This window comes from Tiliqua scincoides, chromosome 4 (assembly GCF_035046505.1).
Source record: "Tiliqua scincoides isolate rTilSci1 chromosome 4, rTilSci1.hap2, whole genome shotgun sequence".
Taxonomy (NCBI): domain Eukaryota; kingdom Metazoa; phylum Chordata; class Lepidosauria; order Squamata; family Scincidae; genus Tiliqua; species Tiliqua scincoides.
Window position 1 is genome coordinate 167,753,511 of NC_089824.1, and position 72,089 is coordinate 167,825,599.

General features: G+C 46.1%; 1 protein-coding gene across 6 annotated transcripts; it reads right to left on the minus strand.

Moving 5' to 3' along the window:
• Positions 1–20,698: 20,698 nt before the first annotated feature.
• Positions 20,699–38,250, minus strand: GPR61 (G protein-coupled receptor 61). Of its 6 annotated transcripts, none has more exons than XM_066626024.1 (4): positions 38,011–38,250; positions 32,618–32,790; positions 31,110–31,193; positions 20,699–26,016 (listed from the first exon to the last, which is right to left on the minus strand). In XM_066626024.1, exon 4 carries the CDS (start codon positions 25,597–25,599, stop codon positions 24,238–24,240), a length of 1,362 nt encoding a protein of 453 aa, XP_066482121.1. In that variant the 5' UTR covers positions 25,600–26,016; positions 31,110–31,193; positions 32,618–32,790; positions 38,011–38,250; the 3' UTR covers positions 20,699–24,237. The 6 variants fall into 6 exon arrangements, with proteins under 6 accessions (XP_066482121.1, XP_066482120.1, XP_066482119.1 ...); XM_066626023.1 differs by having other exon boundaries at positions 31,110–32,513; XM_066626028.1 differs by lacking the exon at positions 20,699–26,016 and adding an exon at positions 29,016–29,243.
• Positions 38,251–72,089: the final 33,839 nt, after the last annotated feature.

Here is a 72,089-nt window from a genome sequence, read left to right on the forward strand (position 1 = left end):
AATAACAAATGAAGACACATGAGTGTGTAGCTCTTGAGGGAGAAGAGAGGGGTGGGGGGTGGGAGGAACACAACACTGCCCAGAAGGATCCCACAGCACTGCTTCTGGGGGGGATCAGAGGAGCGCCCTGGTGCCCGAGGCGGTTGGTCGCCTGCCTGTCACTGCTGCCCTCGCGAGGAGGCGGAGGGTGTCTGGCGGGGGAACATGCTGTCCTGTGAGCAGAAATTCCTGCGGAGAAGAGCTGAAGGGGCGGGGGGTCTACCTGATGATGTCGTCCTAGTGCCCCAGGTAGAATTTCTGGCGGTGCTCGCGGGGGCTGTAGACCACGCTGACGCCCGCCACGAAGTAGACAATCTCTTTGGTGGCGGTGTAGTAGAAGTTGTTGCGGCACTGGTGGCTGCAGTAGCCGTAGACCCACTCCAGCCGCAGGTGGCAGTTCGGGGGCTGTGGTCGGCCATGGCCCCCTCCCCGCCTGCAGTCGGGTCCTCCCGCCGAAGGAGCTTCGGTGGAGGGGGGCTGTCGCCCCCCACCTGGGATAGTCGCCTCCCCGCTTAATCCCTGGCTGGCGACATCTAGCCTCCTCAGACAGCCGCCGCCACCGCCTGTCCTCCTCACAGAAGGCGTCCCCTCTTGCCAACCTGGCTGCTGCCACCGCTAGACATGGCTGCGTGGCGGCAGCTCCGCAATGAGCATCCATCTGAAGGGCAGGCGGCGGGGGGTGAGTCCAGACCAAGGCAGGTGAAGAGAGAGCACCCATCCCCTTCCAGCCGCTCCGAGTCTCCCTTGACTCCTGCCGCCTCGCATGACGTCAACCCTGCCCCCTTCCCCACGCGCCAGCTCCGTCTGTGCATGCGCGATCCGTCTGCCTTAGTCCCCTCGTGGCACCTTTTGAGCGGGCGGACGGTTTCTCTATCTAAAAGGTGCCGGAATGCTGTTCCAGTGCGTTCTATTAGAAAAAAACCCTGCCTACCATCCTTGGAGGAGCAGATGTGCCATTACCCTGAATAGGATGGAATGATTAGGAGTCACAGGGCCCAATCCTATCCAACTTTCCAGCACTGGCGTAGTGGCAATGCAACCCTGGGGTAAGGGAACAAATGTTCCCAGACCTTGAGGAGGTATGCCTCGATGTTGCAAGGTGTTGCAAGGTTCAAAAGCAAGACTCAGTAGGCAAGAATGGTGATCGTCTGCAAGCTTTATTTTGTTGCCAGCAACGGGCATCTCAAGGGACTCCAGTCCAAAGCAGTGAGAGCAATTTTCAATCTGAGCCTGACCCTTTCATTACATTTTGGGTCCTTTGTTTGAGGTGTTTTACACTTTTCATTGGCTGGAGTTTGACAACATAGATGGGGCTTACTCTGGATTGGCCAGAGATAGCCTTACAGACATTTGATTGGTGAGCTTCAAGTTACAGGTTTCAAATAAGGCAATACCATACATTTAAACATATAGAAAACTTTGTTTTCAAGTACCAGTAGAGTGCACTTTAACCTCATTTTTATTCAGAACTGGCCTTTTGGCATGTCCTTTGTACTTATTTCTTGGCATCCTTAATTTAGATGGCCTTGGCTGGAGCCACCTGTTTATCTCTTTACATTCCTTCTTTGTTTCTACCAGACACCGTGGGGCTTTCTGCCAAACATTGTTTAAGCTAAGTCCTGTGGACTTGCTTCTATTCCATGTTCTGATTCTTATATGTGACCTGTTACCTTTGGGATGTATAGTGGTGTACTTTCATATATTTAATACAAAACTAACCTCTTATTGTGGAAAAGGATTTCTTTTAAGAAGTCTTTTCTCATTTAATTTTAACCAAATTGCAGCTCCCTCTGTCTGTTGCAGCCCAGATAGAGGTTCTCTCTTGGAAGTTTCTGTTATCTTCTGTCTAGCTGTTTTAGCAGGTGTTTGTATCTTTGAAAATTCTATTTTAACCTGCCAACAGATAAAAATTGTAAATCTGTGTACTGCAGCTTCATAACATTCCAGTTTTTCCCGCTTTCTGGTGCCAAAAAGAGCCTTATCTATCTTTGAGAAGTTACTTTCCCACATTCCAAAGTCTGTGAGCTGTCTCCCTTTGAGACAGACTTTGATTAGAGCTGGAATGGCTTTTTCACCTTTCTATGTATTTTATGATTTTATTGAACATTCTAACAGGTACAACTCACTTCTAATGCTATCCTTTATATATATGTTGATTACACTTTAAGACAATAACTATTAGAGCATTGAAGAATAATTGGCAAGCATGCAATCGTAATCTCTTTGACACTTCTATAATGCTTTGGTCTAATACCTACTAAATAGCTCTCTTAGTGTTTAATATATGTATTTAACACTGTTCTTTGGTTTAAAAGAAGCCTGAAAGAATTATGATTTTAAAACTGCAAACTGCTCTCTGTTTAGTTTGCCAAGCAGGGAGCTCAAGATGTTGGGAGTTTCCCAACATCTTCCTCCCTATTTACAAAGCAGACCTTGTATTCAATGAGTATATTGTTCTGAACTGTTATCTCCTGCCAGATGCCTTGGTATGCTGCCAAGAGCTTCTTTGAGACTTTGCTATTTTTAGCAAAGCTGCCAGCCTGCAATTTCAGACAGAGACAGTAATGTGGATTTTAAGTTTTTCAAGCTGCCAAGCACTTGCTCTATTAAGCTTGTAAACATTTGCTCTAATTGCATGGCATAAATGGCTTTCATTAACCTGTATCATCCCCACTACAGGATGGAGCACATGCCTCATTGGCACAGCTGCACCGGCACTGGAAAATTGGATAGGATTTGGCTCACATACATCAGAGTTGCCAGTCCTCCAAGAATCAGCATCCATTTCCAGGTGACTACTAGCAATAATCCTGGAGATATTGACAGAGCCTCCAGGAATTTCCAACATTACATCACTCTGTGAGAGAGAAAAGCCTCCTGGAATTGTTTCAGTTAGAGTTGGCAGCCCCATATAGAGCTGGTGTAGCACATTGGCTAAGAATCAGCTGGTACAATTTTGCTTCTGCCATGAACAGACTAGGGCAGCATATCTCAGACCATGAGTCGGGACCCATTAGTTGGGTGCACGAGCCAATTTCAGGTGGGTCCCCATTCATTTCAGTAAGTTCTTTATTTTTAATATATTCGACTTGATGCTACCTTGGTAAGTGACTGCATAGAGGAAATATTACAGTTCTCTGTAAGAGGGAAGGGGGCATTCATCACTGATGGGTAGTCCTTCCAACTGCAAGAGGCAGGGCCAAAATGGATTTGGTCTCCTCCTAATTGGAGGGCTTCCCAGTCCCCAGTGTTCGGCTCTGCCTTGCACAGGGCAGGTCCTGTGGAAGCTGAGCTCTGTCTAACTCAGCAGTCTCCTCCGGAGTTCTTCAGCATTTTCGCCTTCCCTCTTGCCTTGACCACTCCTCTCCCTCCTTAGCCAGGAACAGGCTTGGCATGGAGGGCTTGGGGCCTACAGGCCTCGGTTTAGGCCTAAAGGCCTCAATAAATCCTACAGGCCTCAATAGCTTCTCATCTGAAGCAGGAGGCCTCTGGGGCACTGCAGACACTCCAGCACAGTTCCATGAACCAGCAGCAGCAGTTCTTGGCAGAGTGAGGCCTTACTGGGAGAGAGCGGACAAGCACCCAAGGGCATGCCGCCACTGCTCAGAGCCTCCCGAGGGTCCGGAATGATGGTCAGCCCCGTAGGTCATTCTGTGATTTTGGTGATCTTCAGGGTTGTATGCAGTGCTTTTTTTTGTAAAAAAATAAATAAATAAAAGGTGCAGGAACTCACAACTTGTTAAGCTTTTATTTATTTATTTATTTATAAACCATTTTTTATCAGAGAAATAAGTAATAAGATACAACTACTGTGTAGTCAATAACTACACACACACACACACACACACACATGTCCATCCCGTGTGAGCTCCCTGATAGCAAAAGCACTCCTGTCACAGCTGGAGTAAAACACCCCATTTTTTTTAGGTGGGGAGGTGCTCCATTGGGCTATAGGAAACTCTCTCCATTGGGCTATAGGAAAGCCTATAGTTAAAGTGTTCAGAACTAATATATAAGGTCTTGAGCCCAGCTGGTGGCCATCAGCGCCTCAAGTATTAGTTCCAAACACTTTGAGCTTAAGAACTTTTATGGCTCAATTGCTAAAGTGCTGGTCTGTGGAGGCAGAGGCTAGGGGTTCAAATCCCTATGAGAAATAAAAAAAAAATTTTTTGGGTGGGGAGGTGCTCCATGGCTGCAAAATATAAAGGTTGGTTGCCAGTTGCCAAAAGGGGGGCCAGTTGAGGCTGCAAAACTCCTCAAAGTTCAGTCCCAAAGCCTGCCTGGGACTTTGTAAAAATTGAATTCCTTGTTGACGACTCAATAGAGTTAATGTTTGTATTTTTTCTTCTGTGAGGTTTCCCTATTCTTCCTCTGACATTTTCCCCTTTGAAATTATCTTTTAATCCACTAGGTGCCATAAGCAGCTCATTTTACTGTGGAATGTGAAATATGAGATCTTCAGACTGAAAAGTCTACTCTTTCCTTCCTTGATTATCCTTCCGCATATTCAAATAGTCCAAAATAAAATCTAGTAAAATTTGTATCCAATACCAGTTTGCAAAATTTGTAGAGTTATATCAATCAAATCATTGTCTATATAGTATCAAAATCGCACCATCTCATCTCAGGTTTAAAAAAACACCAATAAATCAAGGGAATTTCCCTCCTTTCTCCTTTTCCTCCAAAGCGTTAACCCAAATCAGTTGTTTGAAGCCGAGATTTGCATAATACAATCAGCACTTATTTTGATCTCCCAATTTCCTTCTTTCACAGATGATATTACCACAGGGGTTTTCACAGCTTAGTGACAAATTCTGCCATTTCTCCTTATCTGCCTCAACGACTGCATCCCGGGATGAAAGCCCCCCCAGCCAGGCTCTAACCCTCTCGGGACACTTAGCACCATCAGGATGACAAAACCTCTCCTGGCTTTGTCATCGGATTTCCTTGAATCCACAATTTTAAGGAGAAAAATAGACAAAATTCCAGGAGCTCTGGAATTCTGCTGTTCATGCACTGGGTTTTCAAAACTATAATAGAGACGTAAAATCACTTTAAGATGCTAACTAGTGTAAACAAAAGTGGGGACTGGGTACCCCTGGGTTCTCAGAGAGCCACCACACAAGGCAGGAGAATTCAGAGGACTTCAAAGCTTTATTGGTGTGCACATGGGCTTGTCCGTAGACCGATCAAGCAAAGTCTACATAGACTTACAGCATTCTTATAGACCACTTTTAGGAAGGGAGGAGAGAGGGCATTTTCAGCATTATCTATGAGAAACAAACATGTTACAAAGACATGTGTTAGCCTGTATCATACGGTGAGCAATTTTTTGCTTTCTCAGGGTGTTTTCGAACATCCTGTGCTACAAGGCATGTTGGCACGAAAAGCTAGCTCTACATTGTTATAGATAACGGTTAATACAAAGCTCGCTCTATATTACAAATAACGGTTATTTTTCTTGCTCTTACCCTGTTGAAATCCTTGGGGCCCATACTGGGTTAATCTGCAGAAATCAGGCTGTTTGTGCTTTTTCAGGGACAAGGCCTGGCACATGGACTCTGGCCTTTCAGGCATCCCAGAATTCTCTCTGCTGTTGCTCATGGTTCTAGGCCTTGTGCTTTTAGGGGAATCATGGACATATCTCCCCCCTCATGGGCCCCAAAGATTTCAACAAGAGGGTACTCTTGCAAAAGCCTTGCTTGCTACTGGAATTATGTGGGTACAACAACAAGCAAATACTATTAAACCTACCACACCTCCTACAAGCACCCGTAGTGAATTTAGCCACCCAAAATCTAAAAGCCAATTAATCCAGGAGTTGGATGTCCCACAAGTAATGTGTGCTAGGACATCATCTATATCCTCCAAGTCATTAGTAAGGTCTGTTTGGTTCAAGGAAATAACGCAGGACGTGGGGTGTATAATCTGGCAAACTCCTCCTTGTGCAGAGAAATAGAAATTCACAGCAATTCGGGTTTGCTCACTATAAATTTGTAAAGTGTTCATAGTAGCACTAAATTTCATTAAAGCTTCACAAGTATCACTATGAATTCTAACAATCACACAGCTGGCCTCTTCCATGAGAAAGGCGGACAGAAGTGGAGATCCCAAAGGAGAAGATGCCTACTCCTATGGTTTCTCCTTTTGAGGGTACATACAACTCCTTGTCAGCACAAAAGGCCTTAATCAAGTATTTGGCCAGCAGCATGGGGGAGTCTGTTGGCATCGGATGAATGCAGAGAGCTTACTCCCACTACCCAAGGTCACTCAGCCTGGCACAGTTCCCAGGGAGTATGTGTGTAGCAGCTGTGGCTGAAAACTTGTGTCGGCGATGAGGAAACACACAGGACACACAGCAGGTTCCTTCACCAAACTTGTATTTACAGGTATATTGCATTCCAGTACAGGCGGTAAGCGTGGGTTCCAACGCAGGGAACCAGAGCCATCTACTCTCACAATATGTGGAGCACAGCAACAGAGTGCTCCACGTCCAGCCATTCAACAACCTAGTTTGACCTGTGGTGGCTACTTGTTTTTATAACACTGCTGGCCAATGTGTGTGTGTGTGAGGGCAAGCTTGGGCTAATTGGCCCCACCCGTTTCCATCTGCGTGTACAGTCTCTCAGCTTGCAATCACTTTGAACCTGCTGAGTGACTCAGCACCTTCTCTGTTCTTTTGTAACAGGCTTTAACTGCCTCTGCTGGGGCACCTTGAAAAAACTTCCTGTGTTAAAAACCAGGGTACTGCTCCAGTAACTCCCTTCAATGAGATTGGGCACATCCCTTGAAAGAGTCTCTGGTGAACTGGACTTACTGACTGACAAGGAACACCATGCAGCTTCACTATACCAATTGCTACTGACTCACACCTCTTATGACTGGCTGTTCTTCTTAAGGAAAAATAGGTCATTCTTTGTAATACAACCATCTTCACATAGTTGGAGGAAATTAAAAAATAGTTACCTCTTTGGGGGGGAAGCAGAGTAGCTTAAGCAGCGGACCCCCCTCCCCTTTGGGTATCACCCCAGGGAACCTCTCTTACCCGGTTAACTGCTAATCAATGAAAAAAGATAAAGAGGCAATGGCTTGTTAAAGTTGCAAAAAGAAGTTATTTACTTATAGTTCCATTGAGTGTATATTTACAGCATCTGATTAGGATTAGAGGTTCAGCTAACATTTAGAGATAGCAAGGCCCTGGAGCTGCCTCGCCCTGCATGCCTTGTGCTCAAGATGGCCTGGGCATCAGAGCCCTGGAGTGCGCATCTGAACAGGTCAGTGGTCAGAGGACAAGAGGAAGTGCTCAGAGAAGGGAAGGATAAAGGGTTAGGGCCACACCCCACAAGGATCACAGAGAGAACAGGTAGAAAGGTCAGAGTCACTGGGCCATAGCTTGACCCCTTCTGGACAGCATCCTGCCCCCTCTGGACAGCAGACGGAGTTGCATCAACTCCAACACCCCTTCTCAACTCCGCACAAGTCTAGCAGATTCATACTTTCTCATAGACTCTGGAATTTATCTTTTGCTAGTGGCTTAAGCTAGGTTAGCAGAGGAGTAATGGCATCTCCCTCTGATTTATTGGACACTCCAACCGGGTTCATGGTGAACATGGATGGTGTGGAGGCTGGGAGTTGCCCGAGTCTGACTTCCTGGGGGCCGAGCCCGGAGGCTTTAGCTCCACTGTTGGGAAGAGTGCCAGTTACACACACTTCAATACCTTTATTGGCATATTTAGAATTTACAGAGAATAAATAACATAATAAAATAGAACAGCTTTAAACATATTAACTTCAAACTGTAGCCTTAGAGACTACTGCTAGAAATTCCGCCACCAGGTTGGTAATAGGAGGGGAATAGTCACTAAGAAGAATTGGGAAAGGATCAGTTACAGAATTGGGAAAGGATCAGTGTCAGTTACTTCAGCAGAGCTGGGAAGAGCAACGCTGTCGCAGAGCTTGTTTTATACCAGCACTGACCCGATTTATGTCACCTTGGATGATTTGCATCATGGATGAACTTCTTTGGGATGCCAGCTGTTTGAGCGCCTACAGCCCGTCCTAGAGCCTGAAGGACCGAGGTTGTGGGAGGCTGAGATTGCTGAGCTTCAGCAGAGATGCCAGGAGACGTTGGACTTTTATCAGGAAGCTGGGGCACCTGCCAGGGAAGTGGAGCCTTGCACACTCAGGCCAACCCAGCTGTTGGAAATGAGAGACACTGAGACTGTGCATCCAATGGGGCCAAGAAGCAGCTTGGGGTTGCAGCAGACCTTAGACCTGAAAGGCAGCCGTCTCTAGTACCTACTACCTGGTTAGCTGGGAGCACTGCGAACCAAAAGACTCAAGAGGGTGAATGCAGAGACCCGCTTGCCAGAGTTTGCCCCTGTGCCTGGCCCTAGAGTGGTGACTACCTGAGTAGAGACTGTGGCTGCAATGTCTGTTCCAGTACCTGGCCAGAGGGGACTGGCTAGTGCTATGACTGTAAGAGGAGCAGGACTACTGCCTGCACCCGAGGGACCTGGGGGAGCCAGGACTATGCCAGCGGCAGTGGCTGCTCCACTGCGCCTTCGCTTGATGAACTCTGCCGGATGATTTACGCCCAGCAGCAAACACTACAGATGCAACTTCAGAGAGACCAAGCTCAAGAGGCACAGAGACATGGAAGGCTGTATGATAAGAACTTGTTTCCCAAGTGCACAAAAGACACAGACCCTCTCATCTTACTGCAGTTTTTTGAAAAGGCTTGTTGGGATCAGGGAGTGCCTCCAACAGCCTACTGCAGTATCCTACGCACCATCTCTATGGACACAGTGCTGGCCCCAATCCTGGCGGATATGCCAGAGGCCTCTGCTGATTCTTATGAACTGTTTAAGCAAATGACCAGGGAGAGGCTGGCTATGACGCAGGAAGTGGACAGGCAAAGATATCATGGAGCCAGGCTCAAGAACAATGAATCCTATACCCAGTTCTAGGCAAGAGCTGAAAGACTTTTTGCTATTTGGATGGAAACAGCAAAAGCCAAGAGAGTGGACCAAGTAATTCAAGTGGTGTTGAGGGAGCAGTTTCTGACCCAACTCCCTCCGGAAGTGTACAAATGGGTGGTGGCCCAGAAAAAGACTAATGCCCTGGACTGTGCTTGCGTGGCTGATGTAATCCAGGCTGAGCTAAGCCAAGGCACAGAGGTCAGCCCATCAGGAGAGCACAAGAAAAGCTCAGGAGACAAAGGGCACGCTGGAGGAGGAGACCAATGTAGCCATTCTGGTGGGAAAAAGCAGCAGTGGACTCAGTCACGTCCCAGCGGTTCCACAGCTGTAACAATCAGTCTCAGGCAAGGGGACCACAGGCCACCTCTACCCCCAACAACCCCAGCATAACTCCTCTATAATCTGTTTTGGGTGTGGCAGGAAGGGCCACCCCCCTAAGATTGTGTCCTAATCCTGTAAAGAAAGAGGGGGGCAACCAGGGCCCAGCTCCTGGATCCGGAAAACCTTCCCCCTTTGCCAAGCCCCAAGGGGCCTCCCCAGAGCCAGCTGAAGAGCGTTGGGACCATGACTTTGAGCCAGTGACTTTGAAGAGCGTTGGGACCATAACTTTGAGCCAGTGACCCTGTCCAGAACGGCAAACCAACAACAGGGTAGTGGGAATGATGGCCAAGAGGGAATGCCGGATGTGCTGCAGGCTGAGTCTCCCCAGTCCGGGTGGATGGCCAAGCTTATGCCAGAGGGAGGCAGGGAAGGCGGGGATAGCTCTCAAGAGTTGTGGACTGACAGTGAGATAGAGGAGGAGATTGAAGACAGGCAGGCTGTAGAAGGCCGACCCGAATTACCATTTTCATTAATCACTCCTGCTGACCAGCAAGCGTGGGTTGCAAAGCTAAGAGAAGTGTCTGTGACTCTGTTCCCAGAGTAAACCAGAGTGATTGAGTTGGAAACTGGAGACCCCAGTAACAGGAACCTGCTCCTAGGTTCAAACCGAGTCAGAGGGGCTCAGACTGGAGCACAGCTTCAAGAGGTTTACCAAATTGGCCTGACTACCAGGACTGCAAGTTCTTATGGTTAAAGAGCATTTGGCAACTGAAACTGGAGAAGCCTGAGAGGTGTTAAGTGGCTAAGTGGGTTATGGCCATTTAGTTACTTCTAGGGGCAATAAACGGACTGCATGGGATGCCCTCAGAGGAAGAGCAGGGGCGCCCAGGAGCGCTTCTGCGAGGCAAACGGATGTTGCCTCCCAGGCAGTGTCTCGGTGTCGACTGGACCGCCCCCCCTCTCCCCTTCTCCTTTATTGGAGGAGATGAGATGGGCACCCTAGAGCATAAGTGCCTCTCTAGGGCGACTGTCTCCTGTCCTCTTATAAAGGAGGAGGGGAGGGGAGGGGAGGGGCAGCTCAGTCGGCGCCCAAGCGCTGACGGAGAGGCAGCAAACTGCCTCTCCGCAGCATTCCTGGGCACTCCTCCTGGCAGGGGCGGGGTGAGGCTCCAAGGCACCCCTGGAGGGTCGGCACCCGGGACTTTTGCCCCCCCTAGGTATGTCAGTGTGAGCAGGCCGTTAGTTCGTTCTACAATAGCAGATGCTTGGTGGCGATAAGGGGAATGAACCCGCCAATCAATCCCTAGAACTTGTGCAAGACCCTGTGTTATTTTAGCTGTGAAATAACCTGTGTTATTTTAGCTGGTCAGAATCCAAGCCTAGGGGCAGAGACCACCATGGGATCAGTTCTTTAACTTCTTAACTACTTCTTGTGCACTAGAGGACCTGGTTGGGAAAACCTCGGGCCGCCCTGTGAGAACACAGACAAAGACCAGTATGTATTTAAAACTCTTGGCAGGTGGCAATTCAGCATAGTCCACTTACCACCATTGACTAGGGGCCAAGGGGCAGGGAACAGGTGTGGGGTGTCTCTTTTGAGGTTCCTGCTTGGGTTGTTTTGTTGACACGCTAGACAGCTTTTGATAATGAGGGAGGCTGTGGTGCGCAGTCTTCTTCCAATGAAGTATTTGGTGAACAGTGTCACCAGCTTCTCTTCTCCGGCTTGGGTTTGCTGATGTAGTCTGGTGAGAACTTCCTTTGCCAATGCTGGGGGGACAAGGATCTTTCCTCTAATCTAATCAGGCTCTCTCCACCATCCACCAGTTTCCTGCAGATGCAGTTCCTTCGCTATCTTGATGTCTTCATCTGGGTAGGTTGGGGTCACTTCAGGGAGCAAATTGGTCAGGAACTGGCAGGGCACACCATGACTTTGCTTCACCGCTCTCCGGGCTGCCTGATCAGCCAGCTTGTTCCCTTCAATCTCTGGGGACGATCCACGTTGACGGCCCTTGATGTGGAGGACAGCCACTTCTGTGGGACCCTGCAGGGCTTCTAGGAGCTCTTTGATCAGTTCCGCATGTTTGATGGGGGTGCCATAGGTGGTCAGCATCCCTCTGAGGGCCCAGAGTTGGGAGTGCGCATGAATTGTGGAATATGCGTAGCGAGAGTCAGTCCAGAGATTGCATGAGAGTCCATCTGCTGCTTTCAGGCCTTCAGTAACCGCCCTGAATTCGGCAGCCTGCACTGAGTACTGGAGTGGCAGACAACCATCCCTTAAAGTCTCTCCTTTACAGTTCACTACTGCCCACCCAGTGTATCTTTTCCCATTGTCCATAAAGCTGGATCCATCACAAAATAACTCAAGGTCTGGACTTGCCAGAGGCCCTCTCGGGGTTTGGATAGCAGCTCTGTGACAGTGATGCAGTCATGCTCAGGTGTCTCACCATCGTCAGGCTTACTAGGTAAAAATGTAACAGGTCTTGTAACTCCACCGCTAGGCTTTCTAACATTACTGCTTGATATTGAGCCAGCCGCGCTGGAGACAGCCATTGGTGAGCATGGCTTTCCAGAAGCCCCTTCAAATTGTATGTGGAGCATACACTGATGCTGGCCCCCAGGATGAATCTGGTGGCATCTTTGAGAAGGATGGCCACTGCTGCTATGCCACGTACACACCCAGGAAAACCTTGAGCGACGTGGTCTAATTTTTCTGAAAAGTAGGCAACTGGTCTTTGTGTCCCTGCAAAGTCCTGTGTTAATACCCAGTGGCTGTATTGTCCTTCTCTGCCACATACAGGGAGAATGGCCTCCTAAGGTCTGGCAACCCAAGGGCCGGGGCTGACATCAGGGCTTGCTTTAGGTCTTGCATGGCATCTACCTCCCCCTTTTTCAATTCCCATGATTTACTTACTAGGCCACGCTTGAGGGCTTCCTTCAACTGCTGGGTGCGGGGCCGCATAGTCAGGAACCTACTGGTGGCAATAGTTTATGAGGCTGAGAAAGGCACAGAGAGATGCTTCAGAGTCTGGGAGGGGAAGGGCACAGATCTCTACACAATCTCAGGACAGCTGTTTGGTGCCTTGTGTGACTGTGTGGCTCATGAAGGTAACAGTCTGGGTCACTAGCTGTGCTTTTTTTTTTTGGACACTTTATAGCCACAGCTTGCGAGGTGATTGAGAAGGCTAGTGACATTCCGGGTAGCCTCGTCACATGTTGGGCTGGTTAAAAGGATATCATCCACTAATTGGAGGACTTGTGTGGGCTCAGGGGCCCACCAGGTGCCAAGGCCATGTGCTAATTGTTGTCCAAATAGTACACGTAAATTTTTGAAACCCTGGGGCAGGCGATTCCAACAGAATTGGGTGGGGTTGGAGGTAGGATGCTGTCTCATAGCAATGGTAGCAGGCTGTGTTCTAGGTCCCTACGCGGGGTGATAGTGTGGGACCGTGTGGACTGGGAAGGCCGCAGCAGCAGTAGGCTGGGGGTTTGGAAATGCCTCTGGGGCTGATGGGGAAATAGAGGACAAGGGGTACACTGGGGGAGGGTCCTTACCAAGCGGGGATTTGATTTGGCCCTTAGCCAGCAGAGACTGCCCAGAGCTCATATTACGGGATGGTGGACATGTAATGTTACATTCCTTTTGGATATCTGGTCTCTTTCTTAACGTGAAAAACAGCTGGATATGTTCAAGGTCTAAGTCCTTTCCTACTTCTTGAAACCAGTGAGCCAATATTAGCAGCATTTCATAGTCTAGAGAGCCCTCTGCTGGCCATTGAAAGTTAGGTATTGGACTATAACGTTTCATTCAAATCCACAACGGCAGATGAGCCCCTTCTTTGTAGGGGGGTCCCCACCACCCAAAGTGGTGAAATTGGCCAAGATACGCTTCAGAGGGTTCCTACTTTCGGGTTTGGACTCGGTCTGTCCCATCTTTGACGCCGCACTCGTTCACTGCCTGGGAGTTTGATCACAAGAGACCCACTTCCCAAGACGACGCCCCACACAGGGCCAGACTTTCCAAGTCACTGCGCCCCCTCGCGTGGCACTCAGGCCGACTGCTTGATTCGCACGCTTCTCCGACCGCTCCCCTCGCGGGAGAGACGGAACTGCGGATTGGGACTCCACACTCGCGAAGGACCTCGCTCTGGAGCCGGTGAGATGGGACTAGGCTCCGGGCCCCGCAAGGCCAGCCGGCGAAGCGCTTCCTCGCCCTCAGGGCTTCCCTCTCACTCTCACTCTCACTACTATTTGCACATTCATCCCCCTCACCTGAGATCCTTCCACAGGACCTCTCTTTTCCCGGAACCTGGCCAGGGGTCTCAAACACCCCCCCACCCCACGGTTCCCCCTGAGAATTCTCACCTAGGCGTGCTGATCCTGTCCTCCTGGCCCTGTTCACGTCGGAAGGAGACGGTCGGGTCTTGGAAGCAAAGCAGCGTCAAGGCACCTCCAAGGGGTGGGAGCCAGCTCTCTTTCTTCCCCGGCGGTGGGCTGCCCCCTCACCTGTCTTTCTGCACAATTCTCAAGTTGTGAAAGCGGGGGGGGGGGGGGCGAGCAGGAAAACCATGAACAATGTCTGTTCGCTAATGTACTGGCCCAAAATGAACGATTACATTTGGGACCCCCCCCTCCTGCCACCTCCCTCCTGCTCTGCTCTTCCCCCTCCGCCACACCTTCCTCTGCCCTCCATCCACCCTAGAACACCTTCACACAGGCTACAGTGTCTTTAGTCTGCCTGTGTGAATACATCCAGTTCCTTCCCACATTACACTGCAGGCAGATATGCTGCATGTTTCATAAGGACAGGCAGGAGGAAGTTGCTGTGGGTCATTTTAGCTTGATGCAAAAAATGTGCCACCCTACATGGCTGCAGATGGAAGAAGAGTGTGTAAAGAGCTTGGACAAAACTGTTAGGGGCACCAATGGTATGGGCACCTGTTTCCACTCACACGCTCTGGTCAGCTGCTTTACAGACCAATCCTTTGCTGTCTGGCATGCGGGGCTGCCGTGGCATCCTAAGCATGCCCGGTAGCCACTGGCAGCTCCTCGGGGAAAGGGAAGTAGCCCCGCATTGGGGCTATGTGATTCTGATGTGCCTCTTTAGCCAGCGCAGGATCAAGGAATCCCGTGTTGGGGGGCGGGGGGGACTCTAGATCCAGTGGTGCTGAGCTCTGCCAGTTCCACCCCCTCCTGCCCCGCTCTTCCCCCCGCCACACCTTCCTCTGCCCTCCATCCACCCCAGAACACCTCCCCCTATCCAGTCTTACCTCTCCACTGCCCGGCGTTCACACGGTGCACCGGGCAGCAGACTGCGGGCCTAGCACCAGACCTGGCCCAGTGTGGGCTTGCACTGGGCTAGCTCTGGTGCTGGGCCTGCAGTAAGGCTCACAAACGTTTGTAACAGGTAAGAACATGGGTCTGGGTTGGGCCTTTAGAAAGGTGGAAAGAAGCCATCTTAAGGGGGTAGTGTCGGCTGACATTCTCCATGTCATGGAACAGAAGGTGTCCCCTAAACTTAGACAGCATCTCCAGCATCACTAGGATTCACATCACTCGATGCGGGAGGCCTGTGCGTCACCCCATACAGTGGGCAGGGCAAGGTGGTGGGTGTGGTGATGTACCATCGCCCCGCCCCCACTGGTTTTTTGGCTGTACCTTATGTTAGAACACAGATATTTCAAAAGGCTGTACCTTATGTTAGAACACAGGTATTTGTTTCATTGCATTCTGCATGAAATTACGCATTGATTGATATATAACATGATGGAACATAAATTATTCCTCCAAACTCTGATTTTAGTGATTTTGAAAACTTCTAGAGTCACACACACACACAACTGTGTCAACTTACTAACACCTTATTGCAGCAGTTCTCAACCTTTTAGCACTGGGACCCACTTTTTAGAATGACAATCTGCCCAGGACCCATTGGAAGTGATGTCATGGCCAGAAGTGACATCTTCAAGCAAATTAAAATAAATAATTATAAATAATTAAATTAAAATAAAAGAAATAATTAAATAACAGGGAGCCAGCCCTGTTCCACCACCTGTTCCAATCTACTCTGAAGTAAGTCCTATTGTGGTCAATGGGGCTTACTCTCAGGAAAGTGTGGGTAGAATTGCAGCCTGTAAACCCAATCCAATGCTTGTCTACTCTGAAGTAAGTCCCATAGTGGTCAATGGGGCTTACTCTCAGGAAAGTGTGGGTAGAAATGCAGCCTGTGAGCCCAATCCTATGCATGTCTACTCAGAAGTAAGTCCCATAGTGGTCAATGGAGCTTACTCTATAGTCTGCCTGCAATAACAACCGCCCCCCCCAAAAGAATCAGTGAGAATCAGTCCTCCCCATCGCCCAGCTTAAAGTTCTTCTATTTCAGGCACATCAAGATAAAAAAAACCCTGGCTTTACAAGTGCAAAATAGAAAACTTTCCTCTTACAAGTTCAAGCCTCTTTTTTGTCGTTGTTAGGGGGGGGGGTGGCTGCCTTCTGGAGCAATTGTTGCACTCCAGCTCCAGTTCCACCGGATTGGGACCATTCTGGTGTCCTCACATTCCCCTTTCCCTGGCTTGACCAGCAGCCAAGGCACGACTGCCTACTCGCAAGTAAACGCGACTGTGAGGCTGCTTCACTTTCCATAGGACTCAATGGACTGCAACTGGGAGGGAGGCAGGGACCTCCTTCTCCCTTTTGTGTTTTTGGGGGCTGCATTCATTGGATTGGGACCATTCTGATGTCCTTGGAGTTCCCTCAGCCTGCCCTTTATGACAGACTATGGCAAGTACGCCTACTCGCTAGTAAACACGGTCACGTGGTTTCGTTTACGGTTCAATAGACGCAGCTGGGAGGGAGGCAGGCACCTTCTTCTCCCTTTTGTGTTTTTGGGGGCTGCATTCATTGGATTGGGACCATTCTGGTGTCGTTGGATTCCTCTCAGCCTGCCCTTTCCGATGGACTATGGCAAGTATGCCTAATCGTGAGTAAATGCACGATACGGCTCACTTTCACTTTCCATGCATTTTTTCTTTCCGGTTTTTTGGCCATAACTTTTGAACAAAAGGAGCTATTTCAATTCTGATTCTTGCATTGCACTCTGCTGGACATTCCGCATCCAACGATGTATTGCATGACAGGCGAGCTCCTAATGCCGCGATTTTAGTACGTCCTCCCCCCAGGGCGCATCATCCCCCCCCCGGTGCATCACCCGGTGTGGCCTGCACCCCCCTCATCCCCCTAGCGATGCCAGTGAGCATCTCTCTTCCATAAAGATTTGCCCTGGTTCTACCTTGGGCCGGTTACATGTTCTGAGTATGCCAGGGCCTGACCATTTATGACAGAACTATCTCAAGTCCTTGACTAAGCCATCTGTGCTTAGTCAGCCCAAAAGAGCCATTCCTCCTCTGTTGGGAACCAGGGAATGATTCCACTTCCTTGGAGCAAAGGTGCCAGCCAGTTCTCAGAGTTGATGAGGAGAGATAGTCGAAGGCCTTTTTTCAAGCTTGGTTCCTTTCTCCAATTTGATACTACTTCATAGTTTTGCCATCTGATGCTGTGGTGTCCCTTGTGGTTTCTTAGCCACGTGGCCTTCTGTGGTTTCTTATTCAGATTGCTTCCTGAGCTTTGCGCCAGGCCAGAAAGGACAAGAAGTGATAGAGGAAAGGGAAATTAATTGGAGCTTCTCACAGGGGATCAAGGGGCTGGACAAGCTGAATATGTTGCAGACTTCACCTTTCAGAGTCTCCTTCCAACAGTTTCGGAGACTCTCCAACAGTGTCTTTTTCCCTTCCATATTTCATCTGAGATCTGAATAGGATGAAAATGTATGATGGGTCCAGTGAGATACAAGAAAAAATATATAACAGTAATTGGAAAAATGGCTTATGTACAATACTAAATTTCACTTGAAGCGTTTTTAAACTTTTTATAGTAAAATTTTATAGTTTATAGTAAACTAGGACTTTGTGACTGTTTAATGGTTCTGATTTTCATGTGAATGAGCCTCAAATTATTGCCTCAGGGGAATGTTTTTCACCTTTAATACTGCACAGGGAGGGAGTAAGTTAGCCAGGTTACCTGACCAGGGTAAGTTAGTAAGCAAGATATCTAAGCATTGTAATGCTAATCAGAAAGCTGTTGTTGCTGTAGCACAGGGGTGTCTGTAATGGAAGATCAGAAGATCATCAGGTGGATGCTGTGGTGTTGACAGCTATTCCCTGTTTTGACAGCTGTTTGACAGCTCTGGGAAGGGCAGGGCTGGCTCCACAGCTGTAATCAATCAAGGCCAATGGAGACCTTGATGGGACTTTGAATGGACATGGACTGAAGGGATGGCTCACCTGAGCCTAATTTGGAGCTAATGAGGTAGCTCACAGCTGAGCTGCATTTGGATCATGAGACATCCAAGGATAAAAGGCAGCTTTGGGAGGAGACAGAGCTACCCTGACCCAGGACCAAGAGCGGGACTCTGACCCAGAGCGAAGAGCAGGACGCTGATCAGAGGGAGGAACCTGACCCAGAGCCAGAAGCGGGCGCTGACCCAGAGGAAGCTGGACGCTGACCCAGAGGGAAACCCGGATGGACCCACACTGGGAGAAGGGGACTGCCAGAACTCTGCTGGAGGATACAGAAGAGAGAACTGCCAGGACCCTGCTGGAGGAGACACTCTGCTGGAGAGAACACTGCTGGAGAGGAGGAACTCTACTGTAGAAGATTGGACTAGGAAGACTGGACTGTGCTTTGGAGACTGGATTGGACTTCGACTGAAGGCTTCAGACCTCTACCCACTAAGTTAAGTGGAGTTTTGGGGAGGGAAAGCCTCTGGACAAGAGGACTTGCAGGGAGTGTATGTGTTTGTAGCAATAAATTCTTGTTAATTGCTATAGATAAGAAGTACTGTGTTTATTCCTTTGCACACCACAGCTATGCTTCTTGGAAAAGGGGGGTGTTAATTAGCCAAAAAGCGGGCATTAGAAGGGAGTTGAGATATTTGGCAGAACAGCGTCCAAACATTTTGGCAGGAGGGCCACATCATCTCTTTGACACTGTATCTGGGGCCAGGGAAAAAAAGAATTAATTTGCATTTAAAATTTGGATAAATTTACATAAATGAATTTATTAGAGATGGAACTTATATGAATAAATGAAGGTCTTGCAATAGCTCAAGGCCTATAAAAGGCCTTGCACAAAGCAAAGCCATCCTTTCCTTCACTGCCACTGCTGCATCACAGATGTGAAACAGCAAGTAGTGGAGGGAGCCCTTGTCCCACAGCTCAGGTGAGAGGCTGAGAGCAGTTGTGCCGAGCCAGCATGGGCTCCAGCAAGTCTCCAAAGGGCCAGAAGCTCATTGGAGACTGGGGGCTACCTGCAGGCCAGATTGGGAGCCCCTGGCCAGGGTTTGGGCAGCCCTGATGTACAGAAACAACTTTATGCAAGGGCTGCCGGCGACTGTTCTAAGAATTGATGGGAAAACTGATGCATCCTTGGTTGTGTAACTGATCCTGTTCTAGACGCTGACAGAGAAGCTGAAGACTCTTCAGTTTCTTGCCTCAGGCTGTGTGCAGAAGTGGCACAGGGAATGGTCAGATTGCATCTTGGTATAGTGCATACAGTGATGGCATGAGATGTTTGAACTGGAGAAAATCTGATAGAATTTCAACAAAAAGTTTTAGAAATATCCACCTGATTTTTCATCTACCCAGATTTCAGTTTTCATCCTTTCTGACCCAGACAACTGCAGTTCTGCTTGTTAGTCACAAGATGGCAGATGGACTGCAATTTCCCTTCATATTACCATCCACACAGTGGTGCTTGAAACCCCAGTGCCTTCAAAGCATAATGGAGAATCTTCATCTATTGCAATTCACTACCTCCTTCCCTATTCCCATCTGTAATCAAGGTTGGCCAATCAATGAGGCTGGTGTGTATGATTTTGTGTGTGTGTGTGTACACGTTGAAGGCTTAGGCATCTCTTTAAAGACCTACAAATTCAAAAAATTAAACTAAACTTTTGGTGTAATGTTATGAGTATCAGACGGATCTGGGAGATCTTGTCCAATTCCCCACTTAGCCATGATGCTTCCTGGGTGACCTTTGGCCAGTCACTATCTCTCAGCCTAACCTAACTCACAGGCTTGTTGTGAGGATAATGGGGGAAAGAACAATGTGTGCTGCCCTGAGCTCTGTGGAGGAAGGATATATACGTAATACATTTGTTTAGTGACAGCAACTGTTACCCTGCGCATTCCTGATCTCGTCTGATCTTGGAAGCCAAGTAGGGTCAGGCCTGGTTAGTACTTGGATGGGAGACAGGCTGGGAATACCAGGTGCTGTAGGCTTATACCATAGTCTTTCGAGACTGAAGGTTGCCAACCACCAGTGCCGCCGCACAGATGAAAGATAGAACACACAGTTGTTCACTCCTGTGGGTTGGGACCTACTAGGTAGTTTGATTGCCAATTTTGGGTGGGTCCGCATTCATTTCAATATTTTATTTTTACTATATTAGACTTGATGCTACCATGTTATGTGCTACCATGTGCACAAATGTTATGTGGTAGCCATGTTATATAACTACATTTGGGGAAATTACAGACCTGTGCTTTTAACAAGCTACTATGTATATTCTTTTAACAATGATAGTAAATGGGACTTATTCCTGGGTAAGTGTGGGTAGGATTGCAGCCGTCACTTCCGGTCATGACATCACTTCTGGTGGGTCCTGACAGATTCTCATTCTAAAAAGTGGGTCCCAGTGCTAAATGTGTGAGAACCACTGCTTTATAAGGCATTAGAAACGTCACTTCCGGTTTCTCCATGAAACCGGCAGTCCTGTGTTTTGAGTTCTAGTGCTGTCTGGACATCCAGCAAGCACCCTGTGGAATTTCCCTGTTCCATTTGGCTTTGGAAGGAGAGTTTCACTGAGCTGGCTGCATAACCTCAAAGGACCTTATACTGCACTCTAAATAGGCAGAAAGCGAAGAAGAAAAAGGCTTGCCTCTGAGACACATTCTCAGAGAATGTTGCAGGAATGGAGGAGCAAATCCTAGTCTCCCACCCTCTGAATCCCCTGCTGTACCCACTAGAATTTACCTTCCAGGTACTGTTGCTGAAAAATACTACAAAGAGAAAGGGAAACAGAGAGAAAGTGAGAGAATAATTTCTCTGGGAATAAGACTCTGCTGGCTGCTGATCAAAGAGAAACCAACACACATCCCCAGTTCAAGCCAGGCTGTGATATCAGTGATGTTATTGGGTCAACCACTTTCCTGGCTGCATCATTTCACGCTCATTTCAGAAGCTGCAGGCCCCATTACTCACAAACAGGCAGGGAGCAAATTTCATAATAAATAATAGCTTTATTTGTTGCTCAAGGTTTCAACTGTCCTACATAAAAATTCCCTCTTCTTTTTGTGAGGTCATTCTATCAAAAACAGCGTGATCACAGATTGTACTGTTTCTGCAGAGCAGAGGGAGAGCCAGTTCAGTGCAGAATGTCTATTCGCATGGCACAGAGAGGACATGACCAAAAGTGAGTCCCATCAAGCCCAGCAGAGAAAGTTATTAATGATTGCAAGTGTTCACCTTAGTCAAGAGGTTGAGAAATCTGCACGGAAACAAATTCTGTATGTACCTTCACCCCACCCCATTTTGTAAGAGAAAGAGAAAAATACATTCTGGAAATTGGACAGTTTGGCATAACTTTACATAATTTTCACAATTTTTTAACTGCAATGTGTAGATCCCCCCCCCCCGCCTCTGGCCTACAAAGGAAGGAAATGCTGTGACAAGGATATGCATGGAGAACATGCACATGTCCCTGGGAGACAAGAGATGTGCACATAAGGGGGGGGAACTATAAGATTGGGGGGGAGACACAGAGAGTTGTATAATACACAGAGTCCTTCTGACCATTGGGTGCCCCCTTAGCCCCCTTCTGTTTCCTCAGCATTTAGCAACCATTGGCCAAATATTTATTATGCAACAGGACTTTTATTTTTTTTAAAAGCTGGGATCGCAGAAATTTTGAACAAAATAACACTGCCAGATTCTTTACTAGAAAGTAAGATGCCATCTTTCACGGTACAGTCACATCCATCCAGGCTTTTAGGCTCCAGCTTGTCATGGGCGTTTCAACTTGCACTTTGGGGTGCTACAGGGGAGGCAGAGAATGCCTGAGGCATGACAAACTTTTGGTGTGGTCAACATTCCTATTTCCACACTCCCTGAGTTGTCAGTAGTTCTGCTTGTTAAAGGGTTTTTCAGTATAATTTTCTTTCCTTCTTTAGCAGCTCCTGTGGAAGAGCTAATTTCTTCCTCCTTCAAGTGTTACATTTGGAAGAAAAGGTGAATAAGATTTTCTTTCTCATATATGTGATGCTGAACTGTTGCTGAGCTGTGACTAGAAACCAACAGAGCTGAACTAGAAGCTCTTAACTAGAAGCTCTTAACTTGAGAAAGCAGGCAAATATTTCCAAGTTGTATTCTAATCTAAAACTAACCTGGAATTATATTGAACCTGCAGCTTTGCCAGCTCTAAGCAAATGTCACTTCCAGTTTGGCTCTGATCCTAAGGATGCTGCTAGAAGGATCACAGCTAGTGATGGTGCTAGTGCCAGAGCAGACATTAGGGCAACATTAGAGAAAGGCACTAACTTGCATGGTAGGTGGCTACTGCAGATTGTGGAGCAATGGCTGCTGTGCCAACTGCACTGATCCTGCTAGCCTATATGGACCACAGGAAATCCATGAGCAGAGCATTCACTCACAAATCCCTTCATCTGGAAGCATCCCATCCAGCCTTAATAGGGAGGTATCACACAGCACCTGGGAAAAATGAGCCAGGAATTAGATTCAAAGAACTGGGTAAGCAGCTGGGGAATGTTTAAGGTGGGAGACTCAATTCACCCTGCAGTCTGAGAGAAAACCAGACCCAGCTTTTAATAAGTTGCTGGAAGACAAAGGATAGGGTGAGACTGTGTGGGAGCAAGAAGGCTGAGAGGCAGCTAATTGTGAGGCTGGCCATTTATTCTTTGTGAATGCGAAACGTACTGGATCATCATCTATACACAAGCTGCAAGTTGGTTACTACACTTGGTTCCAGTGTAGTGCACAAACACAGGAGACATAAACACCCTGGAAGCCCAGCATGACAGGATCCTCAGGAGGACAGGCAATTAGTCTCTGTGTGCTAGTATCCATGAGGCTGACTGAGGCACCTGTGTCAGGCAGCAGATTGGCGAGAGGCACCCATCTCTAACCCTCCCTTTGCCTGCATTGGTCCGTCTCTTCCTGTTCACTGGATTGGAACTGGAAGAGAGGAACAGAGCAGGCAAGTACATGTGAAGGACAGAATAGTGATTGATTGGAGGGGAGACTGGTTCAGCATGGTCCAACATGTGGCCCACGAGGCCCTTTATGGCAGCCTTCGGAAGCCCTGCCACAGCTTCCCCCCCACTGCCGCCTCCTCCTTCAGTGGCTTTGACCAAAGTCTCCCTGCCACACTGTTCTAGCTCCTTTGGAGAAAGCCAGAACTGTGTGCCAGGGAGATTGAAAAACCCCATTGCACCTACCGCTGCCTCCACTTCCTTCTGACTGAGCCTGCCAAGTGACTTCAATGGCTCAGGTCACATCACCGCCAATTATTTCCGTGTCTGCTCAATCGGGCAGTTATGCCAGGGTTGTGCGCCCCACCCAGCAGTCTGAAGTTGGACCGCCCTGCTCTAGCACACCACACTCTTCTCCTCCACACATCAACCTCTGCTCTATATCCCTCTTCTTTCCAGGGAATGGGAATAGCAGAGGCTGGTGTATCACCAGATTGGGGTGGGGGACACAGCTGGCATGCCACCCCAGGCACCTGAAGGTCTTGGACTGGCCTTAGCTTTGTACTCCATTCGCAAAGAACCACTGCTTTTCCACTACCATCCCTTGCAGGCCACCATACAATTTCAAACCAACAAAGTCACTATCATGCATTGCAATTACTTTCCCTTAAAGAGGGCAATGCCTTTTATTGACAAAACCAAGCTGGGTGCAACTGGAGACATAGTTCAAGTGAGGTAAAACCTGGCTCCTGCCTATGACATTTAGATTATTTTTGCCTTATTTTATATCCTGCCTTTCTTCCATCATAAGACTCAAGGCAGTGTACATGGGATTCCCAGCTGGTCATTCATCTAGGCTGGCCAGACCTAGACCTGCTTAGCTTCTGTAACAGGGTTGTATCATTGGCCCATTGCAATCTCACTTGATATTTTTGATTTACTTTCTCCCATAGAAAAAACTCTATACATTTTCTGTGAACACAGTAACTTCTGTAGGAGAAAGTACAGTAAATGCAGCCAATCAAAGTGACCACCCTTCTGATGGTGGTTATTTAAAACCATCCGACATCATACAGATCAATTATTCTGCCACAACTATTGCTTCCACACAAACCTTCTTGTGGTTGAATCCTGCCTGGCCTAAATAACACTGAGGGCTTTCTTACTTCCACAAGTTGAGGAATAACAGCTTAGCAGAGGGGGGCTGTAGGGAGGAATCCCTGCTTTGTTCAACAGGATCAACTTCCACCAAAGAGAAGTTCAGAAAAGATGATAAAATGACCTGAGTAGCAAATACAAACATTTTGTAAAATTGGCAAGGGATGGACAGAAACTGCAGGACATTTTGATCCAAATTGTAAGAATGAGTTAAATGGCAATTACCAACCCACACTGGTCAAAATTGAATGAAATGACTCAGGTACCAGTAGCAGCTGTTTCTTGGCTTGAGCAGCAAGTTGGAGAGTTAAGGTTCCCATTGCCAGGGTTGTACTTATTAAATACCTGCCATGAGCTGCTGATGTTCTGCATTATTTCACACACCAGTACAAGTAGATTGTCAAGTGCAAAAGCAGCTACTGCTCAGGCTTGGGGGAATGCGCTGCCCTGATATAGCTGTCAGAGACAGTGATATCACTGTTCATGTGCTGGTCCAGGAACTCGGAGGTTTCTTCTGCAATTTGCCCTGGGATCCGAAAATCAATGGTAGGCTGGTCTCTTTTAGGGCTCGGGTGGGTGAGCGTATTTCTGGCCTCAGCATTGCAACCTGTCCCTTGCAGGAACTGCAAGAAGTTCTCCTCAATGGAGCCTTCTCTGCTTGGTAGCCTGAGGTCCTCCTCTGGTGGCTGCTTGAAAAAACAGGTGAGGTGCTTGCTAAGCTCTCCTCGGATCTGTCGATTGAGGCACCCATAGAAGAAAGGATTGGATGTGAAGGAAAAGTAGCCAATCCAAGTAACTACATTCTCTGTCTGCTGGCCAGGGAAATGGGAGCTAAGCACAGAGTACAGGTGAAAGGAGAAATATGGCAGCCAACAGAAGAGGAATTGACCTCCCACTGCTAGGAGGATGATAGCAGCCTTTCCCCCTCCAAACGTCCTCTGAGGTGTAGTTTGAGCAGCTCCTGAGCTAGTCACCATAGTGGATCTGCTGCTAAGGGACTCTGATCGCTGGCGTGGTGTATCCATCCAAGTGGGGAGTGGACCATGGTGCATGGCAGCTACTCTGGCCACTTTGAACATGCTGCAATAGACAACCAAAATAATGAAGACAGGCAGAAGGAAGTAGAAAAGGGCAAAGAAAACCACAAAAAATTTGCAGTAGATACTCTGACTCCACTGCAAGGTGCAATTCTGTCCATTGTAGGATGGGGAGCCACTGATGTGGTCTTGGAAAAGCCATCCTAGGATGGGGATGATGGACATAACTACTGCCTTGATCCAAACGCCAACCAGGACACAAGCCACCAGGCCTACAGTCATCTTCACCTCATAGCGCATTGGGTGCACCACATAGTAGTAACGTTCTACATTGATAGCTGAGATTGAGAGGATGCACATGGTGATGAAGCAAACACTCAGGAACAGGTAGACATGGCATATGGCATCCCCAAGGATGGTACTGTCAAAGAAGGCTGAGCTGGACAGCATCGCCAGAGGCATTAGGGTGACAGCAGCCAGGAGATCCACCAAACAGAGGTGGAACACAAAGACAAACTTCCTCAATGCAGGTGTCTTGATAATGACCGTCATAATGGCTACATTGCCTACAATGGCCATCAGGTCAATCAAGAGCATGAAGAAGAGACCCACAGACTCAGAGGCAACAGAGGTCTTGGCATCCAGGCTGGAATTGAGATGCATAGAACTCGGAGATGTCTGCAGTAGCCTCCTTATCCTGCTGGAACTCCGCAGCCACGGGGTGGGGAGAGAAGGCTCCATGGAGACTCGCACCTCCCTTCACAAGTCCATCACCCATCCTATTCTGGGTCCCCAGAGAATAATCCGAGAGAATTAACAGTGATAGTGGAGATCGCACCACCCCCAACCCACGGAATTACATTCTGGTCATCTCCTTTCTCAGTGCTGACGCCCAGCAGGCGAACTGTGCATTCAGAGGGCTTTCACACTTTCCAATGCCACTCAGTTCTGCAAGCCATGCTACTTCTGTTGGACTACTCTGAATTGGGCATGACTGTTTTCAGCTCATGTTAACTGAATGTCATTGGGGATAATAGCATGGTGATGTTGAAAGACCATGGGACCTGTGCTGGTTGTGGAGTAGGGTTCTTCCATGGTTAACCACAAGGAACTTTACTGCATCTCTTGACTTGCTCTTTTCCAGGCAGACGCTAGCATCTACAAAGAAATATATGAACAGGTTAATCATCATTTCAGCCAAATAATAAGTCCTAGGCCTGTTCCTGAATAAGGTTTACACTGATAAGGACACTTGCATCTTGTCCCTAGCTGAGGGGTACTACTGAACCAGTAATTGTTTTTGCTTTTAGTGAACAGCGTGGAGCACTGGAACCGCACAACCAGGCCCTGAGGTTAGTTTCAACAAGAGGCATTCTTAGTTCCTTGTACAGAGAGGGTAAGTAAGCTTCAGGGCAGATAATGATACCCCTTTACCTGAGGGCTTTTCTAAACCATAACTTCTTGCTGGCAACCTTCAGTCTCAAAAGACTATGGTATTGCGCTCTGAAAGGTGGTTCTGGAACAGCGTCTAGTGTGGCTGAAAAGGCCGATTTGGGAGTGACAATCCCTTCCACACTGGGAGCAAGTGCAGTCTGTCCTTGGTCTGTCTCCCTAGCTATGGGCCTTCCTTCTTTGCCTCAGTCTGTTGATAACTACATTGTGCAATAAACATACAGGCTATTGCTAATTGGTTGCAGGAAATTCAGAGAACTTCTCTCTTAACTGCACTTTTTTTGCAAAAAGCACCCAAACTTCAATAGTTCATTGCTGTTCATTAATTCCCCCACTCTGCCCCCTTTGCTAATGTGAGTGGTTATGCAGGTCTTGTGGGCATTTTTAGATAGTGGAGGTGATGCAAATAATATCAGTGACACTGCTGACACATATCGTTTTAAATGATGTTTTAAGGAATGTGTGCTCACCTGCTTTTCAGTTCAAGCATGAGAGCATTCACCCAATGTCTGTAAGCTACAACAGCCTTCGCTTCTAGTGGCTGTGGTTCCACTTCTCCTGCACCAGAGCATACCGCTGGGTGGCCCTCCATGAGGCCTCCTGAAGCAGTAGCTTCAGGCAGCAGACTGGTGAGAAGTGCCCATCTCTGTCCACCTACTTGGACTCCACTGCCCTTCCTTCCACTTCCTGGATTGGAAAAGGAAGAGGGGGCAGAGAGGAAGAGGAAATGTGGAGGAGAAGAGAGGGCTGAGACAGAACACTGGTGAGTGGGAGGAACAGAGGCTGGCACATCATTGGGTAAGGACGGGAAGCATTTGGCGTGTCGCTTGAGACATCAGGAGGTCTTGGGCCTGCACTGCATGCAGCCTATAGTGGTTTTTGTATTAAAAGAAAATGGGAGCAAATAGAGATATGACTGGTCCCTTGCAGCAAGACTGCTCCACCTGTTGCTTTGTATGCACTCTTAAAGACTTGTGCGAATGTTGCATTAATGAAAAACTATTATAGAGCATTCATTGCTGGATGTTTATGATGAGTGTTCAGTCATCCTCACTACACTATCGGTCACTAAAGTGGAAATATAGCAACCTACCAAAAGCTCATATGCAAGTCAGTGGCTGTGCCAGACTAATCCTGGATCTCCCTGATCCAACAAAAACCAACAACTCTATGAGCATTATTCATAAAAATGGCCCTTATCTCACTTGGCGTGACACTCTACACATGCGTCAAAAACCTCCCTACACAATGGGATTTGGGATTACTGCTCTGTCCTATGTCAGACTGTTCAGTAAACCTGCAGCATCTTTTCTCCAAATATATACCAAAGGATAATACATGTTATTCAGTACTGTACTACAGTGCAGTCGGTTCTTGAGTGGATGGTGACAGCAGTTTAACCCAGGCAGAATGTGCAGTTGTAAAGTGCTTGATCTTTGTTTGGAATTATTCACAAAAGTAGAATAGATTAATTTCTTTTGGCCACAATCCAATACACACTTTCCTGGGGGTAAATCTCATTGAACGCAATGGAACTTACTTCTGAATACATACACACGTGCATAGGATTGTGCTGTTTAAAAAGTGGCTCTTTGAATAACACTTGCCCCTTATTGTTAGTTTTTTACTTTCGATCCTATTCTATAATTTTTAAGGAGGGGGAAACAACTGTAGTTACAGCACATTTGCCAATTTCTTTCTTTCTGGTTGACTTTTGTGAAAGGACAAGTAAAGGTCTGCCTTTCTCAACTAGTTGGGAAAATGCATTCTCCTTTTCCTGTCCAATTGCAACTATATACCAGCATTTGTCAGCTGTTTTAGCTTGCCTGGTTGTTAGACATTTTCCACGTGAAAAAGAATCTTCAAAAGTATTTTGAAAGTTCTATGATTTAACGTACAAATACTCCAAGCATCCACCAGATTTTCTTCAGCAATTGTCCGTTTCTTTCAGGCTGTTCCCAAAATATAAAACATTCTCTAGTTGCTTTAAGAAAAATCATTCATGCCCCTAGAATTATAGCTGTGCTACCTCGTCAGCTGTAACTACTGTATTTATTATCAAAAGTATAGATCCTGATTTCAGTTCTGCTGAGGCCTATTTGAGCCACTCTAAGGAGCCTCAAAATGTGGAAGTAACACATGGTGTTGCCTTGTAATGCAGAGAATTATGGTCCATCTACCAAATTGTATTGGTTTTACACTATATCAGTCATGGCTTCTGGGTAATTGGCAGTTTGGAGAGGATGTTGAGACAGAGATGCAAGACCAAGTTCAAGGAATGACAAACTGATTTAAGTTGGTTCTACACAACCTTAAAGTTCCTTAGGGTACAATCCTAACCAACTTTCCAGCACTGGCATAACTGTGCCAGTGGGGCATATGTTGCATCCTACAGTTGGGGGGGCAATCATAGAGACCTTCTCAAGGTAAGGCAATGTTTGTTCCCTTACCTTGGAGTTGCATTGGCTTTATGTCAGTGCTGGAAAGTTGGTTAGGGTTGTGGCCTTTGACTCCTAACTACAGTGATGCCTAAATGTTCCAGAAAACTAAAACATTACAGTCTAAGAAAAGGAGAACTCCCTTTAATTCCACTCCTGCAGTATTCCCCTAGTTTATCATCATAATTGCATTTTCAATAGGCAAGTCACATCTATTTAAAGAACAGCCTGCATGGGTTTTCTGCTTGTTTCAGTGGATCAAAAGTTGAAAGCTTCAGAGAGCCAGATATTAGTGAAGTTGTATGGGACAGGATCAGGGAGATGACTGCCAGGACCAGAGGAAATATTTACCGAGCTTGTGGAAAGCGAAGAAAGAATGGGAGTAGACTGCTCAGCACTGTAGATGCTGGGGAAGTGGGATCTATCATTTTCAGTATGGTGCTGTCAAGAAGCAGGCAGTCTGCCCCAGAAGCACTAGCAGTGCCCATGTGCTACCTGAGAGAGTAAGCGGTTCAACCCAAAATGAAAGAGTTTTCTAAGGGCAATTGAAACAAACACCTGACATGTTAGTAGAGTGGTGAAGCTCCATAACATTTCAATATGGCTTTGCCATGTCCTAGTGTAATGATTTGATTTATCCAAATAATTGTCATATCCCAAATATCCCAGCATATTTCAGCCCTTCTTCAGGAAATATGTTATGCCAGCTATAAACCTGGAAAGGGACATGTGAATAGACAGAGAAACTACCTTAAAAGGGCCACCCTAACCCCTGGAACAGATCTGTTAGCAGCACAGAGCTGACCAAGTTTATCTGTCATTTCTTTTTCACCAGATAACTCTCAAAACTGTGATTCTGTGAAAGGGCTAGGACATTTTCATAGTGATGTACCCCCCCATCAAACTACAATCCCCAGAATTCTTTGGGAGGAAGCCACAACAGCTTTATTGCTTTTAAATGAGTTTAACTGGTCTGGAACTTCTCAATCTCAGCCAATTGTGTCTACCTGAATTTTTCCTCCTTTAGATTTGGCACAAGACAGTTTCCCTTAAGAAGGGTAGTCAGCATGGCCCAAAACACAGGCAGAATATGACTAGCGTACTGGTTTATTAAACTTTCTGTGCACTTTTATAGTTTTCTTTGCCTCTGGTTTTGATGGGGTCACTCTTTTTTGTGGCTTACCACATTCTGGCCAATGATTAAAAAGTGGATCTATCCAGAAAGTGGTGAGTCATAACATTTGTTAGTGTAATCACAAGAAGGGACCACAACATCAAAAAATCATAGTGTAGCTACTTCATAACCATGCTTAATGTATTGAAAACTGGGCCCCTCTGTCACACTGTCCTTTCCAGTGTTGGCATAGCATTGTCTGGGAGCTCTGAGTTGGTCCACAACATTTTTTGGGGGCCCCCGTACTGTGGCCACTAGATGAAGATAGTTATAGTATTGTTTACATTAAATTCAAACATAGCTCATCACAGGTAGGGAGCAAGTGGTTCCCTTAAACCTGGCCTGTGTGGCTGTAGGCCTGAGCACCCCATGAGAGAATGGTCTAGTAATTGAACTGAGGTTTTTATGCCACCACAAAGAAAAGTACAATTGCAATAACATGAAACTCTACACTACGTAATTGTTTCAAAACATGCTTACTATCTAGAAAACACATTGCTTTTATATTAGGTACCACACTTTGTTTTTAATATGTTATAAATAATATAGCTCTCAAATAATAAAATGTATAGGATTTCAAGAGGCAGTACAGACTAGTGAAGTTGTGAAATAACAGAAACAGAACAAGACAGAATAGTGCTCTTACTAGGCAAAGCTGCTACTTCTAGGAATATTCTCCAGTATTAGATATACTTTATAGATTTGTATTAGATATAGATTGGGTACAGGTGCAACCAAAATCTAATTGAGATTAATTATTTTGATTTGAATCAATTTAACCCCATTGAAGCTCATGGAACATCTGCACAATTGGATTATTGATCAAGTCGCTCATGAGAAAAATAGTACTATTATATTCTTTTTCAAAAAGCTACTTTTAGAAAGTATCCTGAGCATCGCTTAAGACTGCTGATGCAATCTCGGTGCACGTTTCCACCATGTGACATTTTCTAGCAGGGCAGTGAGAGTGAGAAGAAACTGACCATGACTAGTAGGCAAAACCACAGAAGACACCTGTTGTGAGAATGGAAATACCAGGTTCAGGAGGAAGGAGGAGTTTTAGCTCCATTCTGTTCTATGATATGGATTTGATTATCCATTTGATTCCAGGAAATTTTCTCCCCATGCACTTGAGATTTCCCTATGCCCCACATCAATATCAAGAATCAAAAGAGTGCATGACTTACCCTTTTGAGCTGCGCCCTAGCAGGGAACTGCTGACCGACCATTTCTCCTTCAAGGACTGTGTTGTAATCCAGCAAATGCTCCCCCTGCACACCAATTCAACAGACATGCTTGAAAGAGAGTACTGAGAAATGTAACTGGTACCTGTCTGGTGGCAGCAGCTTTGACTTGGCTTGAGTCTTGTTAGCTAGTGCTGCTATGTTCTGCGTGACTGTTACACCCACTGGCATAACGGCTGAAGCCAGGGCATGTCTTGTGGTGACACGGAATAGGAAAGGAAACTTGCTGGCTCATTTAGGTCACAGCTCTTCCAAAGCATGCCATACCAGTGGATGTGTGTATGGGACACAAAATTGAACTGGCAGCAGTTGGCCAACACCAATGTGGTACTTGCTTTCTCATCTTGACCCTCAACTCCAGTAGCTGTTTTCCATAGAGCCTAGCGGGCTGGATGATGGTGCCCTGATCTTTGCTGCCCTGATCAGCTCATGAAAGCAAGCAGCTTCATCCCATTGCACATCAATGCCCAACCATGGACAATCTCCTGTCTCCCTAGGGCTGCTAGTTAGCCTTTTATTTCAGAACTGTTTCTTTAAAAATAAATGTTAGCCCTTATTGTACCATGTTACAGTCTCATGGAAAACTATGGATTTCCCTCACTCCCAGAACATAACCTATGTGCCTTCTTTTAGACACTACACTTCCCTAAAGCCCTTTATTTCTATAATTTGTCCCTGGTAGCCCCAGGGATTCACAAGAGATTTTAAGTAGGTGCAGTTCTCAAGCCATACAACAAGACCTGCTCTGTCTACAAGAGACAGCCACTCACTCACTCACTCACTCAAAGACACAGACACAGCTGCACACCCTTCTCCCAAATTCCTGCTCACAAGGGTTTCTACTATGCTGTCTTCAATCCTGCCAGACAAAGAGCAACCAAGTCCTCATATTAGATTTTTAATGTGTTTTTTTTCCGCTGCTCCTTTCCAACTGAAATAGAAACTGAGAGCTCCCACCCGGACAGAGATGCTGCTGCTACTGTCCACCCCTTTCTGCTGCAGAATCCTTACCTTGAGTTGCTCACCTGTGCTATTCCTGGAGATCCAGCACCCCTACCAGTAGGCCTCAGCTTGCACTGGAGGAGAGAATATCTAGGATTTTGAAAGCAGAGGGGAATCGATGCTGTCCCTATTCATTCCTTTGCTCTGCTGCTGCTAAATTAGCTCCCAGCTTCAGATGCAAAAAGGGGATCCTCCCTACACAGCTCAGATTGTCATTACTCACCCCATTTAAAAATATTTTTGAGTCTCCTTGTTTAGATGGTCCAGTGCTCATCTCCCTCTCCACTTCGGCTTCTTTCTGGGCATGGGCTGGCTATGCACCTTTCTCCCATCAACAGAAAGCACCTGGGTGACAGAAAAGCACTGGCAATACCCTATCCTGGAGGTCTGCATGCTGCTTAGTCAGAACTGACCCTCCCCTTTTCTCTGACCCGAGCATCAGTTCATACCTTCCCTGTGCAGGTTTCCAGCATACTGGGTACTTCTCTGCTGCTTCTCCTGTACTGAAGCACAGATTCACTGCAGTGAAGGGTGAGAGGCAGCCAGAAGCTTGGAGTGTATGTCGGTTTCTGGGTCCTAGACTCCTCCTTATTCTGTATTTCAGGTTTCCCATGTGCAGAACCTGATGTAGGATGCAAAGTTCAAACTTCAATGACACTCAGGCTGGCCCAGCTGAAATAGCCAACTGCTGCTCTCAGAAATCATGAGGCTAGCTTAATGAGCAAGTGCTGAATGAAAATACTATTGGGGTTTTCCCCATCTGCTTTCCTTGGGTTACAAGATCATGCTGTCCTGACATTGTCAGCTTCTTTCTTTGCAAACTATAGTGGCTAGCAATGATTGACATCTAAAATGGAGATCCACAAAAACCATAGTACCTGAAACTTTTCTAAAACTATTGCTCTGGACACCTAACCAATTTCTAAGCCTGTATACAAAGACTGGTTTGCACAGTTCCTATTTCTTCCAGGAAGCATCTCTGGGAGTGCATCCGTGTATCTGGGAGCAATGTCTGACACAGTGGGGTCCCCAGTTACATCTCATCTTCCACAGCTATAATTCACAAGAGTACAGCAGTACATTTTCAGCCTCTGCATTCAAATACATCCTTACAGGAAAAACAGTGGCTCGATCCCTGAGTGCACCAGGTCAGCAGTTATGTCTGCTTCCACGTGGATGTGTTCCTGGCAGAGGTGCTGGGTTGGTTTGCATGAAGGAAACACCAAACATTTGAAAACACCTGAATAGATTGGAACCAAGTGTGCATTATTTAATCATTAAGCAGAGCCTGGCCATTAAATACACTAGCACATTCTACGTATGAGGGCACTGTCTCCAGCAGGTAAAGCATTTGCTGTCATCAAGCTAAGATACTATGTGAGATACTATGACATAAGAACATAAGAAGAGCCCTGCTGGATCAGGCCAAAGACTCATCAAGTTCAGCTTCCTGCATCTCACAGTGGCCCACCAGTTGCTTCAGGGATCACTCATGACAACAAGATACTCCTATCCTGTTGCCACTCCATTGCATCTGGCATTCAGAGGTAGGATACCTCTAAAACACAGAGGTTGCATAGAGTCATCATGGCTTGCAATCTACATATGATTGACTTTTCCTTTGTGAATCTCTCCAGTCCCCAATGACTAAAAGCCTTTTCATTTCCTCTTGTGTCTTTGGCTGACCTTAAACATTTCTCACCTGAAATGAAAAGTAAAAATGATCCTTAGCCACCTTCCCATGCTTTGGTTTGGAGTTCATTAAGTTTAATGAGAAATGACAACTGTAGGCAAGAAAATGCCCCTCCATGGAATTTGCTGGTTGAAGTGGCACCTGTTGCTTCATGGTAGTGAAGTGGCATGGTAGTGCCAATCAACTCAACTCAACAAACCTTTATTAGGTATAGAGTAGTGCCAATCTTGATCTCAACACTGACATTTTACCATGCCATCATCCCATGAAGTCTGAGGCTACATCTGCCCTTGTAGCTGTGTTGCTGTACTGTCCTGGACTGAATTGCTCTAATACAGAATTACCTGTTGAAAGAGAAATGGTCTGTTGCAAAACATGTGGGTATCAACATCTTAATTGCACCAAGGATTGTATCCATCTGTGGTACAGATTACAGAGGGCAAATCTGAAATCATGTTGGCAACTCTGAGATCATGTTAACTGAGAATCATGTTGAAATCATGTTGGCTGATGCACTGACAGCACAACTCTATGACTGTCTGAACAATGTGTCAATGTGACAGCACAATCCTATGTATGTCTGAGCAGAAAAAAGTCCCATTGTATACAATAAGGCTTATTCCTAGGACAGTGCACATAGGATTGCAGCATGACTCGTATGTTTACACAGCTACAAAAGTGGGCATGTTGCATTTTGTGGCTAAACAAGAAATATCCAGCAGCCCAGTATCCCGGGATGCTTTACAACAGATGTGAACACATCACAGATGCCCAAAGCCCACCCACCACTACTCCACATTGCATGTCCTTTCATGGAGTGGAGAGATGATACATGACTAGGGATCTTCCCAACACTGATATAACAGAGCTTAGCCCATGATAGAAATTGAAGCACCAAGGCCTCAACCTTGAACCTTGTTTTTGCTGTGAGAGTTCAACTGAACAAAAGTACAGGAGTACCTTTAAAAAGGATATGCAAAGTGGCTTTTCCATACTTGTAAGTGACTTGAAACCATAAGCAGACCCCAATACAAGCCAAAGATATGATAAACAGTTAGGTTTAGGACTAGTACTGCTCACTTGTTGTGCAGCGTCCTCATGCATTCCTACAAGGTTGAACCACTGTATTCTACTGTTGGTAGCATATGTTGTTTTCCAAGAAATTCAAGAGTAGTTGGTAGCTGGTGAAATGTGATATTTTCCCCAAACTGCATTCACTGCAATTGTGATTGCTATGTGGGATATTGTGAAACATTATTGCATGTTTCATGGAAAATTGTGACCTATAGTTGAGTTCCAGACAGGTAGAGGTAATAGTTAGGGCCCCATTATGTTCATTTTTCTATTGTTGCACCCTTCACACAGATAAGAGGTGTTGAAAGGAATTATTAGTGACTATCGCACAACTGTGGAACTCTCTTCCTTTGGACACTCACCAAGGCACAACCCTGATTCAATTAAACAAACACACACACAAAAATTTAATTGATTTTTACCTGAACAGGCACCTGTGTGCGGGTCAACCCTCTTAGGAGGTGGATTTTTCAGTGTTAGAATATTTGTTATTGCTATCTGTTATAGAGCTCAACCCAAAGTGTTTTGTCTTTGCTGCTTGAAGCCAAGAGGCCTGGTGAAGCACTCAAGGACTAACAGCCCAATCTTATGCATGTCTACTCAGAAGTAAGTCCCATTAGAGTCAAAGTGTGGATAGGAAAGTGTGGATAGGATTGGGCTGTAAGACCCATAGAGGCCTGGTGAAGGCCTGCTGAAGCACTCCCATAGAGGCCTGGTGAAGCGCTCAAGGACTGACCAAGATCATGCAGAGTTGGCCTCAAGGATTGGCTGGACCTGGTAGTTAGAGCCAATACCCCAGACATCTGCAACAAGGAAGAAGCAAGTAGCAGAGAGAGGAGCACCGTGCACAATTTCATATGTCTACAGTGAATGTGTATGGGGGGGAGCCCACTGACCTTATCTCCTCAATAATATGTGTTGAGACTAAAGTTAGCACAGAGCCTCTATGTGTACAAATTGTTTGTACTATATGTGTGCAGACCATCAGTACCCATGGTTTTTACAAGGCAGACAGAGCCTACACATGTGTGGTTTGTACGTGTGTCGGCTCTGCGCCACCATCATGCTGATGCACACAGGCAAGGGGTGTGACCAAGGGGCTGAATCCTGCCACTCCTCTTCAATCATGCTTTTGCAGTGTGCACCTGTAATTTGCATACAGGGCTAGGGAATCAGCCTGATTCACAGTTTGCAGAACCGTGGATAGCTCTTAGGTTGCCAACAACTCATTTCAACAACCTTTACAGCAGAACCAGGTGCTATATATAGCAATGCAGACTCTGGGTATTGTAAGTCCTTCCCCCATAGTGAGGAGTGAATATCTGCAGGAGGCCTCAGTCTGGCCTGGAGTCTAGCGCTTCTTCAGCATTCTGAGGTGAAACCTCTATAATTGGAAAAGCGACTCAATGGCAGTCAAGTAGTCCAGACCAGTGCCTCAGCCCACGTCTGACAGGGGAGGCTTCTTATACACTGCTCATCTTTCGACAGTGGTGGTGGTCTGGAGGAGTTGAAGTGAGGCAGACAGAAGCAGACAATGAGCTGGCAGCCACAAACAGATGACCTGGCAAGCAGAGAGCTGAGAAACAGGGAGGCAGGCAAGCAAAGGGGAGCAAGCTGATGACAGCTTGGAATAAAACAACATGCTGAAACTGGGGAGTAGCACCAGAAGCAGGAGCTTTATAGTTGAAAATGCAAATCAGTGTCAGGAGGGGGGGAATTAAGAGCAGGCACAGTATGGGAGAGGGTCCTTAATCCTTTCTCCACCATCTTTTTCTATTCCAAATTACCTCATGCCCACAAGTTCCTAAAAGCATGCACACCCCTAGCATTTGCATATAACATATAGTTGAGCCCTGAAGACAGCTGGATCTGGTGGCCAGAGTTCTACTAGGGAACACATATGTTCCTCAACATCATGTCCTCCAAGTCAGTCTCAGGATCATTCCATGGAATTAGGAACATGACAGCCTCTCTGACCATCTGGGTTAGACTGGAAGGCAAGTAGTGAATTCAAGGCTGGATTTGAATCCAGAGGACCTGGACTCAAATTAGACAATATTGGGGTAGAACAATTTCCTTCAGTCTCACCAGATCTTATAGTATTGCCTTTCATACCAAGGCCTCCTGCACCCCACCCACCCGCCTCCAGGGCATCCCATTGCCTGCCCTCCCCCCAACCCAGAACGCCTCCCTCCTGCCTCCTCCCTGCCCACCCCAGAGTTTTGCCTCGGCCGAGCATGGCCAACACAAGACTCAGTGCCTCTGTTGGCACGGAGGTTTGTGCCAGCCTCCACAGGCCAGCACACCTCCACGCACCAGCCTTGCTGACTCACAAGGAGGCACAAACATACCTTACTTTTCTGGATTGTGCCCTAAATCTCAGAACAGTTTAAAAAAGCACCTTTTAGCTTTGCTCATGCTTTTTGTGCTGCATGCAAATGTTTGTTACTGGTATGAAACAGAGTGTTTTAAAACGGAATGCACATTCTGGCCAATTTAGATTATACATTCATATTACCAGCTGAAGAAGGCAAAGAAAAAAGAAAATTAGGGCTCATGAATGAAAATGTCTTGTTGAGGAAGCTGTAAACTCCATTATGGAGTACAACTGCAAGCAAAAATTGCATGCATAATAACATCTAAGATAGAACAACTAGAAATGCAGTGAACTATGGGAACTCACATAGTTGGCAATCACTGGCAATCCTGTCTAGTTTGTTGCTGTCTTGTAAAGTCCCCCTAGGTATCGACCTAACAGCTGCAAAACTTTTTTCAATCATATGGATTAGAAACATTTTTAAATGAAAATTGACATTCTCTAGAATAGATGGTGCATTTTGTAACCAATACCAAATTCAGTGCTTGTGTACTATGACTACAGAATTGAGGAATCTGCACAGCCTTGATTATACTGACTGCACAAGCCTATACACGTTGACTCCAAAGTAAGCCCCACTGTGTTCAATGGGGCTTACTCTCAGGTAAGTGTATATAGGATTGCAGCCTAAGGGCTCATCCTATCCAACTTTCCAGCACTGGTGCAGCCTCAATGCAAGGGAACAAATGTTCTCTTACCTTGAGGAGTCCTCTGTGACCGCCTTCGCACCACTGGATACAGTGCATGCCTCATTGGCATGGTTGCATTGGCACTGTCAAACCAGATAGGATTGGGCCCTAAGTCCTGTTAGTCTAATACTGGTATCCATCTAGTCTAGTACTGTGGCATTCTGGCTGATAGCAGTTCTCCAAGGAGTGGACAAGAATTGAACCTTGAGCCTTCAGCATGCAAAACATGCACTCACTACCACTGAGCGATGGCTGCTCCCCCTAGGGACATATGCCGCTGTTTAGTGATGCATGCTGCTGTTTATTTATATCTGTTCCTTCTTTTCTCCTGCATCATCTACTTGAATATCAGGGAGACAAAAATAGTTCCAGCCAAGTGCTGCTGCCAGTTTCCCACAGCAGCAGCCAGCGAGAGACTCCTGTGAGCCTCCCCTCAGCCATGCCATACCCAAATGGTTAGACATTTAGCAGCTGCTGACACCCTAGGAGAGAGGCTGAGTGCCTTGCATCCTTTGTTGCTGCCAAGGCAGCCTTGGTTTACTGAGGTTTTCTGCCTGGAGAAGGCATTGCATATTCATGCTGCAGCCACGACTGGTCACATGTACCTATTGCTAGGTTACAAGGACCCAAAAATAAATCCTCCCAAACTAGATTAGAACAGAGGGGACCTCAGATGAACTGTCTTCCCAGAACTAGGGAACAGAGAGCTAGTTATAGCATAGATATTAATGAGGAGAATAAGAGAGGGAGACACAGGGAAGCCCCTGATGGGGAACAAATGGATCTTCCTGATTCAGGGATCCTCCTTTGGGGAGACATATTTCCTTGTGCCATCAGTGTTCATGCAGCTGATCATGTCTTGCCCTCATAATTACTGCAGAGGGCAGCAGAGCTCAGTGCTGTTATTCTGCTTTGGAAGTAGGCCAGGTTTGCACCGCAGGGTTACTGTGGTTCTGTTTGGTGCACCATGCATTGTACAACTGGTGTAGTGACTCTTAGGTATGACTGCCTTCACCTTTCAACAGTCCTGTGCTAAAGAGCCACTCAACTGGTACTGCAAGAGAAATAACTTCCCAATGAAAGGGAAGATACGGTTTTTCCTAGGACATTGTGTACACATCCCAGGACTTCAACCATGCAAACTGGCCCTGCATTAATCTCTGTTGCTAAAATAGTACATCAGATCCAGAAGAATAATGGGAGCCCATCTCTCAGAATCCTTTCTCATGTCCCCAAATGGTGGGTTATTTTGGGACAACCCTTTCTAGGGCTGCATGAAGAGGGTTTCCTCACCATCACCCCCAGCCCTCCTGCTTGTTCTTTAAATCGCAACTTGCCCAACTGCCATGTGTCCAATAGTAATTGCACCCCCTGTGCATACATTGGCTTCACCAGCCATTCTTCAGAGATGAGATCCCCACCAGATGCACTTTTAGAAAGCTTCAGAGGCTCAGAGTATTGCTTACTTCATGAAAAAGATAAACACTGTTGGCCTTTCCCTAACAAATGTATGATGAAGCTATATTTCCCCACTTTAAAGTATTAAGATAGCTCCAGAAGGCAAACCATCACTTTTATCAGAATTCTCTATCCCACCCCCACCCAAAGCACCTTTAGTGAAGCATTGCATAAAAGTTATTCAATTGATTCTTTATTTACGTAATCAATCAGTTAAAAGTCAGGCAATATCCTAAACTTCTAAAACAACTTGGTTGGTTAAACAACATCAGTTGGTTAAACTGACACCCCTATTTATAATGTACTTTTTGTCTTCCAAAAAAGGGATACTTTGAGACAACATGAAACCTAGTGCTTCTTTGCCCTGTTCCCCATGCCTGCTCTATTACTAGGGCCCACTATCTCCATTGGCACAATTTTTTTCAGAGGCAAATGAAACCATCCATAAGGTAGGAGAATTTTAAAAGCCTTTTAAACCCCTCCTCTCTCCTTGTCACACTTAGCCATGTTTTGATACTAAATCCTTCCTTTTTAAGAAATTTCCTATCTGCCCCCCCCCATGTATTATATACTTTATGGATATTCAAAGTGGAGTTACTGAGTAGCAGGAGGTTCCCCCTTCCCTGAACCCCTCTCTCCTCCTCAAGAAAACATGCCAGGAATTTTTGCCTAAAAACCAGGCGAGTCTTGGTCTCTTCTCAACATTATGTGGCCCCCATCCCATCAAAAGGAAATAATTTAGGGCAGCTTGGACAGGCAGCTAGTGCTACAGCTCCCATGGGCTATGGCAATCCAATGGGTCCTCTTCTGCACCTGGAAGAAATACTCTAATCTATTCACTTACATGAAAAGTTTCAGCCCAAAATGGCATACAACATTAATAATCAAAAGTCAGCAGTAAACACATCATCCAAAAGGGTGGTGCAGTGCTTGGGCAGCTCCCCATCCTTGTGGGTACCCTTCTTCAGTGGTACAACATTTGGGTGGGGCAATGCACCCATGGCCTCCCCCTTGGATCCGCCCCTGCCACAGTGATACCACTAGTGTTGTTGGTCACTGGCTTAGAAGATTTTTAAAGTGGATTCTAAACATTCATGGTGAACTATAGTTATGGGTAAGAGGCACTTTTTCAAGTGGGTGCTCCTCTTTTTAGCAGGGGGAGAGTAACTGGCCCACCAGCAGTGTCTTTTCTAGTGACTATCTGCTGGTGTTCTTTTGCATCTTTTTAGATTGTGAGCCCTTTTGGGACAGGGAGCCATTAGTTATTCGATTTTTCTCTGTAAACCGCTTTGTGAACTTTTAGTTGAAAAACGGTATATAAATACTGTTAATAATAATAATAATAATAATAATAATAATAATAATAATAATAATAATAGTCATGATGTCTATACTGAACCTCCAAATACAAGGGAGCAATAGTAGGGAAGGGTACTGACGTTTATCCATTGCTTGTGGGAAAATATTCACTGCATTTATTTTCTGGTCATTATTATTATTACTCATTTCATGTCATGGCTATTGCTGTCTCTCAGCCTTACCTACCTCATGGGGTTGTTTTGAGGACAAAAGAAGAGGAGGAACCATGCACACCACCCTGAGCTCCTTAGAGCAGTGTTTCTCAAACTGTGGGTCAGGACCCACTAGATGGGTCATGAGCCAATTTCAGGTGGGTCCCCATTCATTTCAATATTTTATTTTTAATATATTAGACTTGATGGTATGTGACTGCATTTGGGGAAATGTTTACAGATCTGTACTTTTAACAAACTACTATGTATATTCTTTTAACAATGATAGTCAATGGGACTTACTCTTGGGTAAGTGTGGGTAGGATCGCAGCCGAGGATTGTCAAAAATTTTCGCTGCTTGATAATGTCACTTCCAGTCATGACATCACTTCTGGTGGGTCCTGACAGATCGTCATTCTGAAAAGTGGGTCCCAGTGGTAAATGTGTGAGAACCACTGCCTTAGAGGAAGGGTGGTATATAAATGCAAAAGAAGTAAGTAAGTTCCCAAACTGTAAGCTGCCGGTATATTGTTGGGCTTCATCACCCATCTTCTGTCACATGGTTATTACAAAAAAAGAAGAAAGTGACTCACTGGGGATCCAGTTTTGTAAATGGAGTGAACAAGCACAGGTGAATTTATACTCTTTTGGTCTTATACCTAAGCATCTGGGGCACACAGATCTGTAAATACTATATTTACCCTCACAACCACATCACGAAGTGGTTGAGTTAAAATATAGTGACATGGCCAGCGAGTTTCATGGCTGAACCATGATCAAAGATGTGTCTCATATTTTTCAGCATAACACTTCTCTGTACATCAGGAAGCACATACACATGGGCCAAACAGAGTCCTATAAATCTGTACATTGCTTTGCTAACTGGGTTAGAGTTCTGAGTATGCTTCTATTCATCCACATCAGGGTGATCAGATACAAAGGAAAGGAAGCACAAGTTAGCAGCTTTCATTCAGCTGCTATGGGCCTCACTAACACCCAACCTGTGTCATCACATAGCATCTGGCAGCCTCCCCTCCAATGCTTGGAAGTCACCTTCTAAACATGTAAGATAAGCCTCCAGACAGTTGGAGACAAAGAAATGGGGGAGAAAAGCCAAACAAAGCAGCCAATCTTCTGAATCCACTCTGGATGGTATACTTCAGAGGGACCTCACTTGGCTTACACCTCTCTTTAAGCAGTGCCAAAGCAAGGCTGTTTGGTTCCACCTGGAGCTTGATTCTTTCCAAATCAAATACATATCTCTATACCTGTCCAAATTCCTTCTGCTCTGCAGCTGTGAAAGGCACAGGTGCCCTAGTTTCCTCCTTTGAATGTGGTCCCTCTGCTGGGAAAAGAAACAAGAGACCAGAATCAGGAGGGCAGCATATTGATGGGGCTAGGCAGAGAGGTTGGATTGCTTCAGTCAGACATTTTTGAACGAGGGGAGGGAGGGACAGAACACATTTCGGTGTTTTGAATGCACAATTTATTTTTAGATCATTTAGGAAAGATGCTACATTTTTATAGTACAGATATTTGGCAGCAGATATTGTATATTTGTGTGAGTTCATATATTCTCATGGATCAGAAGCCAACGTACATTCGAATGAAAGCATTTGTAAAAAGAGAAGTGCTGAAGCCCAAATCTGCTTGAAATTTACACATTCTAACCCAGAAATTCCATTGTCTAATCTTAGAAGAAGATGGAGAAGCTAGTTGGTCTAACTTACTATTGAGGAAAAAGCAGTCTGTAAATCCTCAGAGATATTCTCTTCTTTATTGCTATTTTGCATGTTCCAGAACCAAGCCCTTGACACTGATTAAGATACTGGGACTGAGTTTTGGTGAACCCTTGCCCGCTGTCAGCCTTCTTATCCATGTTTGCGACCCAAGTGGGATTTGGCATGGCATTAGAGGATCAAAGACAGTTCTGTAACTCAGCATTTTCAGGTGCGTTGGGAGACTGGGCCAAGTCTTAGCTGTGGCATTGCCCTCCTTGGGCATGTCTACTCTAAAAATACTATTCAAGTCCATTTGACAGAAGTCAGGCTCTCTTATGAAGGAACCCCAAAAATTCTCAAATATTGCTGCAGTCTCTGAAAACTCAGGCATTTTTGTGAAAGGACCAAGGATCCCAAAGTAGAAATTTTTCAGTAACAACACAACAATTTCTAGGGTGGTTTAAGGGAAGCAAAAAGCCACAGAACTTAAACTGGGTTGAAATGGATTTCAAAACAGAGCCTGGTGTGGATGCATCTCAGGTTTCCTTAGTGGAACATGTGGACAATGTTTAAAGACCTATTGATTTGTACCTAGTCATCTTTTTAAAAAAAAAGACATAGAGAAGTTTGCTGCTGGGAGAACTGTTCTCAAAGGCATCATCACATCGCAGAGACAGAGTCTCTCTGTAACTTATCTTGGCATGAAAAAAGGGAACAAGAACACCATGGACATTATATAGATTTTGCAGTATAAAATTCAGCGGCAGTCTGAGTTGAATGGATTCCCATCATTGAAAATATTTATCACAGGGGACTTTATTGACATTATGGGCACATAAGCTCCAGTACTTTGCCCCAGCCAAAGAAGAGAAGGATTTGTTCTACCAGCAACTCAACAGCATCATCAGCAAACCACTTCAGGATGAGAGACACTCTACAACCTATTTCTCCCTGAGGTGGTAAACATGTGTCTAGGCTGTACCACTGCAGACTGAGGGGTGCAAAATTCACTCCACATAGAACACTAGAGCCTTTTTCTTGCATTCCATCCATATAGAAACAGGGTTGACCCTCTCATGAGTCCCAGTGAGACTTGTGGTCCAGGGTAGCCTATTGATGGAGGGTGGCTCAGAGGAGTGGCAGCCATGAAGTGCTGATGAGAGCACATGCTTCTCTCCTATGGGCCAGCACTGTCCCAGCTCAAGAACAAGGAAGCACGGAGGACTCTCCACTTGAGCAATTTCCCTATTCTGGTCTCTGGCCTGCATGCTGTTTTTTGAAAAGACAGTTGTTGCAGGAGCAGCCAGCCAACCAGCAAGGAGCAACGGGAGGGGCTGGTCAGGGAGGAACAAAACCAGTGTACCATCACTGGTCAGGGGTGGAGGACAAGTCTGGGGGAAGGCAAGAAAGAAGGAAGTGGAAAATCATGGGGGAAGTTGGAGGGAGGAAGTTCGGGGGGTCTCAGTCACAGCATGCTTTGTGCACCAAGGATCAGTATGTGGAAAGGGGGGCACAGTGCATTTTGCATGAGGGGTGAAGAGAAGTCAGGGGTGGCAACTCATGGCCAATCTGACACACAGGATGGACTTGGGCCAGGCATGCAAAGAAAGAACCTGTGTCGGGGTGGAGGGGCGGTGAAGTGACATTGCAATTGCAAGCTCCACCCTGATCTTCACACATTCACTTTAACAAGAATGTGCATGTAGGGATCTTCCGTTTGACTAGGAACTGCCTTTGCAAGTGTCCACACACCCAGGGACCTTCCACAGAGTTGAGAGCCTTGCCAATCACAGGGAGAGGCCCCTAGGCATGTACATTGAGGTGATTGCACACAGCGTGGGAACATGAGGGTGTTCCTCCCACAATCACCCCTACACATATTATTTGACACATGTAGAAGGTATGGAAAGGATTGGGGTGGGGGAGGGTTGTAGCCTAGCCTGATTTTCCACATGCTGGTTTTGAGAACGTAAGAAGAGTTCTGCTGGGTCAGACAAAACACCCATCAAGTCCAGCTTCCTCTTTCCAACAGTGCCCCCCCAGCTGCCTCTGGGAAGCCCACGAGCAGGAGATGAAGCCAATAATGCTCTTTTCCTGCCGTTGCTCCCAGCAACTGGTCTTCAGAGGAGCACTGCCTTGGAAACTGGAGGTAGAAGCTAGCCATCATGGCTGGTTTTCTGTGTGGGGCTAATTTTTGCATGAAGGAACATTCAGTCCAGACTCATACATCCCAGGAACAGCCTGCCATCTTCATGAAAACCAGGCCTCCCTTTCCCTCATCTGCATTCAGCCCACCAGTCGTAGCCAAATGCTTCCTTTTCCATGAAGCAAGGGACAACAAATGATTGGTTTGCTCAGCTCCGGAGTGTCTATGCAGCAGACTTGCTTGCAATGTAACTGCTGAATATGTCTCATGGCAATGAGTCCAGGTATGGGAGCAGGCCCCTTTCCTCTTTTCTATCTTCCAGGTGGGAGAGAAAAGAGAGATTTCCTTTCCGCAGCCTTTTTGCTCAGAGGATGCCCACATGGCAGATGTGAAGAAATGGTGCAGAAGGCAAGCAGAAAATCCACGGGATTTGACATCTCATATAGGACTAGCTAAATGGTAACTGGGCTCAGTGTAAGAACTGGATGATGAGACTGGATGAGAAGTGTGATATTAGGCAGACAGAGCTCTCTGCTTTTGTCCTTTCATTTGTTCAGGTCGTAAAGTATGTCCTAAAGAATCCCCTGGAAAACAGCAAATACGGTACTGGAGCTTATTCTGCTTGCTGTACAAGAGAGATAGTGACATCATAGCATATACCTCCCTTCACTTTTTTTTTGTTCTTAACTTCAGGAGCCCTTTAAACATCATCCTGGCTGCATGAGAATCTTGTTTCCCCAAGTAGCTCTTGAGTGGCTGGCGTAAAGTTTAAATGACCCAACTGCATGCATCAGTCATGTGAACCTTTCTTATGAAATTGGTAGCCCCCCCCCAACAGATTGCCAGCTCTATAATCAGAACCCATCTATTGATTACTGCCCATTTAAAGGGCCCTCAGTTTTTCAAATTTCAAGAAAAGTTTAGGCAGAAATTAGGCACAATGTGGGAGGCATATGAAGTTTCTTGCAGTTGCCCCCCTTTTATTGCAACTGCAGAGGGCTCCAAATTTGATTGGAGCAACATGGGGGGGGCATTTTCCAAACTGAAATTGTTCTCCAGCTCATTCCTTCCCTCAAAGGGAAAAGTTAACCTTTAGGAAGAAAAGTCACGGGGGGGGGGGCTGCAATTTTGTTCACAGAACAGACATCCAGAACTCCTTGCAGTTGCATTAAAATACAATCAGAAGATTTCTGGAGACACATTTTTTCTGCATCATGTCTCATGTGCCCTTCAACCGCACTTTACACAAGAGTACCTAATTCACGTTCACTTCTTATGCTCTTGAAGTGCAAACAAAAGTGATGTTAAGAGCCTTTCCTGGCATGGCTCCTAGTGTGAGAACAAGTTAATCTATAGCTCTTAGAGTAGCTAAGAGTAGGGCTCTTAACAACCACCCAGTTCTGGAATAACTCATCATAATCCATCTGTGGGGCCCCAGGTTGTGGGGGATCCTCTGAGTTGTAAGAGGCAGTGGTGGGGCGCTGGCTGTTCCGACTCCAGGAGCAATGATCCAGCCACCAGGGCCTCAGAAAGAAGTGCGGGGGAAGAGGGTTTCATCACCCTGGTCCTTCTCCTCATCTGCTAGGTCTTCTGGGCTCTCAGTGAATCCTGGCTCACAGGCAAGCTGGCTTCTGCTCCAACTGGCTGCCTAGCCCAGATTGCCTTCATCCTTGATCCGGCTGGACTTTATGCTGGTGATCGGCCCCTCTAGACCCCACCCCTTTCTCCATGGGACAGCTAAAAGGGTGACTGGCCCCTCCAGGCCCCCCCTTCCTCCTTGGGATTTCTAAAAGGCTGGGGCCTTGTGATCTCCCCCCCTTTCCTTGCTCTCCTTGCCAGTGTTCCTCCCACAGCTGGCCTTGGGGTTTACCTCCTCCTCGCCTTGGGCCCCCCTCTCACTCTGCAAGCAGCCTGTTTCCCCAGGTCTTCCTCAGGTAAGTCAGGGGGACCCTGGCACCATCAATTTATCTTTTTATCATATTTTGCAGGGCACTTTCTTCGAGACCAGCCCAAAACTTCCTGGTGGCTGAGATTGTGTACCAAATCCTGTCCCCCCTTACCTGGAGGTGCAGTGAAGGAAATTCTGAACTGGTTGTACTTTTTGGAAGGAAGAGAAACTCTCTGGATTCTAGTCCTGTATTGAAACAGATTCATCTGATCAAGAAAGCAGCAGCCAGGCTCTTATCAAAGACTGGTCCAAGGGAAGATATTACACTGGTCCTGCATTGATTACCAGTTAGTTTCCATGCACACTGCCAAGTGTTGGTTTTGCCCATCATGCTCTCCATGACCTGAACCTTGGTTACCTGAAGAAGTGTCACCTCCCTTATGTCCCACCCAGTTTAGAAGTTTTCAAAGAGGTGCTGTTTAAGGGGCTGCCATGATTAGAAGTCTGTCTGAAGGCAACAAGGTCTAGAACCATTTTAGTCTGGCTAAAATGGACCTATGGAGCTCTCAGTCTAAGAAGGCTTGTCCGGCCACTTCATTGTCCAATCATGGGAAATTAGTAACAACTACCCATTTAGGAAGGGGAAATGACCCTCATGTGGTCATCCCTGGAGTGGGAAAATGTGCTCTGCGTTATTTTTTATTTCAATTTGTTTTCATGATTTATTTTATTTTTTTTAATTTTAAGACAACAAAATTAACAAGCACAGACTCAGAAAACCTTAATACAGTACCACAGTTAGCAATTCCAAAACACAGAACAGATTAAAAAAACAAGAAAACAAACATAATAATAAAAACAGATATAATAAAAACAAACAAAAAACAAATAAAAATAATGTTTTCATGATTTTTGTTGTAGAAACCTGCCCAGTGCTTCATTTGTGCTAAAGTTTACCAGGGATAAATTCTGTTTGTAGTACCAGGGCCAAGTGAGAGAAAGTGCCTCTGAGAATATGCAGAGTGCATTTTCAATTATGCTGAACAATGACAAGGTATCCAAACCACTCATAGAATTAAGGATTAAGGTTGACAGAACATCTGCCGTGACTATTATCTTGGTCTGAGCCACAGCACTCTATTTTGGAGGAATTAAGCCCTCTTCTTTGACAATGTAACCTACAATTAAATGTTCACAAAAAAACAAAAACTACTCCTGGTCTCCCTTCTTTTAGTAGCTCCTGATAAATGTACTCCCCTCACTTAGGGGAGTATGCTGTGCCAGGGCTAAACCTGTGCCAAAACAGGGAAGATTGGATACTGGTCAATCACTGCTCAGATCAGATGAGTCATGTGACAGTATAGCATCACCACAATCTCTTTGGTGAAGCCAGGACCACTCCAACTTTCAAAAAAAGGTATTTAAAACAAATCGGATCATTTTAGCGAGCCGCCCCTCTCACAAGCCTCCACTAATCATGCAGGGCAAAGATATTATTCAGTTCCAGGAAGCTTGAGTTGACACACGTGTTGGAAGGTCTCGCAGCAAGTGGTGTGGAACAGATGAAGATTACAGGCAGGGTATGTTCCAGATCAGGAAACAAGAATGATCAGAGAAAGGTCTTTCAGTACCCTGGACAGGTCCCAGGGAGATGATAACTTGCTCCAACAGTCTCAGCTACAGCAGAGCCCTGGTGGGGCTCTCCAGGGACTCATACGGCGATCCCTCTTGGCTCTGTCACTTGAGACCTATTAACAGAAGATACTGAGGATGGAACCTGAGACCTTCCACATGCAGAACTTGTGCTCTCCATTAAGCTATGGGCGCTCCTGACAATAAGGACCAATATGGAGGACATTCAGATAAGCAATGAACGTTTCCTTTCCTTGAGGGATGAGTATCTGGTTTGTCTGGGACTGGACTACTGAAGAAACACAAAAGCAGTAGCATAGGCAGCTTTCCAAAGAATTGTGCAAAGTTTCTGCAAAGATTTATTGCCTTGCACCTAATTCTCGATGCCATTAGAGGGCAGCATTGCTGCAGGTTCAAACGCCCTCTGAGCCTGCAACCTATCACTAGGAATTTCTTTATAAGAGAGCAGCATGGGGGCCACTCACAGCATAACTGCTGTTCCCCTGCACATGGCAAATAAAACTTTGAGGGATGTGTACTCCAGTTCTTCCTCGTGAACAACAAGCATGGAGATGTACACTGAGACTTTGCAAGGCTTTTCCAGTATTAAAATAATCAGATGGTTAATGTCCTTGATAGTGCGTCTTTGCAGATAAAACAGACAGCCATGCTGAAACTTTGCTTGCTTTGATGGTTCAGAGGCCTGGTTTCTGAAGTCATGCAAGCTGCTGGGATACAGCTAATACTATCTCCTACTTTGAAATTGAAGGAGAGGTTGGAAGTGCGTGGATTGTCTGCTGCAGTTACAGAAACAAAGGACAATGCACACAAAAGGTTTTGTCTACATAATCTGGGCAACAACAACATGCTTTGCTATGCATGTCTAAAAGAACTGCACTAAGAAATGCTCCCAGATTTATTTTTTCTTGGAGACAATCCTCCCTTTTCTTCAAGTATGGCTGTATGGGCAGACTTGTGATGCACATGGCATCTGTGTGTGTGTGTGTGTGTGTGTGTGAGAGAGAGAGAGAGAGAGAGAGAGAGAGAGAGAGAGAGAGAGAGAGAGAGAGACTGACCCCAGGAGCAGCAGGGCCCAATGCCCAATTCCCCCAAGGCCTCCACCCTCCTCACGGCCCCCCACTCATCAGTCTGCAGTCACCATAGCAAGAAGAGCACTGGTGGTGCCACGTGCAAAAAATGTGACACCTGTAAATAGTTGGCAGTTACATGATGACATTCACCACCAACTGCTTCCGGGAGACCTATTTTGGACCAATCAGATGCAGCAGCAAGCGGGAGGGCCCACACGCAGACACTTCCCTTGCCCTGCTGGCCTCCAAATTGTGAAGATCCCAGCTGTGGCAGCAGAATATTTGCTTTCTGGGCCAGCATGGGGTCTCTAAAAGCACACAGTCCAATTTGAGCAAATTGGGCAAATCCGCTTGTGGGCACACACACACTTGCATGGCATACAGGTGAGACCTTGACCTGCATTCATACTATTTGTAATCTTTTCTGAGCATTGACACAAATCTATCAAGACTGAAAGGATGCATTGAGCATTGTCATTTACACAAATGAGATGTGGATGTATGAGAACCCCATCAGCCCCCATCTCTTTTCAGTCATGGGATAACAAAGAAGAGAAATCCCTACTGAAGAGGTGGCAAAAGCACTCTACACACTCAGAATTCTAGCAATTGCACTCAACCAGCTAATTTCAAGACTGAAGGTTGCCAACCAGGCCTTTGCTGGCAGCTTTCCTTGGGTAGATATCCCTCCAGAGTCAGGAGTCAGACATGGGATCAGCAGGTAGGCCTTGGTGACTTGCACGTCTCTTGTAAAGGGCCCCTTTGCTTGCTGAGCCTCCAATATCCCTCTTAGTCATAGAGGTCGTTTAGCCCTGAAGATGACATCTGGCTTTTCCTAAGCAGCTGGCACACAGGCATTGGGGTGGCCATCTGTGGCCTTGCTGTGATAAATTGCTCAGTCAGGCCATTGGCAGTACAAGAAGGAAACCACAGCCCACTGGCCCAACCTCAGTAACTGGATATTACTAGGGGAAGAACCATCTGGTGTCACACATGCTTAGCTGAGAAGGTTAGGGGAAAGGAACACTTTCCTTGCAGGGGCCAGGTAGGGGAGAAACTGAATTTAATTTTTTTTTAAATTAAAATTGAGAGCAGGTGTAGCAGTGTGGCTAAAAGCATGTCTAGATACTGGGTGCCTCCAGGTTATTGCAGCCAAAAGTTCACTGAGAAGCTTTAGGTAAACTGTTCCCTCTCCACCTTGACCCTCCTAAAAGTACCATGTGGGGTTAATCAGAGAGGTCTACCTTAAAAGGTTGCAAGGACTGCTGAGTCAGCGTTGTGTGAAGTGTGTTGAGCATTTTGAAAAAGTGCCGCACACAGCAAATCCTGAAGCCTGCTGCTCCTTTTGCCCTGTCATTGCTCAGCATTGCAAGAGGGCCCAGATAAGCCCAGGACAGGCCGTGTCAGGCAGAGCAAGGGCTGTGCGCCCCTCCCTGCCTCCTTGCCTGCCTGTCCCCTTCTTTCTCAGCATACGTGTCATCTCTTGATCCTCAGCAGGCCTGCCTGCCAGCACCAGTCTGTGTTATAAGCGGCCTTCTTGCTTGCCAGGGCTGCAATTTGCCCAAGCAGCTGGTGTTTGATTAACACTCAGCCGAAGCAGAGAGGCTGGGCAGGCAGAGCCAGTGGGAGTGCGGCTCCCCTCCTGTGCCAGATGTTCACTGCCTCCTGCTGCTGTCACTCTGTAGCCAGCAAATGCAAGCCCTGGGGCCATTCTGGCCCTCCACTGGCAACCCCCTCCAAGCAGGAGCCAAAGGGCCCTCTTTCCAAGACCAGGTGCAGAGCCTAGGAAATTCCCCCTCCACCCCACCGCCTGGGCACCAGGCTTAGAAACAGACTGATCAGGACACTGTCTGGGGAATATTTGTACTACCTCATTTTCATGTGATTTGGCCTATTATACTGCCATTTGCTTGGGTAGCCCACAGCTGTTATTGTAACTGCTCATGATTCATGCCGTATATCAAGGGAGAGGCCGGGTCATGAAAACCGGAGTACCTCACAAATTGTTTGTTTGTTTTGAAAGCTATGAGGTGGCTTACAGGAACACTACCAGGAAAGCAGGGCTGCTTTCTTCTTTTTTGTACATGATACAACTTTTAAAATTAGAGCTAATTCATTGTAGCAGCACAGAGATTTAAAAGTCAGTACACCGCCAAAAAGAAACCCTCCCTGTAGCTAGGAACAGAGTTTAGACAAGAAAGGTGTGAAAAGATTGTCAAAGGAGGGCAGAAAGATTGCAGAGAAGCGGAATGGCTGAGGAAAAGGGCAGACAGATGTCCATGGCTGGACTTCTTTGGGAGGGCAGTCTAAACTGCCCAATCCTAACCCCCACCATTGGCACTGATGAAGCTGTGCTGACAGACTGCACGGAGCATCCAATGGTGGATGGAATCAGAAAGCCAGTAGGAGGTAAGTAAATTTTTACTTCAACCTCCTCCCCAGTAGGCTGCCTGATCACTGACAGGTGTCCTTGGACTTCTGCAAGCTGTTTTGCTTGTGTAAGTCTGAGGAGAGAAAATGGGTGGGGTAGCCCAGGAAAGAGGAGATCGGATCTGTTGGACACTGTGGGGGGCCACTGAGACCCACTCCCTCCTCTTCCTCTTCACCCCCTGCCCATCCCCTTCCAACCCACCACATGCCTGCAACTTCAATTTGCTGGCGCTGCCAGAGGCTTCATGAACTGCTGCTGTATGCGCCGTACTACTGCCCATTTGTGGCAAGCATGTGATGGCAGCCCACCTTTCATGCCATAGTAAAGGACCTTGCACTGCTAGAAGACTAGTTCCAGCAGCACAAGGCCCCAATAGAATTGGGGCTTTAGTCACAGTTGACAAATGAGAAATTGACACTGATCAACAGGGTCAACCCAAGAGATCCTGGTGTCTGAGGCAGTGTGCTGCCCTCCTTACCTGGTGATGCGGGAGCCTCTGTCCCTCCCACTCTCTGCACTGGAAAAGGAACAAGGGGACAGAGCAGAGGAGGAAGTGTGGAGGAGTGTGGTCTTCCAGTTTCCTCTCCGCTTCTTCTTCTGCTTTATTCCTCTCTTCCTTTTCCAGTCTGGGGAAGAGGAGGAGGCGCAACAGCAGCAGCAGTGGAAGCAAGTGAGTGGATAGGAGTGGGCCCTGCCTCAGTCATGGCCCATTCAACCATCCATGAGGTGAGGCGGGTTGCCTTGGACAGAACCCTGCACTCATTGGTAACCTCTGCAGCCACTTCACCGTACCCCCACTTACCTCATCCTTTAAGTCTTCACAATGCTACCCTGTATTCAAATAGAGCAGCAGAGTGGCCTGGAAGAAGGAAGTCAGGAGAAGAGCCACCCCACTTACAAAAGAGGAAAATTGTGCTTTTTTTGCAAGTGGGGTGGTCTCCCATCTTCCTTCTTCCAGTCCTCTCTCCTGCTTTATTTGGAAAGCAGGGTGGCTGAGCAAAAACAATGGAAGAAAATGGTAAAAAGAAGCAGTAGGTGGGTAGGTGGACTTACCTCCAGCAACACTGCCAAATACTGCGGCTGTGCAGCTAAAGGAGATGAGAGGAGGATGCCACCATTGCAGGGGTTTCTGTTTCCATCCTCCTCTTCTCCTGGCCAGGGAGGAGGGGATCTGGCCAGGAGGGGATCTGGTGGTAAAAACAATGTGTGCGTGTATGTGTGCATGTACACATTTACACTGAGGCACTGGGAGTGCAGGTAGATGGGGGAACAACAGAATTGAGTAGTGGTGCATCTGCCATCATTTCAGACAGTGGGCCAGCTGAGGCCACCTCTCACCTCATGGATGGGCTGGCCTGCTGATCAAGGAAATGGTATGGTGGAGAAAGGGGGACAAGGTCCTCTCCCTTCCTTTCCATTATGGGAGTTGTGTGCTCTAGGCTGAGGGGGGTCCATGATAGTACACTTGTAAAATACAGTTTTTCCATTCATCTTTGGAAGTGCCTTTGGTATCTACCCTAGCCTTGCAGTACCCTGGGATGTCCTGCAATGTGAGCCAGTGAAGAGACCTGAAAACAGGATCCTTGAAGTGACATTTGCCACCTCTCTGTCTCTTCTCCATCTCATGCATTTCTGTTGATTCAGTTATCTGTATATTAATGAATCCTTATCTTATTCATTTGCAGCACCATCCTTCCTCTAGGACAGGAATATTAGTGCTTTGCCTCTGAATATATAAGAATCTCTCTCTCTCTCTCTCAGTGTCTGTGTGCGAGAGAGAGAGAGAGAGAGAGAGAGAGAGAGAGAGAGAGAGAGAGAGAGAGAGAGAATTTAACTGGCAAAACCAAGATAACAAAAGCCAAAGGAGCAGGAGCAAGGGAAAAGAAAAAAAACTCCAAAGATCTGCTTCCCAGACATCTCCAATTGGCAATATTTCTCTCTGGGGATGTGCACTTTGAGTAACTGTCTGCAGCTTCTTTCCCATGAGCTATACAATGTGTTCCTTATCATAGCAATGTGGAGGTTGTAGCTTTAACTATCCAGGCCAGACTTTGAAGCCCAGCATGTGCACATGATGACCCATGCAAATGCCACAAAGAAAATAAGAAAACAAAAATTCTGTATTCAGCATAAATTATGCAGATCTGCACAGCTTTTTTTTTGTGGAACATAATGTGCTTCCCGAGATTTAGGTTTTCTGAGAAGGAAATTAGAAGTTGGTCCTCCCAGTCAGTCAGAAGCCAGGAATTAGGGGCCAGCAATGGGACAGTCTTGTTGCCCAGGGAAATCTATGGATACAATAGGCATATGCTTGGCTCTTGCATTATGTTTTTAATTATAAATAAGGATCATATAAAAGGGATGCGGTGGCACAATGGGTTAAACCACTTTGCTGACAAGCCTGTTGACTGTAATGTTGGCCATTTGAATCCGCACGACGGGGTGAGTTTCCATTGCTTGTCCCAGCTCCTGCTAACCTAGCAATTCAAAAGCATGTAAAAATGTGAGCAGATAAATAAGTACCACCTTGGTGGGAAGGTAACAGGGTTCCGTGCGCTTAGGCATCTAGTCATGCCTGGTCATTTCCACATGGCCATGGAAACTGTCTATGGTAGTGGTTCTCACACATTTAGCACAGGGACCCACTTTTTATCTGTCAGAATCTGTCAGGACCCACCAGAAGTGATGTCACGACCAGGTGACATTGTCAAGCAGGAAAATTTGTAACAATCCTAAGCTGCAATCCTTCCCACACTTACCTAGGAGTAAGTTCCATTTACTATCATTGTTAAAATAATATACATAGTAGCTTGTTAAAAGTACAAGTCTGTAACATTTCCTTAAATGCAGTCACATACCATGGAAGCACTGTCTAACAAAATATTGAAATGAATGGGGACCCACCTGAAATTGGCTCATGACCCACCTAGTGGGTCCTGACCCACAGTTTGAGAAACACTGGTCTATGGACTAATGCCAAATCTTAAGTTTAGAATCAGAGATGAGAGCTGCCCCTAGAGTCAGACACAACTAGGCTTAACGCTGGGGGGGGGACCTTTACCTTTGTAAGGATCGTATGGCATGGTTCTGATCTAGATCAGAGGGACTTTAACCCTGTTCCCCCACCATAGTCTCAGTTTGTATATCAGGGGTCCAGCAGATACTGTTTGCCCCAGGTTAGAAGCTGTTATTAGTGCCTACTGGAGCTTTCCTCCGGGGGCAAATAGCAGTCTTGTCGGGGGAACAGTGATTGGCATTGAGACCATGGTGGAGGGAAAACCACACACATCTTGGTGCCAGTCAGGGCCTGAATGAGCCAACCTTTTTCTCTCTTCTTTTTTAATAGTTCATTTTACAGCCTTTTCATCTGAGACAGGAAGACCAATATCCCTACAAACAAAACATAAAATGTGGAGGTTCTTAAAATTTACCTTGCTGACAAGATAAATATCAGCAAGTTCCAAAACATCCTGCAGGAATAAATGTGCACTTTATCCAAGCATGTCCTTTCAAAATGATGTTTGCATCGCTAGTGGGCTCAGTGAGCCCTCAGCACTGTTGACACATTGCACAAAAACATACCATATCCAGGTAAATGAGGTTGAGTCTTGTTTTTTTGCAATTGCAGCCTGTTTCCTTAGGAAAGCTTATGCCATTTCCTCACTTCTCTCCCATCCTGTGACTAGTTGTGTACTCAAAGCAGAGAAGTGAACAGGCAGTGAAAACACAGAGAAAGAGGAAGGTCAGAGCACAAAGGGTTGGTGGAGAGCCCTTCATGTCTCCCTGAGGCATGAGCCTTGGCAGGCACCCAACACTACCAACTCCTGGCTCTGGCTGTGCCACCAGGTTGTCATAATCCTTGCAGCCACTATATCTTCTTATTCTTGTTGTGGTTTAATGTTAACATTCTAATTTTCATCAGGATTGTAGCATGAGGGAAAAGGTTAAATACCCATCCTTGGATCTTGTGGTTCTGATCCTGGTTGCCCAGCAGCCACTACTTAAATTAAACACACAGGGGTGAGCTGCATGTTTAATGTAACATGTAGTTTGGCCCTGTGTTCAAGACTTCCCAAGAAATGTCTCCATTTCTACAGGTGGGCCCTTGGCATCCATTGATTGGATTCACCATTGATATCGAGGCCCTCCCTTAAATGCCTTGTAACAAGGGGGAAAAAAGCACCACAATCCAATTTCCTACCTTCATACTGTTAAATAATTATAATTTCATTCCACTAGATTCCATTATTTACCCATCTAGTGGCTGAATGCTGCATAGCGTCTGTACCAATGCATTCTAGGGCGACAACAGAGGAGCAAGAAACCTGGAAGTGTGCCTTTAAAGCTATTTTTCCACTGATTTGGTATCCACTGTTTTTTTAATCCACTGGGGGTTCCAGAACAGAACCCCCAGTGGATAATGAGGCATGACCTGTACATCAATGGTTTCTCTGTCTTAAGATAGGACATTTGTGTTTCTGGAAGCCAATTAGACAATATTAAATAATCTCTCTTTAGTAAACATTATCTCCAACTCCAAATAGATCTTGTTCACTTGAAACAGCTTCCAATTTCCAGCATCCTGAAAGTCTTTCAACAGGCTAAAACGTCAGACTAAAACGACAGCCTCAGGTTAGTACGGCCTGTAAAATAAGATGTAATATGACTATAGCCAAAGGGATACACATTCAGATCCATCTGCCACAATATCCAACAAGAAGGCACATTCAAGCAGCATATCAAGACACATCCTTCTGTTGCTAAGAGCTTGTGGCTTTGCTATGGCAACTGCAAAGTAGTTGCAGACACACCACCAGTTACTAATGTGGGCGTGGAGCTGGACCTCGAATTATCCAACTTCCAGGAGCGATACTTTTGCAGAGAATTACAACATGCAACCCCCTCCTGCAGCCTGGAGCGAGTGGCATACTCAAGAAAATGCTTTACCACTTGGTTCTGCCAGATGTACAAACTGGCTTTTTGAGGCCATTGCCAGGAGCACAAGACAACTGAAGAAATTCAAAACTGCTGAAGTCTGCATGATCTATGAAAATTACAGTGCCATGGCTGGTAGTACTCAGTATCTCAGAGCTGCAGGACTCTGTGCAGCAAGCTGGTCTTGCACCACCCATTCAGTTGAAGGGGAGGATGCTTTGGCTCCTCCCCGAATTGTTCAGTTAGGGAGAATGTATTGATGTATTTTGAATGCATATCTAATGGACCTATGCAAAATGCAGTGCATGCTCCACAATCAAGTGGTGGTGTGTTAGCTCTGCACCCAACTTGCATTTCAGCCCATATTTCCTACATCACACTATACTACTGGGATGAGTAATAGCTCCCTCAGCTTGCCATATTGGAGCTGAGCCTATTGGCAGAGCAAGGTGCACGTCCCCCTTCAGGGCCTCCAAGAGGAGTCCTACCAGGGGGTGAAAAGTTTCTTTGGGGCCCCTTCCCAAAGAGGGAGGGGGTGAAACAGAGGGGGACAATGGGGTGGGCAGCACTTCTGCAGCAGCTGTAGCCCCACAGCTGTGTCCCTGAGCTCCCATCTACTCCTTCATGGAAGCATATCCACAAGCCAAAGAGCAATTGCAGCAAGCCAGCTTCCTCCCAAATGGGCCACTGTTAAGGCATGTATGCATTCCTGGGCCTGGTGTGTGTGGATCCTGGCAGTACTTGCCGCCATGCGCCATGCATCCCATGCGGGGCACTGAGTCTGGGTGAGATAGGAAAATATAAGATTCCAGGAAAATTCTGGGGCCCCTCCTTTGGCTCCTGGGCCCCCTTTCTGGCCCTGGGTACAAATTACCCCTTTACCCCCCTCTCCTAGGCCTTGCACCCCTTCCAGAACCCCTGGTTTAGAAGACCCCAAGTGGTCTGAGTGCTGGCACAGTGCTGTAGACTGGACCAATGGCCAAGTCACAGGACTGCATTCTCAAGCAATCACATGACCCTTTCAGTGTGTACTTGAATGTTGCACTGATTCATAAAACCCACATCTCTAACATGCCATTTTGATGGTGTGAAATGATGTTGAGTAAGCTAAATACCATATTACACCCGGGGGGGGGGTGGCGGCTGATACATAAGTCAATATCAAGGGCATTTCCAAGGTTAATCATTTTGTGGCTTCATAGAAAGTAGTAGCTGTGATTTCACTACCTGACACTGGCTGCAATCCTAACCACACTTTCCTGAGAGTAAGCCCCATTGAACAAAATAGGACTTACTTCTGAGTAGACCTGGTTAGGATTATGCCCACACTTACAGACATTTGAAGATACCTCCTGGTGCCCCCAGTGCCTCACATACCCTTTCTTCCAGGATGATCTCGGTGCCTATGTTAACTTACCTTGGTGCCAACTTTGAACCCCAGCAGCTCAGCAGGATGGAGGTCAAGTGGAAATGTTTCAGATGTACAGTACAAATGCTGCTATATACTACCACATTGTGAGTTGCATTTGGCAGAGATCTGATGTGTCTAGTACTTGGGAAGCAACACTGAATGCCCATTTGATGTACAAATGCGTATCTGGAAGGTAAAAAAAATAAATCAGAGAACAATGTGTGCGGGGGGAAGGCGTGGATGAAAAGGAAGGTTTCTGTTGCCAGCATCTTTTGCCAACTCTAAATTCAATTATCAGTTTTAACATGAGCATAAGGAAGTGTTACAACCAGACAGCGAAACCAGACTAGAAGATCTTTACATTGAATGCAAAATTAATCAGAACCTTCCTGGAATCTGACCTGCCTCCCAGGTAGAGGTGACACTGCAGACTGGCAAATTTCTACTCATTTCAGAGCATTAAGTTATGAGCATGCCCTATGCAGAATCAGATTATATTATCCATGCTGGCTGGTAATTATTTTCCAGAGTTTTGGTCAAGAGTTTTTCCTAGTGCTACCCAGAGACGCAGAATATACACACCCCTTCTCTGTGGCCTGTTGTTTCCAGACCAGGTGGAACTTTGAAAGAGAGTGATCTGGCCTATGTGCAGGTCAGGTAGTCCAGGCTCCTCTTCTGCCAAGGAAGGGTGAAAGAGGAGATGCTAGGCAGCTAGCTAGCCTTCCCACAGGGCAGTTACTTCCCTGGGCTATGCAATTGGACTGGAAAAAGCACAAACTCAGCAGAAGATGGTTGGCAAGAATATGTGAAAGACATGAAGAAAATGAAAAGTGTAACTGGAAGGTCACCCTTCAGGGAGTTCCAGATATGGAGAAAGGAAAGAAACAGGTCACAGCTTTTGACCATGATGAACAGACATGGTATTAGCAGAAAGGCTCTTGTTAGCTTTGGGAAAGCCAAGTGCATAGTTGTGTCTTTGAAAATACATCAAAGCCATAAAAATATTTATTTCCATTTATATTCCCTATGTCGCTTCATCTTGTCCCAGGGCAGTGAAGATCATACACTTAAAACAGCAAAAACATAAAACAGAGGCCAAGAATAAATAATATCTCAGCCACAACAGGCATGAACTATTAACTTGCAGAATGCAAATACCTGATGAAACAAATGGGTCTTCAGTACCTCCTGAGAGAGAGAGAGCAGTCACATTTATTTCTGAGAAAAGAAATATACTGTAATCCAGAAGTGATTCTTGAATTGATGTCTCTCTTCGAGATAAATACATAGACAGGAAGGGTTTGGCTCTCAGTGGCTCCACTGAGTTCTGTGGGGCAACATGTGGACTCCAGAAACACCATGGGGGGAGGGAGGAGGACAGGCCCTGACCTCTGCTCTAGACATGGCTGCCCAGAGCTCTCTATGCAACATATGGTCTGCTCCTTCCATCTGCCCATCCTAATGACAACATTTGTTGCATCCAGAGCAGAAACACAGGCAGGCCAGCAACATGGGTCAGAGTCACATGACCTTGGACACCTTCAAGGGAGGAAGTGTTGCTCTGACAGGGACTGGAGGCCTTAAGTGCTTCCCCACAAATAACCCCCTCCTGGACTCAGCTTCCCTTCCTGGAGAGTGGAGGCCTTAAAGAGACAGCCTTCCAGCCTGGTGCCTTGTTTTTTTTGCCTCCTCCATCACATCCTGTTTTAACCATTGCCCATGTAGGGAGCAAGAGATTCCTCACATGGAGAGGTCTGATTTTTCAGGAGATTCTGAGAGCCAGACTCTGAGGATGTTGCCCCAGAGAGCTCCTGTTCCAGGGCTCTTCAAGCTTGATGTTGGGGCTTGGAGGTGGATCTTCTGTTGGTCACACTTCCTCAGGTTTGGACTATGAAGGAGTGGAGTGCTCTCTGTTATGCAACTCCCCTTTCCTGACATACGAGAAACAAAAAGAACCACTTAGGAGGAGCTGCTGCTTCTTCTGACAGACATGCAGCTGTGTCATTTATCAGCCCCAGTTCTTCTAAAGTCTCCCCTTCCCTGTTATCTGCTGGCTAGAATTGCCATGCTTTTCAGGGTGCACATCCCTGAAGTGAGACAGCAGGAGTTGTCAGCCGAGACCTCTTCCCTTCCATAGCCATCTCCACAGCCTCAGGAGCTGCAAGCCACCCCCCAAAGCACTTCTCCTTTAGCCTGGGAATGCATTTTGTACCATGTTCCTATGAACTGAGTGACAGCTTGTAATTACTGGCTGGCAATTCAGCAGCTGCAGGCCTCTCCAGCTCAGGGTATCCTCCCTCCTGCGGTGCTCTGCCTCCCCCTCAGTCACATCTCTGCTCTCTCCTGACAGCTTTCCTCACAGCTCTGTGGGTGCCTCCCCGCTGTGGGAAGGACTGCATAATCTCCCTCTACACACAGGCTTCCCAGCAGCTGTGAGTGCACAGCATGGGCACCAGGGAGCAGAGACATTTTCTCTTTTCCGACACATTCCTGTCACCCCTGACAGAGGGGATGACCAGAAGGAGATGACTTGGTGGGTAATTGACTGGGTTCAAGAGTGCCACAGCTGGGCAGGAAAAAGGCTTCCTGTTTTTCACTTCAGACTGGTTTATAGCCATTGCTTTCCTTGAGAAAGATTAATCTCCTAATTCACTTCCATCTCTGGGATCTTTACACAATTAAGCTAAGGTTAGACCAAGCTGAAATGAAGGAAAGAAACCCCAGGATAATGAATGGCTTTTTCGTTTCCTCAGTTTCACCTCAGACTAAACTTAAAGGAATAGCTGTGACAGAAGGCGGCTGAGCAGGAGTCAGTTTCTCTCCACAAACCTACCCCAACATGTCTGGTATGACATGGAATAAGGGAAACTGAGTTCCAATCAGTCCTTAATTTGAAGGTGCAGCTGGCATAGTTGACAATTCTATGATATGCATTGACGGCTGATCAGAGGCCAGAGTTTCAACAGGATTCATTGTTCTGATGATGTTCATAATTATACTTATTATTGATGTATGCAGGGTCAGGGCTACTAGAGGAACCCATATGCCTACTAAATCCTTGAGAGCCAAGGCCACCCAGTGTTTCTCTTGTCTCATCTCAGCCTCACTATTTTTCCTAGAGGCATATGGCAAGAGTGCTTAAGGCAATGTGGGCATTTTCAACACAACAGGGGTGATCAGCCTTTACCTTTAGGGCACTTGTCATCTCACGATGAGATGTGACAAGCTGCACCTGCTGAAATTCCCACCTCTACACATTAAAGTTATAGGAGCCCTAAAGTTGAAAGGTAGGCCACCCCTGCAATACAAGAACAAAACAAAACATTTTGTAAAAACTCCATGTGCTTACCTGGAGAAGAGAGGCATAAAAATTTAGTAACGAGATAAAAGAAACACTAAAACCCATTTCTGTCTAGTTTACTTTGCTTGTCCTATGACAACAGTCAACTGGGGGACCTAATCCAGGCCCCTGCTCTTATGCAACAGCTGCTTTCTCCTCAGCTGAGAGACAGCAAAGAGTTCTTTAACTCCCTCCCCTCCAGTGTGAATGGCAATAGGTTTTGGCTGAGCCCTCTCCTTTCGTGGTGACTTAGCAGCTCTCTAAGACTCAAGCAAATAGTCTGTCAGCACAATCCTAAGCATATCTACTCAAAAGTAAGTCCTATTGATTCCACTGGGACTTACTCCCAGGCAACTGTGTATAGGATTGCAGCTTATGTGTAATAAGGAGAGGACTCTGCCAATACCTCCTTTAGGAAGATGGGATATAACCAATCCTCTGTTGGGTTCTCAGTACCCACAGGAATGAATGGATGTGAAAAAGTAATGTCCTTCAGCCCTTACTTCAAAATATAGTCCCTGTTAAAATTAGTTGCTGAGCATGGATCTGCGATCTTACAAGGCAGGCAATACACAGGCTTCATCATTTACCAGATAAGGAGATATTCTTGGCTCCAGGATCTGACACAGTTGCTTAAGCACAGGCCCACAACCAGTCATTAAAGAAAAGGTATATGGCATGTCTCTGTTCCTCAGGGCTTCCATGAATAATAGACACAAAAATGTGAAGCTTTTTAACAGTTCACAAATACTGGGCAGTTTTATTGTTTTGGATCTTCATAGGCAGAGATGTAAAATGTTTCCTAATTCATTCCCCCAGAATCCAGTAAAAGAAATTCTGAAACAGATTGCCTGCAATTATAGGGCTACCATATACAAAGGGGGATAGTGTACCTATACCTTTAACCATTGTATAGAAGAGGGAATTTTGGCAGGTGCAGCTCAACATGAAAGGGTCTAAAAAGCTTTGCCTGCCAAGATTCCCTCTTCTATAGAATGGTTAAAGATACAGGCATTTTGTCTCCCTTTGAATCTGGTAACCCTATGCAGTTAGGGCAGGACTTTTCAAACTGGGGCATCTTGATGCCCCAGCCTGTGGGCCCTGGCCTCTGCCCCCTTTAGGGGCGGGGACAGGGAGGAAGCAGTGGTGCGATCCCCAGGATCACGCCACTCAGGGGGCTGCAGGGGCTTGGCTGCACTTACCAGAGCCACCTGCAGCCTTCTGGGGGTGCAGGGAGCCCTGCGCGACCGTCTGCAGGGCTCCCCGATGCTTCAAAAGTGAAAGTGGAGCGATCATGCCCTACCCACTAAACCGGAAGGGGGGTGCAATTGCTCCACTTTCACTTTTGAAGCATCGGGGAGCCCTGCAGACAGTCACACAGGACTCCCTGCATCCCCGGAAGGCTGCAGGAGGTTCTGGTAAGTGCAGCCAAGCCCCTGCACCCCCCTGAGTCGCGCAATCCTGGGGATTGCCCCACTGCCTCCCCCCCACCCCTGCAAGGACTTAAAGTGGTTTTCAAACTCCCTGAGAGTTTGAAAACCACTGAGTCAGGGTCTTCTGGAATTGTGACTCAATAAATAGATCCATCACAGACACTATAGAGGCCTAGTTGTATCATTTCAAAACAACAGAAAGGGAGGGTACGGCTCCATCCTGCATTCAGAGGTAGCCTTCTATTATAAGGTAAAGACTATTGCAAGTTGGGGTGATGAAAAGTGAACCCATCTAATATCACCATTTCATCCCACCAGAACATTTTGGGAGCAGGTGGATCTTAAAGAACCCACCACATCATTATATTTTAGGCCAGAATGAGACATATTTCACTTTGAAACAAGAAATATGTGGATAGAAAAGCTGCAAGGCTCCTGTTTTACAGAACTCCCATTAGTTTTGGGTGACTGCAAGCCTGAGCTCAGTACTCATTTGAAAGGGAATTATTAATTACTGCTTGTGATCAAGCTAATAATAATTGTAGTTTGCTTTTTGCCTATCTTGAAATAAGTTGGTAGGTTAAGGGACCAGAAGGGATGATTTGTTAAAAAAAAAAATCCAAGCAAGATGGCTTTCTCTGAAACTAAACAGAGGCAAGTTATTAGTAAGAACATACACAGATGTCCATGTCCTTTGCAATGATAGGCAGCAATTGATGGAATTCACAAAGCATATGGTGACACTGAACAAGACAAATGGATAAAAATAAAACATCATTTTCCCCCATGTGAACAATGATTGTGTACTAAGGATTAAAATCCTATACCAGCAAGCTACAATGTCCTCTTTGTAGGTATTTGTACAAATGGTTATAGAGAATACATATGGGAGCAAGAGATCTCTGCCTCAAACAGCTTGCTACTGCATTACGCTTAGAAGGCAAAACTTGGCACTTCCTTTTACCAACCAACCCTTTGTAAACCATGCTTCCTCTCAACAAAGACACATGCAACATAGGTCTATAGTCCTGAGACAACATTCTGCCCATGCGAACAAGACGATCCATCATGTTTCAGCCATACACCCTTGCTGATGATTTTGAGTCGTCATTCACAAGGCACTGTGTATCCCTATGGAACCGTGAACTCTACCCATCTCTCCTTTCCAGAGATAAGAATCCTTCCACTAAAGATTCATGCTCACTTCTGGGAAGAAAAATAAACCTCTGATTTTGCTCACAGATCTTGGCTCCCTTACAGATAATTTCAGCCCCCGGCAGAGTCTTTGAATATGTAACCAAGGGCCCAATCCTATCCAAATTTCCAGTGCAGTGCAGCCCCAAAATAAGGGAACAAATGTTCCCTTGCTTTAGGTAAGCCTCTGTGACTGCTCCCCCCCCCCGAAAGGATGCAGCGTATGACCTATTGGTGCTGGAAAGTTGGACACCTTTGGGCCCCAAGTTAGAGTTTGAAAGCTCAAGGTTTATTTTCTGAGAATAGCCAATCACATGAATATGTTTTAACTGTGAAGGACACCTTCTGACCCCACAGGTGCTGGAGTGAGGGACCCTGCAGCCCAGGGCTGTTGTGCTCTCCCCTCCAACATAAATGAGGTTATAACTCATTTAGGCAACTCTTTAGGCCAGTGGTTCTCAGATGTTTAGCACCAGGACCCACATTTTTAGAATGAGACTCTGTCAGGACACACCGGAAGTGAACTCATGACTGGGTGACATCATCAAGCAGGAAAATTTTTAACAATCCTAGGCTGCAATCCTAACCACACTTATCCAGGAGTAAATCCCATTAACTATCATTGTTAAAAGCATATACATAGTAGTCTGTTGAAAGTACAGAGCTGTAACATCTCCCCAGTTGCAGTCACATCCCATGGTAGCATCAAGTCTAATATATTAAAAATAAATATTGAAATGAATGGGGAACCACCTGAAATTGGCTTGCGACCCACCTAGTGGGTGCTGACCCTCAGTCTGAGAAACACTGCTGTAGGTTAATGTACCTTTCAAACCATTGAATTTTTGTACTCAACCCTTATATTAAGTCAATCCTGACCTTCCTGGTAAAAAATATCACCCTTTGCCCTGCAAAACAGCTTTAGCTGACAGCAGCAGCTGGGGAGAAAGGCAAGGTAAGCAGGACTGAGAAGCTTTATATAATGGGAATTATTCTCACCAAAGCTGGTGACTCCAATTAATTAGAATCCTGTAATCAGCAGTGATCATCCTCCTGTCAGCTGGGTGATGTCTGGTTGGATCACCCTCTTCTGTCTGTGTCCAAAATGCTAATCCTTCATTGACTCTTACTGATAAATGTCCATGTATTTATCTGGACCTACATATTTGGACATGACGCATGTGGGACTGAACAAATCTGTGTATTGCATGTATATGAACCAAAGAATGCATTCCTGAGTTTTTGTGCACATGATTAATGTCAGTGGAGGGATCTGATCTGCATTTGCATTCCTTTGCACACAGGGATCAGATCATGCTGTTGCAGATGGGGGAACCCCACACTCACACACAACCTCTCACACCCATGTACAACTGCTGTTTGGATGAAGGTCTCTAGTGCAAACCAGTGCATGAAGCATTATTGTTGTGCCGGCATTAACGTGGATATAGAATAATACTCTTAGGCAAAGCTATCATCTTTTCAAATCACTGCAGAGATTTATTTTAGGCTATGAGGATGTGGTTAGAGCAGGCGAAGCAAGACTCGGGCTTCATCTCACTCTGTGGTTTTGTACAAGTCATTAAAAGAATATCTGCTTGGTCTCTGCCTGTGTTAATACCTGAGTGCGGTAGAGCAGGCAGTGTTCTGGGAAAGCACTAGCCTAGGATCTCCTGGCACCTGAGGTGGCATGCCAAATGTTGCCCCCCCCCCCTTAGCAGATCATGCTAGCCTCTGCTCTTCCCAGTCCCTGGATTGGAAATGGGAGATTGAGCAGAAGAGGAAGTGTTGAGGAGAAGAGAGTGGTGGCTTAGACCATCAAAGCACTGTAACCCAATGTTTCTCAACAAGTGGAACAGGTACCACCAGCGATACCTGAGGTGGTGTCTGGTGGTACTCCTTGGATCCCTGCCGCCCAGCAGAGAGACCAGGAATATGACACAGCAGTGGTAGGAGGCTTCAAAGCATGCTTTTCCGTGTTCAAAAAGCCCTCCCACCCTCCCTGAGCTTCTTAGTGGTGTTTGTTGTGTCCTATCTGGCACTGATGTCATCATCAGTTACTTCTGGTGGTATTGTTATGTATGTAAGTTATGCAGGATCAAAATCCTGCATAACTGATCGGGCCAGACAATCAGGTGGAATCTTACTGTCCAATTGGCCCAATCATGGGAAGTCTGGGCAGAGCTAAAGGGTATAAAAGCCAGGGGTGTTTCATTGCCAGGTTCTTTTCTGAAGATGGAATAAATGTATTGAGCTGTTATCTCTATGCCTTCCTTTATTCACATGGACCCACTATATAACAGTACTTCAAATAGGTGGACCATGTGAAGTGGTATGGCAGGGGGCAAACGTTGAGAAACACTGTGCGAACTCACCACTCTCCTCTCTACCATACATCCTCTCCTGCTCTGCCCCCTCTTCCTTTTCCACTCCAAAGAATGGGAGGAGAAACAGTAGAGGCAAGCAGGTGGACAGAATGGATACTCCCTACCAATGTGCTGCTGTGCCAATGTGCTGCCTGTGGCAACTGGCTCAGTAAGCCTCATTCATGGGCCAACCCTGGCTACTGACACTGAAGCCCCTGAAGTGGGTAGAATGTGAAGAAGGAATGTGCTGCTGGAGAACATCCAGTTCCCAAAAAAGAAAAAAAAAACCCATGTTGGGGGTATACCCAAAGGGTCCATGCTTTGATTTGACTGTTACATTGCCGTCTCAGAAGAAGCCAGGCAATTCATTCCGCAGCATTTTGAAATGAATACATGAAAGATGCTGCATGAGTCATGAGACGACAATGGACTGTTGTGAGAGATAATAAGAACCAATACAAGCCCAGTACCAATCTTCTATGGCTTCTAGGCCATTAGTATGAAAGACTTAATACTACCGATGCAATTACAGGAATACAATTGTAGGCTTTCTCCTCCAGTTGGCCAGAGTGGTCACCCTTACAGAGTGGTTTGGTCAAAATGCAGTTCTCCTAATCCAATCAGGATTGAACATTATATTGTTTAAACCAGGGGTATCAAACATAAGGCCTAGGGGCCAGATGCGGCCTGTAGAAGCTCTTTATCTGGCTCTTGGCTCTCCCAGCAACACCATCAGGTGCAACCTGCTTAATGATATCACTTCCTGCTTAATGACATCACTTCTGGCCCTCAGCAGGCATCATGAATGCTGTATGAAATAAATTTTACACCCCTGGTTTAAACAAATTAATAGAGGGATGTCTGGTTGCTGTAAGAAATACTGTAACACAACAGCATGCTTAGGGTGTTCTTACACTTCTAGCTGCTTGACCCTCCTTGATAGCCCTGGGACATTTGTCTATGTCTGTCTCCGGGCTAATTTTTTGTATCTCAGATCTAGAATGGCTATAGCCATTCTCTCTGTATTCCAGAGATAAACTCAATACTGAAACACTAGAGGCTGTCTGTGTACATTATCTCAAGAGGGTTCACATTGCTTTCCAACATGAGCAAGATCCATGATAATTTTGGGAAGAGCGCAGCAGTATTGCAAAATAAACATATATTGTGCATATGCTCCCATTGCCATAAATTGGGCCAGCTTCCCACACATGTGCCAGTTTAGGAATTTGCTACCTTTTATATGTAATATACATATATTCTTGAATATCCCTTTACTTGCAGAGACTCTTGTAAGAGATGACCTACCTTAGAGCAATAAATAGGTTCTTTTCAAACTGCACGATAAAATAAACGTGAGGGAAGCCCAGCCTACCCTGCTTCTCAACATTTGCTATTTGTTCTGAAGCTACAGTTCTGCTGTGCTAGGTTATTCTTGTTTCCTGTTGCTTACTGTTTTTCATTGCTAAAACTACCACCCAGGCATTAACTGAGAGGTTTTCTGAATAAGAAGGGAAAACTACATCTGTTTCTTAACTACCCTGGATTCATTTGCAGTGTTTATATCTATCTCGTTCCTAAATATTCTTGATTCCTGTGAATATGTTTGTGAGTAAATAAAAGGGGAATTATTCCTGCTGATGTGAATGTGAGTTTGGGAATTTTGACCTCTGCTCCTTGGAAAAGTACTGATCCCTGATGAGTACGTGCAAAGGAAGGTAGCTTCTGTTGCCTGAATGTCCTTTTAGGGATGTGAAATAGTGATTACATGATGGCTTTCAGCCAGCAGGATATGTGGGCCATTGTGGGCAAAATAAAGAGATGAAAGAGAGCAAATGGGTGGTGAAAGGATCTGGAAATGCAGAGGAAGAAGGCATTAGCAGTGACCTTGGGAAGTAGTTAGAACTGTTGCCAAAAAGAGGCACTACAGTATTGGAAACAGAGAAGTGAAATAAAATTGCCTCTCAAGTCTCCTCTGTCATTTTTGTCGGTGGACATTTATCAACTATCCACCAAAGATTCAAACAGTCACTGAATATTCCATAAATGGATGTCCATATTGGATATCTGATGATATATCACATTTAATTTCAATATTTCACATTGGACACTGATGGGCTCTGGCAGTACTTGACAGCTGATACAAATTGACACTTAGCATTGGACTGCATCTGACAGCTGATATGCAGTTCCAGTACTGGACAGCTGACACAGGATAGCTGCTTCTGACAGCTGAACATGCAATAGCAGTAAGTAAAATATGGCTTTTGTCGTCATTTCACATTCCCATGTATAATACCTACCTAAATATAATACATCATACATGCTCTACCTGTGCATTTATGAATTAACAGATGCCTACAAAGATGCCATTGATTCTTTACTATTCAGTTCTCCAAAGAAGCTTGGCCTAGGAAGGACAGCCTAGACGTCATGAGGCTTGTGGAAGAGGAACTGTGAAATCACATTTAACTATAAAACAGAAATTTTTTAAATTTTGAGGTAAAATTTCAAATTATTGTTACAGTTAATATTACAAATGATTGTTCATAATTTTATTTCCACAGTTATTGTTGTTTGTTGCAAGTTTGTTTCTTTATCTTGTAAAGGGAAGAGGAAGGAGTGACAAGAGCAGAGATCTACAGCACAATCCTATGCATGTTTGTTCAGAAACAATGGTGCAATCCTAACCCCTGGGCAGTGGCGTAACTAAGGGGGTGCCGGGGGTAGCAGTTGCACCAGGCATCAAGCTTTGGGGGGCAACAAGCTGCGCTTGACACTAGTGATCAAATTTCTGGAAAACTTAGTATATATGAATAATAGCCTCATGTTATATATCATTGGAAAGGTAATTTTATAAAGAATGCAATGAAACAAACTGCATTGGAATATCTGTATTCTATCTGTATTCTATCTATCTGTATTCTATTTGTATTCTAAACGTTATGGCCAATTAACCAGAAAATGAAAACACAACTGCCTTATGGAACAAAATGTGAATTTTCTTAACTCAAAACTGACCTATGAGATTGATTGTTCTCAGAGCCAATGACATGTTATTGACATGTTACAATGACATGTTTTCATGATACAGTATGAAACCAATAAGGTGTTAATATGAGTCAGCTCTCATTTCCATGTATCATAATACGGTTACCCCTGCTAACTGGGTAAAAAGGCACTTTTTCAAGAGGTGCCCCTCTTATATTTCGCAGGGGGGAAATAAACATTCCCGTTCACCCAGCACAATGTCTCGAACCAATCAGGGACATACTTTTTATTTACTTAATTAAATTTAATTTTGCCTGGGGGGGGCTACAAATCTTCTTTGACCCCATGTAGCAGTTAGATGGGGAAAAAATTTTCACTTTTTAAAAAGCCTGGGCATGACATCACTTCCAGTTGTGACATCACTTCCGGGGTGACATTCTGAGCATGGCACCAGGCTACACAATCATTAGCTACGCCACTGCCCCCGGGTTAGGCCAGCAAAGTTATTTGTGCCAACCTGAGGGTGTTGAAAACGTGCCATAAGGCACGTTTGTGCTGACTCAGGAGTCCGGGAGGCCAGGTCAAGTAGTTGTGCTGGCCTCCCGGTGCCAGATCCCATCCCACTAGGATAACCCAAGTTACTATCATGTGCCTCTGGAAAAATTGCTTCTCCTTTTTGTGAGCCCATTTCTTTATCCATTTAGCATGACAAAGTTTATAGGAACAATGACAAGCCGTTACAGTATCCATATCAATAAATGCTTCAAGTGGAGAAATACTGTATGTTGTTTCACAGCTTCCCTTCCACAAGCAGGATAGTCCAGGATAGATTTTCCCTTCCCTTCTAGTCCAGGATAGATTTTCCCTGGTCCGTTTCCTTGAGAGAAGAGAATGCTAGACAATTCTGTTTATTTATAAATGTGCAGGTAGAACAGGTACTATGGCTATGCTGAAGGAAGGATACAGACAGGCATTGCTAGTTCCAGTGTTAACACCAACACCTAAAAACAAAAATTTGAAAGGGTAAAGTCTTATTTTACACCCATGTCTCTGGAGATCTGGTAAATGCCCAGTAGGCAGAGTTTACCAGAGCCTCAATGTCCACATGCTAGGATGGAAGGCAGTTGAAGACAGTTGGCAACCTTCAGTCTCGAAAGACTATGGTATCGTGCTCTGAAAGGTGGTTCTGGAACAGCGTCTAGTGTGGCTGAAAAGGCCAATTCGGGAGTGACAATCCCTTCCACACTGGGAGCAAGTACAGTCTGTCCCTGGTCTGTCTTCCTGGCCATGGGCCTTCCTTCTTTGCCTCTTAGCCTCAGACTGTTGGCCAAGTGTCTCTTCAAACTGGGAAAGGCCATGCTGCACAGCCTGCCTCCAAGCGGGCCGCTCAGAGGCCAGGGTTTCCCACCTGTTGAGGTCCACTCCTAAGGCCTTCAGATCCCTCTTGCAGATGTCCTTGTATCTCAGCTGTGGTCTACCTGTAGGGCGCTTTCCTTGCATGAGTTCTCGATAGAGGAGATCCTTTGGGATCCAGCCATCATCCATTCTCACGACATGACCGAGCCAACGCAGGCATCTCAGCAGTGCATACATGCTAGGGATTCCAGCACTTTCCAGGACTGTGTTGTTTGGAACTTTGTCCTGCCAGGTGATGCCGAGGATGCGTCGGAGGCAGTGCATGTGGAAAGCGTTCAGTTTCCTCTCCTGTTGTGAGCGGAGAGTCCATGACTCACTGCAGTACAGAAGTGTACTCAGGACGCAAGCTCTGTAGACCTGGATCTTGGTATGTTCCGTCAGCTTCTTGTTGGACCAGACTCTCTTTGTGAGTCTGGAAAACGTGGTAGCTGCTTTACTGATGCGTTTGTTTAGCTCGGTATCGAGAGAAAGAGTGTCGGAGATCATTGAGCCAAGGTACACAAAGTCATGGACAACCTCCAGTTCATGTGCAGAGATTGTAATGCAGGGAGGTGAGTCCACATCCTGAATCATGATCTGTGTTTTCTTCAGGCTGATCATCAGTCCAAAATCTTGGCAGGCCTTGCTAAAACGATCCATGAGCTGCTGGAGAAACGATCCATGAACTGCTGCATGAGCTTTTGCGGAGGCAGAGCAGATTGCTCCACTCTCCCTTTCCCTGACCTGGGGTGCCCTGCAGGCGCTCGTGCAGGGCTCCCCGCACACAGGGATGGCTGCTGCAGGGACTGGAGGGTGCACCCCAGTCCCTGCAGCCCCCTGAGCAACGCGATCCTGGGGATTGCGTCGCTGCCTTCCCCCTGCCCCTGCTGCTTCCCCCCGCCCCTGCAAAGACTTACTGCGGGTTTCAAACTCCCGGAGAGTTTGAAAACCACAGCCTTACCTGGTGATGCATCAGCCTCTGCCCCTCCTACTCCTGGACTGGATAAAGGAGATACAGCAAGAGGAAGTGTGGAGGAAAGCGATGGGTTAGAGCATCTCCAACATTCTAGGTCATCACTCTCCTCTCTTCTACGCTTTCCCTTCCAATCCAATGAATGGGAGGAAGAGAAACAAAGAACACAAGT

What these genes read in the sequence shown, in the direction of transcription:
- GPR61 (XM_066626026.1), bottom strand. Translation starts at nt 25,599, where the DNA reads ATGGAGCCTTCTCTCCCCACCCCGTGGCTGCGGAGTTCCAGCAGGATA.